Source organism: Rosa chinensis, chromosome 5 (genome assembly GCF_002994745.2).
Source record: "Rosa chinensis cultivar Old Blush chromosome 5, RchiOBHm-V2, whole genome shotgun sequence".
NCBI classification, from domain to species: Eukaryota; Viridiplantae; Streptophyta; class Magnoliopsida; order Rosales; family Rosaceae; genus Rosa; species Rosa chinensis.
In genome coordinates, this window is record NC_037092.1 from 59,439,076 (window position 1) to 59,511,164 (window position 72,089).

The 72,089-nt window shown below is 39.0% G+C and overlaps 3 protein-coding genes and 2 pseudogenes across 4 annotated transcripts; all 5 read right to left on the bottom strand.

Annotated features, from left to right (window-relative positions):
• Positions 1-20,041: 20,041 nt before the first annotated feature.
• On the bottom strand, positions 20,042-22,174 carry LOC112165865 (alpha carbonic anhydrase 7). Its single transcript, XM_024302565.2, has 6 exons — positions 22,048-22,174; positions 21,383-21,600; positions 21,083-21,292; positions 20,800-20,967; positions 20,662-20,715; positions 20,042-20,445 (listed from the first exon to the last, which is right to left on the bottom strand). The coding sequence occupies exons 1-6, from the start codon at positions 22,142-22,144 to the stop codon at positions 20,359-20,361; spliced, it is 834 nt and encodes a 277-aa protein (XP_024158333.1). The 5' UTR covers positions 22,145-22,174; the 3' UTR covers positions 20,042-20,358.
• Positions 22,175-23,354: 1,180 nt separating this feature from the next.
• On the bottom strand, positions 23,355-39,514 carry LOC112163755 (annotated as a pseudogene).
• Positions 32,346-39,014, bottom strand: LOC112163756 (annotated as a pseudogene).
• A 10,291-nt stretch (positions 39,515-49,805) lies between the features above and the next one.
• On the bottom strand, positions 49,806-55,207 carry LOC112165862 (protein argonaute 5). 2 transcript variants are annotated; one of them, XM_024302562.2, is made up of 22 exons: positions 54,746-55,206; positions 54,281-54,510; positions 54,039-54,188; positions 53,798-53,931; positions 53,592-53,701; positions 53,145-53,266; positions 52,920-53,052; positions 52,687-52,803; positions 52,480-52,599; positions 52,327-52,398; positions 52,121-52,240; positions 51,880-52,033; positions 51,676-51,797; positions 51,444-51,584; positions 51,227-51,366; positions 51,078-51,140; positions 50,933-50,996; positions 50,696-50,831; positions 50,531-50,604; positions 50,314-50,408; positions 50,195-50,226; positions 49,806-50,109 (listed from the first exon to the last, which is right to left on the bottom strand). In XM_024302562.2, the coding sequence occupies exons 1-22, from the start codon at positions 55,121-55,123 to the stop codon at positions 49,949-49,951; spliced, it is 2,868 nt and encodes a 955-aa protein (XP_024158330.1). In that variant the 5' UTR covers positions 55,124-55,206; the 3' UTR covers positions 49,806-49,948. The 2 variants fall into 2 exon arrangements, with proteins under 2 accessions (XP_024158330.1, XP_024158329.1); XM_024302561.2 differs by having other exon boundaries at positions 52,480-52,803; positions 54,746-55,207.
• Positions 55,208-62,773: 7,566 nt separating this feature from the next.
• On the bottom strand, positions 62,774-68,799 carry LOC112165863 (protein argonaute 5). The gene is made up of 21 exons (XM_024302563.2): positions 68,169-68,799; positions 67,449-67,663; positions 67,196-67,345; positions 66,953-67,086; positions 66,751-66,860; positions 66,426-66,526; positions 66,192-66,330; positions 65,961-66,077; positions 65,749-65,859; positions 65,593-65,664; positions 65,282-65,401; positions 65,023-65,194; positions 64,684-64,943; positions 64,458-64,600; positions 64,303-64,365; positions 64,150-64,213; positions 63,820-63,943; positions 63,655-63,728; positions 63,445-63,539; positions 63,325-63,356; positions 62,774-63,227 (listed from the first exon to the last, which is right to left on the bottom strand). Exons 1-21 carry the CDS (start codon positions 68,646-68,648, stop codon positions 63,055-63,057), a joined length of 2,949 nt encoding a protein of 982 aa, XP_024158331.1. The 5' UTR covers positions 68,649-68,799; the 3' UTR covers positions 62,774-63,054.
• Positions 68,800-72,089: the final 3,290 nt, after the last annotated feature.

The following is a 72,089-nucleotide window of genomic DNA, read 5'->3' on the forward strand; positions in this document are numbered from 1 at the left end:
TCAAGAGGCCTTCGATAGAATCAAGGCCTATCTTGCAAGCCCACCGGTCCTTGTTCCTCCAAGACTAGTGTAGAGGCTTCGATTGGCATTCTGTTAGCCCAAGATGACGAGGAAGGGGTAGAGCATGTTATCTTCTACCTTAGCAGAACATTAACAAATTGTGAGACCAGGTATACCCCAATGGAAAAGTTATGCTCAAAGCTATACTTTTCTGTATGCAAACTGCGCCATTACATGTTGTCTTTCACCACATGCATTATAGCTCAGACATACCTGGTCAACTATATTCTTTCGCGGCCTATACTCATAGCTAGGCAAATCGGTGCCGGCCCTTTCAGAGTTTTCCTTACAATACATTCCCCATAAGGCTGTTAAGGTCAGGCCATCACGGATTTTCTCGCGCACCATCCTATGTTGGAAGTGCCAGAAGTCTGAGACTTGGAGGTTGAGGCAGGTTCGTTGGACAGACCTAATCTGGTGTGTCTTCCTAAGTATGCTCACTTATACCAGGCAATAATCTCGCTGCAACCTTGGGTTATGTACTTTGATGGCTCCAGGACAGAGACAATGGCAAAACAGGAATTGTATTGGAAAATCCAGCTAGGGATCGCTTCTTGTATTCCTTCCAATTGGAGTTCCGGTGTATGAATAATTGGGCAGAATATGAGGCCCTTATTATAGCCTTAGAGGTGCTATTGGAACTGGGAGTCAAAGACGTGCAAGTCCTTGAAGATTCCCTTCTCGTCATCAACCAACTAAGGGAGAAGTTCAAATGCACAAGCTTTCTGCTCGCACCTTATCTAGACACAACATTAGAACTACTTGCCCAGTTTGATGATGCAGACCTTGAGCATATTCCTCAGGAATGCAACTTTGCTGCTAATAAGCTCACTCAAGTTGCCACAGGGATCACCCTGAAGGATGGGGTTCGCGAGCGATTGCTGAAGGTAGAGCGAAGAACCTTACCTTCTTAGATGGCTCTAGCAGACCCTCCAGATGACATCACAGTGGCGGTCTTGGATCCTATTGATGTGGATTGGCGTGCTCCTTTGATCAAATACCTTAAACACCCAGACTAATTCATAGATAAGAAAATTTTTACCTGGCACTCAACTATTTTCTGTGAAACAATGAGTTGCGCAGGCGAGGCAAAGATGGCATAGACTTTACATGTGTCTATGGTAGAGAGGCAAAACGCTTGATGAGAGAAGCTCATGTAGACATTTGCGACGCTCATCAGGCCAGACCTAAAATACGATGGTTAATCAGAAGACATTGCTATTACTGGCCAAGCATTCTGAAAGAATGTATCGCATTTGTGAAGGGTTGCCTAGACTGTCAAGCCCATGGCCTTTCCAGCACGTTCCAAACATTCTTATGCAGCCTATAATAAAGCCCTAGCCTCTGAGAGGCTGGGCACTAGACTTGATTGGGATGACCCACCCTCATTCATCCCTTTAGCATAAGTTCATCATTGTGGCCACCAACTTCTTCACGAAGTGGGTTGAGCCTAAGCCCTTGAAGGAAGCTTCTGCAACCACAATAAGGCAGTTCATTTTTCAAAATCTTATTCGCCGGTTTGATATCCTTAAAGTTTTGGTCTCGGACAGGGGGGCAGCTTTTATGAGTAGCGAGCTCATTCATTCCACCCCGTATTATGCCCAGTCTAATGGTCAAGCTGAGGCCAGCAACAAGATCATCACTACTCTCCTGAAGAAGATGCTTGCCGAGAACTCTCGTAAGTGGCATGAGATGCTTTATGAGACCTTTTGGGCATACTGCACGTCCAAGCGCAATCCTGAAGAAGATGCTTGCCGAGAACCCTCATAAGTGGTATGAGATGCTTTGTGAGACTCTTTAGGCGTACCGCACGTCCAAGTGCAATCCTACTGTCACAACACCCTATGCTCTGATGTTTGGCCATGATGCTATCTTGCCTCTGGAACTCAACGTCCATTCTTTACGAATACAAGAACAGCACCAACTCATTGGTGAGGACTACGTCCAGTCCATGTGGCTGGAACATGAAGATCTTAGCCAGAAGCGCTTAGAAGCCTTGGACAATTTAGTCATGGAAAAAAGAAGAGCGGCTCGCATCTATAACAAGCGTACACGTGGCAGCAACTACAAGGAGGGAGAATTGGTATGGAAGACTATCCTCTCATTAGGCTAGAAGATTGAGGGCCATGGCAAATGGACCCTCAGATGGGAGGGCCCTTACGTTATTCACAAGATCTTGAATAAAAGGGTTTTTCATCTCAAGGACTTAGATGGAGAAATTCATCGCAACCCCATCAATGGCAGGTAGTTGAAAATGTATTATCCTAGTGTTTGGGAGTTTGAGGACCCACCAGCTGTTCCTTCGCCGAGATTAGAGGGGCAAACTTAGTCTTCCCATGCTCGCTTACCTCCATTCGCTATCCCTGAGGCCCCACTCTATTATATTCGCCTCGCTTAGCAAGACTAGGGAGGCAACACTATACTACACTGGGCCTTTAATGTTTGTAATTTTTGAGTTATTTCAAACTCTAAGTGGCTTGCTGCATTGGGCCAAATTTTTGTAAAACAAATCAGATTAGTGGCCAGATTTATAAAGGCTAGAATTAAAAGAACTTATTTTTTACAATTCATTCAAGTTCATTTATTTGACAGAAGTGTTAAATAATAAAGTAAGGCCTATATCTGAGGCTTTATTGGATGCGAACAACATTACATTCAGAATACATAACATATTAAAGCAAAAGACAATTGTAATCATAAAGTGGCTTTGCTGCCAAGGGCAATACATTTGCGAAATTACAAGGTCAAGAGTGGCTAAAATATAAACATTTGGGTTTTCTGAATCTTCTTCAAGAGGAGGCAGCGAAGGAACTAAACTTCGGCTTTAGCCTCTGCACCCTCTTGAACCTTGACAACTATTATCATCTGTACGTGAAGTGTGGGAAAGACCATGCTTGAACCCATTTCCATTCCTTCTGCCAGTCCGTCATTGAGAGCACTCCTTTGCTGAGATTCTGCTAAGGAATGACTTCAAAATATCGCAGCCGCCAAGTTATCTTTCCATCAAGGGGACAAAACGAAAGTTCGATCCCCAGAGGTAGGGCCTCGAAGAAGAGCGGGTGACCCTTGGGGGTTTCCCACATTTCTATGGGTTGCTCAACATGAGGGATCCCAAAGAAGGCCTGTGCCCAGGAAATGATACTCCATGTATGAGCACCTCGTGTTCTTTAACATCTGGCAAAATCAGATATATTCTATCCAGACTTTTGTAAGCCAAAGACTTCGCAAAGGTAGCCCAGGGAGCGAAAGATTTGGCGAAGATTTTATCATCAAGAAGGTTCGAGCAGTTGACGGATACCTTCTTCCACCACCCTGTGTACGCCTTATCAACCCCATCAATGGGGTGCAGGTCGTCAACCCAAGAGGGCAGGCTCATCAAGGTAAGCACACTTTAGGGCAGACCGGTGCCTGCTTGGAGACCAGCCCTTCGCCACGAAGTGTAATAGTTGATGGAGTTTGTACATACCTCCACTATTATGGAGGATTTGCTATGTCACCAACCAAGAAGCTCCTCTTACTTGGGGACTTGTACATACCTCCACTATTATGGAGGATTTGCTATGTCACCAAGCATATGTGACACCCTCTTTAGGGGACCCACTATGTCACCAACCAAGAAGCTCCTCTTACTTGGGGACTTGTACATACCTCCACTATTATGGAGGATTTGCTATGTCACCAAGCATATGTGACACCCTCTTTGGGGGACCCACAAGTCATGGTGGGACCCAACCGTGACATGCATCCCGTAGCCTATTGTTCAAGCTACGCCACAGTAGTCGGAAGAGGCCAATACCTCGTCAGGAAGCCACCTTCCCAGCCTTGCCAAGTTGCCTCCATAATGAGCCTTTATGCCCTACAATAGGACTTTAGCATCCCACATTAGAAAACTTGTAAAGGAAAGTGGCTCCCTTCCTTATAAAAATGGACTACTCCTCCCACTTACAAGATCATCCCATTACACACTTTGCTAATCCCTTTGTGCCGCAAGGCCCAAACTCATATAGTGCAACACTTCAAGTGGACGTAGTTTCCCTCTAAGGCGGGAGACGAACCACTATACATCTTGTCTTCTCTCTCTCTCTCTCTCTTATTCTCTCTTTCTTTAATGTTAATTAGAGCCTTTGGTTTCTAACATTAACAGAGTTGTAGAGGAGGAAGGATATCATCTGTGCCAATCCAAGTTGGCGAGAGAAATGGTTAGGAGCGTAAAGCTTGTAACTCGATTCATCCACTGCTAGCCTTATTTTGGAACAAGAAATGGCACGGCAGAAGGCCAAGAAGGCTCTCTCACTATGATTTTAACCATGGGGTAGTCCATTTTTGAGCTTAGAGCCTAGGAGGCTCTCTTTACTGTATGGTGATATTTTCTTCCCCATATCCTACTGTTATTTGACTAGCGAGACTAGTCCAATTTTGTTTAACCAGTGGGGCTGGTCTTATTTTCTTGAGTATCAGAGTTTGAGCTAGTCTTCTTATTTGATTATTTTTGACTAGTAGGGCTAGTCGGTTTTCATGAGCTGAGCATCATCTGGATTATATTTCCTAAATGTTGATGCATTGGGTTTTTAAAGGAAAACTATGTGGGAAAGTATAAATTCTCAATTTTTATTTCAGTTATTACAAGCATTTATATTTGTCCACTCACGCTAACGTTTTTATGTGTTTTCCTCCTGGGCCATTCGGTTTCAAATGCCTAGTTTGCAGAGTAGCTAGTTCGGCAAAGTAGGTTTCGAGGCATAACATCAGCTACTGTTGTTTTCCATATTGTAGGTTATTTATTTAACCTACTTGTATCTTGAATTCTTTTCCTCTTTTAGATTGCTCTGGTAACCTGTAAGACAATTATTATAGATTACTTGTGGATTTGGAACATGTGTATTTCAAATTTCATTTGTTTATTATGGAGTTGTTGTGATCTGGGGAGCAAGGTGACTCCAGGAGAATAAGGTTGATTTATTAGAAGTGTGGATGTATTTGCTACAGGTTTTGGGTAGTCCATTTTTAAGGTGACTGTCAAATTTTCAGTAGAGTTATTCCTAAAGTGGGCCCCACAGGGCCACCTCGGATTTCAGGGTGAAATTCGGGGCAGGTCCTGTCAACCAGACTATTGAATTGTGTTGTAAAGTTAAGTTTTTGGAACTTAGATTATGTTGTTGTGATCTTTGAGTTAAAAATCTTGTTTACAGATTTGATGTTTGGGTAGTTCACTTTTAGGGAAAGTTTCGCCAAATTTTTGATAAAATTCCTCCTAACGTGAGCCTCACAAGACCACTTTGGAATTCAGGGTGAAATTCGTGGCAGGTTCTGTCATTTTGCCTAACCCTCTTTATATACAGGTTAGTCATTTGAGAAAATATTCATTTACCCAAATTTGAGCTACACTAACCCCATTTACCCAAACATCTTATAGAATTCCCACTTACCTAATAAATTACATATGTATTGCCCTAATACATAATTAAGTTATTTTTTATTGTTTTTTGTTTATTTTTGGGTATAATTTTACCATCTCTCCCTTTGTCACTTAGAGAGAGACTTCGCCAGCCATCGAACTCCGGTCGCTGGAATCAGGGGACTGACCGAGGGACTCCTATCACCGGAATCCGGTGACTGGAGTCCGGCGTCCAGTTTTATTGCTCCTAATAATACCTAATAAACTTTTTATTACCCCTCAATAATACCCAATAAACTTTGTATTGCCCCCCAAAATTTATTAGGTTTTATTGGGGGTAATTAAAGTCTCCGGCGACGTCTTTGGGAACCTCTGGCCGGTGACTGGTGATAGGATTCCGGCGGCCAATAAATTTTTTATTGTTCCCCAATAATACCCAATAAAATTTTTACTATACCCCAATAAACTTTTTATGGCCCCCAATAAAAATTTATTGGGTTTTATTGGAGGTAATAAAAGTCTCTAGCGACCTCTTTGGGAACCTCCAGCAGGTGAATGGTGACCGGATTACAGTGGCCAATAAACTTTTTATTGTCCCCCAATAAAATTTTTACTGACCCCCAATAAACTTTGTATTGCGCCCCCCCCCCCCCCCCCCCCCCCAATAATACTCAATAAACTTTTTATTGCCTCCCAATAATCTTTATTGGACCCCAATAAAAATTTATTGGGTTTTATTGGGGGTAATAAAAATCTCCGGCAACCTCAAGCCAGTCACCGGATTCCAGCGAAGTCTCTAATGACTTTTTAATTATTTGGAGCACAAACTTGTCTTTTTACATTTAAATGGGGTATGTGCGCAAACAAATCTTTTAGTGGGGTAAATGCGCATTTGTTGGGCCGAAATTGGGTAAATGGTCAAGAACCCTAGTCATTTCACCTAAAGCTGGATTCTACCTCATAATAATGTTATCTTATGTGAATCTTTGTCATTAAAGATTCCAAATCAGTCTTGAATTCCTTAATTAATTAGGAATCCGAGAGACATTGCATCTCATTAATTGATTAGTTGGGCCACATTTTTTTTTGGACTAATTTTAGTTTACTCCCTTAAGATTTGGGTCCAACATCATGTTAGTCCATGTGGTTTCAATTTAATCAGTAACACCCCAAACTCTAATTTCATCAGCCGTGTCCAATTGCACTCAGTCCATCTAAAATGGACGTCAATTCTAACAATGGGGCCCTTTTTAAGGGCTAAAATAGTCATTTCCATAAAATATATATATATATATATATTTTTTTTTTTTTTTAAAAAGCACCATGACATAAGAACTTATCTTCTTCTTCTTCTTCTTCTTCCATCTCCTTCTACAACTCTTCGTTCTTCTCCACTCCAGTCGCCATCCTATTTGAAAGGTGTTAAGTTTCTTATTTCAACAATACAATTTCCTTTAACAAAAGCCATGAATCTAAACAATTCAATCCCACAACGCTATTCTGAGCCAAAAACATACAATCTAAGATATGGTTCCTGAAACCAACTCTATCAAATCCAATTCTTGATGTGAAAAAAAAAAAGAAAAAAAAAACACAGAATATATGAACTCGTAAAAAGGGTGCTCCAAGTTATTGAAATCTTGTTTATACCACTGATGGTCGATCTGACCAGCAACAGACCCAACAGTGAAATCAACGCAACCATCTTCTTGATCAACTGGGTCTTGTTCTTGCCTCACAATTTGCTGTTGTGATGTCAGCAAGCGATTGAGGCCATCAACAACCAAAAAGAAGCTCTGGTATAGGTCTTGATCGGCCATTGGAAGATCATTGAGCATAGGGATGTCACCTATCTTGATCGAATTGATAATAACCCTTCTTCAAAAGCCTGCAGTAGCTGGACCATGTGCTCCCTGACAATCACTGAGTAATCGAGATACTCCTTGAGTAGTATTTGACTGCAACGAAAACCATCAGCGTCGTATTCTGGTTGAATCCGATCATTTGGGCATCAAGAAACGCACCCACCTTTAGACCTAAGAAGATCTGCAACCCGAAGGCTGGTGTGGCTGACCCAAAACTCCAGCAATCGGAGCCGGCGCCGAAGTTTCATCAGCCTCCAAGAAAGACAAGTTAAAAAACCGATCGATGGTGTGTATGATCATCGACCCATTGTCCAAAAAGAAATTCGGGTCAACCAAAACATCATTGATTGACGAATAGCCTTTTGAAGCCGGAGATGAAGTCAAAATCAGTGTGTAATTCGGGAGAATAATTTGGATTTGTGAAGAAGACATGTCTAAACTGAGAGAGAGAAGAGTGGAGAAGAGGAGGATGTACGACGAGTGGTAGAGGGAGACTAAAGAACAAAAAGATGTTTTTTTTTTGTCGTGGGTTTTTATATATATTGAAATTACCATTTTAGCCCTTAAAAAGGGCCCCACTGTTAGAATTGACGTCCAATTTAGATTGACTGAGTGAAATTGGACACGGCTGATGAAATTAGAGAGTTTAGGGGTGTTACTAATTAAATTGAAACCATAAGGACTAACATAATGTTGGACCCAAACCTCAAAGGCGTAAACTGAAATTAGTCCTTTTTTTTTTTTGAGAATGAAAAAAATTCTAAAAAAAAAAACCTTTTATTCCAAGATAACCAAGATTACATAAAACAGGAATGACCAGTGGTGGACATAAGTTCCCCACTCTCCTCATTAAGAAAAACCTTTGTTACGAGTCCGTCATCCAGAATAATACCACTTTTGAGAGTACGATAAATTCCTGCAGCCAACATTACGAAAAGCCACTTCCCCTTCATCAACACTGTGTCCCAAACCAACCAAGCCACGTGCAAGAGCAAGTCACTACCATATTGACAATAAGAAAACACCGAGTAAAACATGTAGTCCCCAGAAATAACTCTATATCAACGGCACTTCATCCACACTGACCCAGGAGTCAAAGTACATCCTCACAGCCAACCTTAAGAAGAAAATTACTCCCTTCGACACCGGCCATGACCCAAAACTACTAGACCACGTGCAAAAGTTTCTCCCCATTACTTTGACCACAAAAAAGTAAATTGAATTCCTGGGAATGACACGACACAACCACCATACTAAGACTCCAAAATCCTAGCTCGAAAGAGTAGGGACTTATTAGAATAAGCCAAGAAACTAAACCAAAAAATAAAACCCTGAAAGAAGACCAATAATACCTACCACGACCAACTATCCTCTCCAAGACCGCCGCCTCCATCTGCTCGATGGCCACCATCATCCCGTTGCAAGAGCATTGGGTGTTATTAAAACAGGACCACCGCCCTCTTCAACATAGCAACTTGATGCCAACCCAGCCACCAATGATCACCCATCCAAAACCCCTAAACACCAATTCAGCCACATAACTCAGCTTCAGATCTCGAACCCACAAGGTCTCCAGCCATCGCCATCTTCCAGAACCACCACTGTATAGCCTCCTTAAGCTCGAAACCATCGACCACCACCTACCCAAATGTATTGCTCCATCTCCTTGCGGTTCCACCACGTAATACCACTACATCGAATCGGGTCAAACCTAACCAGATCGCAACACCATCTCTAAATTGCAAACATGGCATCCCAATCAATGGCATGTGACCATGTTAGAATAGCCAGTCCCCAGTTCAGAGTAGCCCCGCTCTATCTAGCCATCAGAAAAACCCACATTGCCTTTAGAGGAGAAAAACGAAACATGCCTGTAAAGGGTAACCGACCATAGCAAATATGACCCCAAGAAAGCCACACAATAGACGATCCAGATATCCGTCCGACTGCACCTGCCACACACCGACAAGGCATTGCGTCGTCGATGATGCGGGGAGGCCACATATATTGGCACACTATTATTCAAACATTATCATCCATGGACTTGTTAATTTGGGCTCAAACAACTATCATATGGAAGATGGATTAGATCAGCAAATGTTTATATGTCATACTTAAGCTTTTGGCTTATTGATCAATTTTTTTTTTTTTTTTTTTTTGTAAGAATTAGATATCTAATAATTACAACCTTCACTTTTCATTGGACTTGCACTGACTTTCTTCACCCAATTTGGTGACTAGAGTTTCTCTTAGGATTACTAGACCCAAGTGAATTACAACAGAGGGAACTGGCTTCAATATTTCTACTCATTTAGAAATTACAGGAAAAAATAAAAAAATTTAACAGCGAGGCACCTTTACCAACCAAATATGCATATGCAAAAATTATATTTTAAAGAGATAGATATCTAGTCACCTTCGCTTCTCGTTCAACATACACATACTTTCTTCAAGCAACTTAGTGACTAGAGCTTGTTTTAGAATTTCGAGAGTGAACTACAATATAGAGGGAAGTGGCTTCAGTTTCTCTATTCACTTAAAAATAAAAAATTTACAAAAATAAATAGGGAGGCAATTTTACCGAGGCAGTTGTCATCTGCAAGATGCTTCCATCAAATTTTTATGGTATTTTATTTTTTGAACAATTAAATATCTAATTACTTTCACTTCTCAACATAACCGTAACAGAGTCGATATTCGAAATCGGATAAAGAGAGAGAGAATGATGAATTAGGAATAAGGTTTAATAGCACAACGGCTGTAGAGGATGAAAGTTTCTCTCTCCTAAATTTTTGTTCTTCAATTCAATTGCTGGGGCCATGAAATCAGTAACAAATTAGCGCGTGACACCATAAGACAATGCACTGCATTTTTTGAGTCAACATATCTAAAACAAACTAATTATTTATTTGGTGAGAATCTTGAGTTTTATGTTCTTGTTGTTTGAAAGTCGTTTCTAGTTTTGTAGATTTGATTTGTATGAAATTCAACAAAGATGAGGAAAACGGATATCAGGATACTATGATGACATGAGCCTTAATTTGATCCCATAATTAAGATGCCCTTTCTATGCTTAACGTAAAGTACCCAATAATCACCATCACCGGCGTCAACTTGTCAAGCACTATTACTGAGGTATTGCATGCCTTGGTATTATCAACCTCAATCCTCAATATTGTGCTCACTATCATAGTCTAATAGTATAAGTATTTCTTTTATAAGTGAGAAGTTTTGAGTTCGATTAAAGAAAATATGTAAACTTAGGAAATGATTCAGAGCACCGACATACATTTGAACTAACATGAATGAATAGTTGAATAACATCAAGTGCAAGTTTTTGTTATTAAAACAAAAGTTAACTATAAATATTAAAAACTGAGATCACCAGCCTAACAGGTGCTGAATCATTTGCACTGTCGGTGCATAACCTACCACGAGGATTGATCTTCACAACTGCATCTTAACTCTCTTGTTTAGTCGACTGATGATTGTGGCGACTTGTGAGTGGATCTCAATCGAGATTACGGACATGGGCAAATATTACTGATCACTAGAGTTACAACCGTGATAACACTGCGTCTATAAACCTAAATTACGGACGAAAAATGCAAATGATGACTACATATCCATCAGTGAGAGGATCTTGATTGCAAAAAACATGCAGAAACTAGTCAAAATATACCTATATCATAATATAGTCCCATCTGGCTATTAGTATTATCGCGGGCTATTACTAGCTCTTTTTGTTAATTTGCTTATTCCTTTCTATATATGTTGATTACAGTTTTGACCAAGTGATATTGGCCGGACATGGATATTAAAATGATAGTGGTACGTAGTCTTTTATTGCTAGCTTCCCATCTGGCCAAACAACTCTATACATCAGCTACCAACTTGACTATTGCATCTCATCCCATTTATTTTCCTCTCTTCTTATATAATAAACCGATTTATATACCAAATTTTGATATCAGGAACCATGATTTTTCTCTGGTTCTTCATCTTAGTTTGCCTAAATTCAAGCCATGCTCAACAGTACTATGACCAATCCGAGTGTCCTTCCAATATCAGCTACCCCGGTTCTAGATACACTTGCAATATATTCCAGAATTCATGCAGCACCTATGTGGTATACAGAGCCAACCAACATTTCCAGACTATTGCAAATATCTCAGACTAGTTTCACATGGAGTATGATGTGCTCAAACCAGGTAGAGAAGTTCTCATCCCATCAACTGTTCTTGCTCAGGTCAATATTTTCAGGCAAGTTTCAGCTACATGGTGTCCGAAAAGACATCATACTCCGAGATAGCTTGCGGAGTTTTTGAAGGCCTACTAAGTCCTCTACACTTACCGAGGAAAACTCAGTTCAAGTCATCAACGTTGGTGCTAAGCTTCATGTGCCTCTAAGATGTGCTTGTCCTGATAACTTGGCTAGAAAGAAAGGAGTGAAGTATCTTGTGACATACACTTTTTTTTTTTTTTTTGAAAAGGGGTTTGGAACCTAGCCTAGCTAGGAGGCTCAGCCCCATGCCCGTTATTTATATTAAGATTTAAAGGATGCATCGGGGGGGGACAGAAAACCTGAATCCCGTGCTACATTAGAAACAAGACAATAATCCTCATAGAGCACATTCTGAATAATAGCAAGTGTCTCTTCTAACCAAATATCATCCACGGACAAGCTAGCAAGGTGTGCTAATCTATGAGCAACACCATTTACTTCACGAAAAATATGGGAGGAAATCTTCTGTCCCCAATTGCCCTATCCCCACCTTGTCCCTTCATTTTGATTGGTTGACAAAGATTAAAAAATGAAACAAAATGAAACAAAGTGGAACAAAGTTTAAGATAAGCATTTTTTAATCTTTGTCAACCAATCAAAATGAAGGGACAGGGTGGGGATAGGGCAATTGGGACAAAGGATTTGAAGCAGAAAAATATGTCTAATCTGTAGGGAATGGCTTGTGGTTTGGCGGCCTGGTTTTGACGGCAAACTTGGGAGCACTTTCTGAGCGTCTGTGGTAGTTCTTCTGTGCAAGGATGGTACGATCCGGCGGCGGCGTTAATGGACGTCTAGGCGACGGTGCAGCTTGCGGCGATCGGGGCTGGGCGTTGGATCTGCAGTGGCTTGGTGCTCGAGGCGGTGCTGGCTTGTAACGAAGATTGACAGTGCGGCTCATGGCGGGGCTGGTTCACGACGGGGATCGTGGCGAGGTTGGTTCATGGCGGGGTTGCAGAGGCGGTTGCAGACGTGGTGGAAGGGTGACTGGGCTTGGGTCAACCCTGGATTGCTGGACCTTGAGTGGGGCCCTTCTCTGTTGGGCTGCCCATTGGGCTTTTATTTAGGCTAGGGTTGTTTTAGCCCTAAGAATTTTCTATGTTTTTAGCTTTGTCTATTTACAATAAGGTTCCGTTTTCAGGGATAGTCCAGCCACCTTTGTGCATTTAGTTTTCTGCATTTAGTCTGGTCCAGTCAACTTAATTCTTAGTGGATCTAGGTGTACACCAATTGTGGTCTCTAGGCAGCTAGGTTTATTGGTTAAAGAGTTAGGTTGGAAGGGCCGGATCTTTCTAGCGCCTCCGGTGTAGTACCAAAGTGGGATTCCCGCTATGTCTACGTACTCCTTGTACAATGAGTGGGTCTATTTTCTATGTACCATTGTGGGTACTACCACTATCTTCTTGTCTGTCTATAGATGACAGCGGAAGGGTATGTAATGGCCTATTCTGACTTGTGATGAATATATATTCGCCCTACTGGCTTGATTATTCAAAAAAAAAAAAATGCCACACATATAATGCTTACAGTCATCTAAAATCCTCCCCACAGGAGACAAATCAGAGCTATTATTAGCTAAAGCACTTACCAACAAAGAGCAGTCACTCTCCAAGTCAACTTCAGTCCATCCCTGGTGAATGGCTGGCAGTAACGCAGCTCTACAAGCTTCAGCTTCCATGTGAATTGCAGAGCACGCATGGGAGAAGGGCCTTGCCAGCGCTGCCACAAATCCCCAAACTCGTCTCTAACAATCACACCAACACCTCCCTGCCGCAACTCCTCTTTGAAGGCACCATCAATGTTTACGTTGAGTCGCCCACTAGGGGGGCATCTTCAATGCTCCTTAGGTCGTTGCCTTTGCTCCCCTTCACTACTATGCACCTTTTGATACTCATGTAACCACCGACTAGCCCAAGAGGCCATATGCATTGGATTATAGTCCCAGCCTTTCCAAACCATGTTATTTCTTTCAACCTAAATGACCCATAAATTGATAAAGAACAAATCAGTTTGGCTTTTCCCAAAATGGGAGATGACGTCCAGCACCCATTCTAGAATATTATCACCACAAAAGCTCTTGGATTTTAGCTTGAGCTCAGTAGCTTGCCAAAAACACTCAAGGGCTTTGCAATTCCTGAATATGTGTATGACTTCGCTCTCCATATCACAATTACAAACCAAACAATTAAGGTCATCAAGGGGTACCTTTTTAGCCAATACAATACGTGTGGGGATAATCCCATGTAGCAATCTCCAAACAAAAGTTTTCACTTTGGGTGGAACGTTAGCACCCCACACCTCCTTCCAACACCATGTAGGCTGATTTGACGTCGATGCATGCACATCTCGTCGTTCATAAGCCACAACAATTCTGTACCTACTCTTCACACTATACTCCCCCTTCTTGTCAAATAGCCAAAGCACTCTGTCATCAACTTGCCTTAAAATGAGAGGTATGCTTAGAATCAAATCTGACTCCATTTCGGTAAACAGCTCGTCAACCACCACATTAAGCCAGTCCTCGTTCTCGGCATCAATAATATCATCCACACGCCACTCCTCAGTACCCTCTACAGGTTGAGAAAAAGGTTTGAAAGAGAATGGCAGTGGTAACCACGGGTCTCTCCATAAACTCACTTTTGTACCATCCCCAATTTGAAACCTGAGTCCCCATCCAAGAATCGATCTCCTTTCCAACAAGAATACTGCGCCAGGTAAAAGACATATTTTTCATAGGAGCAGCCTTCATAAATCACAATTGGGAAGTACTTTGCCTTGAAAATTCTAGCTGCCAATGAATCCGGATTGGTGATGAACCTCCAACCCTTCGCAAGAAGTGCTAGGTTGAAAAGTATCAGATTTCGAAACCCTAACCCACCTTCCTCCTTCAGAATGCATAGCTTCTCCCAAGCCAACCAATGAATTTTATGAGTCTCACCCTTATCCCCCAACCAAAATTTGGCCACGAGTTGATGAATATCACGACATAATTGCTTCAGAATTTCAAATCAGCTCATCACATAAGTAGGGATGGATTGTATCACCAATTTCAGAAAGACTTCTTTACCTGCTGGGCTTAATGTTTTCTCCCTCCAACCTTGCAGACGCTTCTGGACTTTCTCCTTCAAATACCCAAATGCTTCAATCTTGGAATAACTGACGTCCATTGGCAAACCCAAATATTTCTCATGTTTATCCACTTGCACAACCCCTAAAAGATCTTACATAAGTTCTTGTTTATCCATTTGCACATTTTTACTAAAAGCAATATATAGAACTCTTGTCATAGTTAACCTTTTGCCCTGAAACACGTTCATATTGTTGGAGAATATTCCTCAACTCCAAACATTCCTGCTCTTCTGCTTTGAAAAAAAATAAAAGAATCATCTGCAAAAATTAGGTGATTAATGCTAGGAGCACCTAAACAAATCCTTGCACCATGTAACCTCCCTTCCTCCTCCGACTTGGACAATAAATGTGAGAGAACTTCTACGCAAAAGAGGAACAAATATGGGGAGATTGCGTCACCTTGTCTCAAGCCTCTTGAAAGAACAACCTGCCCTCTAGGTTCCCATTAAGAATGAAAGAATAGGAGACAGTACAAACACATCGCAGAATCCAAGAAACCCAAACAGAGCTGAAGCCCATACGAACCATGACAGCCTCAAGGAACCACCAATCCACCGGATTGTATGTTTTGCTCATATCAAGTTTAAGAGCTCCAAAGCCTACCTTTCTACTCCTTCGTTTTTTTCAGAAAATGTGCAATCTCATAAGCTACCAATGAGTTATCCGAAATTAATCTTCCGGGAACAAAGGCTTTGGAAGGGAGAAATAAAATTCGGCAAGAAAGGCTTCAATCTATTGGCTAGGACTTTTGAGCCAATTTTATATAGCACATTACACAAACTTATGGGCCGTAATTGTCCCATAGATTGAGGATTTTTTTACCTTAGGCACTAATGTGACATGCATACTATTCAATAGCCGCATCTCATCATTTGAACCCATAAAACTCCTCACTGCCCTTACGACATCTCCACCCACCAAGTCCCAGAACTTCTGATAAAACCCTGTTGAAAAGCCATCCGGACCGGGTGCCTTTAAAGGGTGCATTTGCTTGAGTGCCCTATACACTTCCTATTCTGAAAACTCTTGCGTCAACTTTTCATTCATACCATCAGTAATCACACGTTGTACAACACTCACTGCAACACTTACCTCCGAACTGAGACTAGAACAAGAAAAAAGCTCTCTAAAGTACCGCAACACAATGCCCTCTAGTTCCTCATCAGCAGTACACCATCGACCCCCTTTGTCAATCAAACCCTTTATGAGATTTTTCTTTCGTCTATTACTTGCTCTTTGATGGAAAAAACTTTGTGTTTAAATCACCATCTTGGAGCCAAAAAACTTTTGATCGTTGCCTCCAAAAGCTCTCCTCCTTCATCAATAAGTCGTTTAGTCTAGCTTCAAGGAAACTCCGTTCCTCACTAGGATCAGGAGCTGAGAAAGAACAAACAAAAAAGCAAGCTAGTTGATCTCTGACTTTTTCTATTTCTTCTTTAAGCCTATTAGAGTGAGAGTGACTCCAACCCATCAACACATCCCTTGTATTTGTAATTTTGTTGCAAACGGTGGAAAAAGGGTCATTCCCAGTCCCACTATTCCAACCCAATTCCACCATTTGACTACCCTCCTCCTCATGGAGCCAAGAGTCCTCAAACCGGAACCTCTTCCTCCTCCTTCTACACTTAGCTCGAGTACATCTCACCTCAATCATGATGGGTAAGTGATCGGATTTGTTAGGCTTGAGATTAAGTGCCCTAGAGCATGGGAACAAATCAAACCATCCAGATGAAGCCAAGAACCTATCAAGCCTAACCTTCACCAACCCGTCACCTCGAACACCTGACCAGGTGAACATCGGACCGACTGCCTTGATGTCAGACATAACAAAAATCAACCGCGTCTTTAAAGCCGTCCATTTGTCTATTGGACCTCAGCAAGCCTCCCTCCTTCACCCAACTAAAGAGTATTTCATTAAAATCCCCCCGTCCAACAGGCAAGGTAAACCGCAACTCGAAACAAGGGATTTCAAAAGGGACCAAGTAAGATGTCTGTCTTCCACCTTTGGGTGCCCATACACACCCATAAATCTCCACCTCTTCGAATCTCCATCCTCACCCACAACAACATCAATATGATTTTGCGAGTAAGTGTTGTGTTTCACAGACATACCCTCAGTCCAAAGAAGTGCAATTCCCCCAGACCTACTAAATCCTTTGTCACCTTTCTTCTTAACAAACTTATAAGAAACAGAAAAACAACCACGCCACCCTAACTGTCTTTTAATACTTGTCATCTCATTTATTGTCAATCTAATTTCGCTTAAAAATAAAATACTGGGATGATTTAGGGTTACCAACCCTTTAAGCCCCTCAACTGTCCAAGGATTCCCAAGTCCTTGGCAGTTCTAGCATAATATATTCATGACTTGTGATGGGTCGAGTCCGGACCCATCACGGAGAGACGTTTTTGAGCACGTCCTTTGCTTGAAGTCTTCGACACCGAAACAACACCCTTACACTTCTTAATAGAATCCTTCTCTTTCACTGGAGGGACATCCAACAAATTTTTTGTAGGCTTCGATGTCTTGGGAGACAAAACAGCCTCCTCTTGCCTCCCACTTCCACCACTAGAAACCCTTGTCAAGGATTGAGCAGACGTGGTCTTTCTGGAAAGTTCTAGAATCCATCTCAGAAACCCCACCTGCATGCAAAGTTGTAGCCTTCTTTTTTTGGAAGGTTCTAGAACTATATGTAATCAACTCCTTTTGGGACTTAGCTGCAAGATTTTTTTGAGAATTAAAGTCATCCCCCACAAAATACTCCTCCATTTGCACACAACTTTAAGGAAGGCATTGAAAACTGATCAGTCAACTGACCCCAAATTTGTCGCTGTCATCAATTGTGATTGCCGTGAATCCGCGATCCCCATCAAAGCTATTGATAAATTGTTACTTACCAAAATTGGGACCTCCCGCAGCTCCTCCACCGGCATCACCTCCCCCGGCGACGCCATGCATTGCCGCTTCGACTGCGGACCCGTTTGAAATTCATCCTCCATAACTGTCTGGTCCACCTCCATTACAGATTCTCCTTTTTCAACTACTGGCATCTCTCCAGCATCCTTCTCCGCCCTCGAACAAACTAGCCCAGATAACGGGAGATCCGGGGCCCTTATTGACCAACCCCGCCGCCGCTCAGGATGGAGACCAAACCTACGACCACCAGTAGGCTCCGGCGACTGAACTTCTTCCCTATCAGACCGCTGCCGGAGCAGTAGCTCTTCCATTCTCTCCGCATTTAGATAGACATCGTATGTACCAATCCTGTTGAGTAAGAGGTTCGGCATCTCTCCAGAAGATTTATGGTTAGTCAATAATTTAGAGCCACCAAATCCAACTATATTTCCAAACACAACTATTTTAGTTCCCTTGAGAGAACCTCCGGTTCTGAACTTCAATATTCCAGATTCTCCACCCCCAGCTCCTGGTTTTCTTCCCACAATTTCTGTCGTAAAGCCAAATAACAGCACAAGGAGCTTGTATATAGCAGGGTCTGTTGTTGGGTTTTCACTACTGCTTTTACCATTGATTGCATGTGTAGTTTTGTATAGGAGGGCCTTAAAGAAGTGGAAGACTGAGAAGTTGCACTCCTTTAATGCTAGAAGCTCTCCACTTTCAATTTCAACAGTCAGAAGTCCTCTCAAATCCAGTCTAACAGGTAGATCAAGCTCTCCAATGTCGACATGTTTATCTCCGGATATTCTTGCTGGATTAAAGTACTCTTTGTTCAACTACAGCATAGAAGAGATCAGGAAAGCAGCAAGGGATTTGAATGAAGAGAACAAGACTGGTGCTCTAGTCTGTAGAGGGGTGATAAACAATGCTGAAGTGATGACGAAGCAGATGACATTTGTCGAAACTAGCCATGTTATAGATATCCATTCCAAAATCAACCACATCAATATCTTGAACTTGGAGGGTGTTTCTAATGGAGAAAGTGACTTGTCCTGGTCATATCTAGTGTTTGAGCTTCCCAGCAATGGCTGCTTGAGGGACTGCTTGTCTCATACATCTAATCCTCTTGAGTGGTCTGGATGAACACAAATAGCTTTTGATATTGCCACAGGACTTCACTATTTGCACTGCTGTACTTTCCCTTCCTATGCTCACCTAAACATAAACAGTAGAAATATTTTTGTAACAGAAAATTGGAGGGCCAAACTTGCAAATATCGGAACTCTTTCTGCATTGGGATCTTCCTAAAACAAAGGATGGGTTGCACCGGAGTACCTTCTATACGGCTCAGCTTCTGAAAAAGTGGATATTTTTGCTTCTGGGGTCGTTTTGCTGGAGCTCATCTCAGCCAGAAAGGACATCAACGGGAAGTTATTTAAGGAATCCATCAAATTTTTAAGAGGGGGAGATCGTGAAGGAGGTTTCCTCGAGCAGCTAAGGAGCTTCATGGATCAGAAGTTAGAAGATTACCCTCTTGCGGAGGCTCTTTGTTTGGCTGTTTTAGCCAAGGCATGTGTGGAAGATGATCCTCTCCACAGGCCATCGATCGATGATATCATTGAAGTACGTCCTTGCCAGAATGGTAGGAACAGAAGTCGATCGTCACGTTTGGTAGAATATTTGTCCATCATTTAGTACTTTAATGTCATAAAATGAGTAGTAGTTAAGCACGGTATATAGTTATTAAAGTTTGTTTATAATTGATTTTGCTCAAAATTTCTCTGATATCTTGTGGCTCACTGCATGGCTAAGGTTCTTTAGAAAAAGGCTACTGATCATGTAGTTAGTTTTCTTCGTTAATTATCACCATCACTTTATTAATTGTGTATATGTTTAGTAAATTCATCAGTTGGTTAAAAGAGACAATTCATATAAGAATCCATAGTTGGAGGATATAAATGGTTAGATTCCATTTGGTCACTGCTCACAATGTTTAGGAATCCATCTGTTGTCTGAATAAGACTTATTTAACAATGTTTAGGTGCTCTATTATTTGCTGGTTAGAATCCTATTGGTCAGGGCTCACATCACATATTAGTTGTTAGATTGTTGGTTTCACTTGTTTGATACTTGCCTTCAAAATGTCAAGGTTTATAATTTTAAAAGATTTTTTTGGACCACCTTGATTACCAGAAGCTATTCAGAAAGGCACCATTGATTCTAGAATGAAGAATCTTGTTTGTGAACTCATCCGTCTTAGTACTAGGCATAATTAATCTTTTGCTGATGAGTGGTAACTGGTAACAGAAGATGTTTATACTGAAGTCAAACTAGCTTATTGCGTCAGATTGATACAATATATCACACTCATTCAATATATTCTGAGCCAAACACTTAAACCTGATCACAGTACTCATTCAATATATTCTGGGCCAAACACTTAAACCTGATTAATTAATTCATCATAATACATGGCCCTCCACTCTTATATTTTCTAGTAATTCTCATTATTTCTGCTTTATTCTCTACAGTATTTCAATATGAATTTTGCATGTAACATAAAAGATGTAAAAAGAAGCTAAAAAGGGTGTAAAAAGAAAGATCTGCTAGAGAAATCCTAATGAACATTATTTGTTTAGATAGCCTAGTCTATGCATCCTTCGTCTTTTAGTGTCAAACCTTGCGATAAATGATAGATTGTGATGCTTGAGGCACAAAGTTCTAGGTATATTCAATTCTGATCCTGTGTACTGGGTTTATAAAGTTTCACCGAGCGCCTGTTTATCGGTTGTACTGGTCTTGCATTAGTTTCTGACTCCTGCAAAATCTTCCACATTAGTATTGCATATATATCAATGTTTTTATATGCATATGCAAATTAAATATTTTGCCAAATTGTTTGACTAGTTACGTTGCCAGATTCCGAATCAAGACCGTTAATTACGTGATCCTGATTCATCAGTGACAGTATAACATGCAGCATATATGTCAAGAGATTATCATACTCTAGAGATCGAGTAGCTATTGAACTTACATCGTGAACAGCTTTGCGGAGGAATTTGACCTGTTCTTTAGAGACAGTCCTCACCTGATGAGTTAAAACGAGATTCAGATCCAGTTTTCTCGATCACTAAAAACTATAGAAACAAGTGGAAAGTGTAGGAAACTAAACCTCTCCAACAAGGGTCCATAGGACATCTTGTGTGCAAGGAGGAGTTGTAAGAGAGCCTATATATCTGTAGTACTTCGTACTGACAATTTTTATTTGCTTTGGATCAACCATACCAATCACTTTCTCTTCGTTAATGCTATCAGATAAGTCTTCCAAGTGGTCCATCATCTGAGCAGAAACAGAATCGATCAAGCACAACAAGCATAAGAGAGAGTGATAAAACTAAATGCAATAATGGAGTCACATGCAGGTCGGATCATGAATGTAAGAATTTTATGATTACCTGTGTCAAAAATGGGTCTGGTTTTCCAATCTTATACAGGATTCCGATAACAGCGATGCTTGCATTTGGACTGTCATGAACCAGATGCAACTCTAAATCAAACTGCTTGCCATTGATGGTGTGTTCAGAAGGTGAGTGCCAGTGGCATTGTCTGGCTGTATACTGAGTTCCATTGATTGGAATGTATCCTGCATCAGCTTGCCATTTCAACTGCATCCACAAATTATAGAGATAGAATTAGAATTAGATTGCACCAAATCCAACTTCAAGTGCTCCCTCTCTCTCTCGTTTTTCTCTTACCATCATATCATGGCCTCTATTCTTAAGAGTGGCATTGCAAGCCCTGTAGCTATCCTGAAGTGTCCCTAAATCTGAGACTACATCAACTCTGGCATCTAACAGATCGATCGGAGACTGCAACGATCCATTGTTACACATGCTCCATTCGTGGCGTATCTTTCCCCATCTAGCTGGCCCCTTCTCACTGTCGTCGTCATAACTAAACTCCATCTGATCCTCTGCACCATCAACAATAAGAAACATGTAAATGTATGGTTAGATCTAATTAAGGGCATGAGGTATTTGGAAGTACTAATTAAGGAATATCTAAAGTACGTGACAAATCCAGTTTCAAATCCCACCATAAATTAATAAATCTCATTTTTAGTATATGAGATTATAACATCTTAACCTCAAAGCTAACCTCCAAGTAACTCATAAAAAGATACTCTAAAATTGATAATAACCATATAAGTAGGTTTTCATGGACATGGAGTACGTACTACTCTATAAAGTAAACTCATTAGAAGGAATTCATAAATCCAAGGACACTCTAATCAAAACATGCTATTACATAGCAAATATTTCCTTCTGTGCGAACTCTTAAAATATACAGATCATGAATAATAATAATAAAATGTTTCATATCCACCACATAGTAGATCATATAGGCTTGCCCTTATTACCAACTTCATCATGTTCATCATGTGAGGTTGCTTGGTATGAATGCAAAACAAGAACAATGCTGCAAACCAAAACTAATAGGCTGGGTAGCTTCAACATTTTTGAGCTGCGATCAAGCTGCACTGGGAGCATATCATATGGACGTTAGCTTATATAGAGGATAGCATATCACTAATTCACTGTATCAGCCTCTGTTGTAGTATGAACGCAGAAAACGATGACATACTCTTTTTCTAAATTTCATCTTACGGGACCGGCCATGACTAGACAATGTCTCATGTGAAATAGTGATATATACTTCCACAAGTTTGAAAGGAGGCAATGAGAAGTTGCCTCACAGTCAACTGACAAATTGAAATCAAATACATTAAAGTAACAAGGTAGAAGACCCATGCCAGAACTGTTCTTTTTCTTTCTTTATTTATTAAGTTTTCTATTGCGTAGACGCCATTTGATCTTGAAATAAAGTACTCTATTTTGAATTTATTGATCGAGTCAGTTTCAATATTTGGGTCATTGGTGGTTGGTGGTTGTTGGTTATTTGAACTTTGAGGGCGATATGGGAGGTAAAACACGAAACATGTGATACGGTTTTTCAGATACCTAATCGTAATGAAATTCGGCTTCAAATCTTCTGTCCCCAATTTTCTGCATCCTCCCCTGTCTACTAATCAGTTTTTGACACGTGTCTTGCCACCTAAGACAACTAACAGCAATCTAACTTCGTTTAGCCTTTTTCCTTTCTATCTCTTTCTAACGGCAAACTAACAGCTATGAAAAATAGAGTTTTGACAAAAAAAAAAAAAGTATGAAAAACAGACTGCAGTTCTCATCTTCTCTCTCTATCTCTCTCAGATTCATATGGAATCTCGACCTGTATATAACGCCAACAGCTTGAAGAACACATCCATATGAATCCCTGACCTCTAAAGCAATTATGCTTAACATCTGCTATACATCTGGTCAGCGATGAAAATCATGGCAAATCCAGACCAGCTGACTATTTCAATTTCTAGATTTTTCTTCCTCTCATGCCCATGTTAATCATGGTTGGATTCTTTGAACTTTACGAAGATTACATAAGCTTCTTTTGACTTCGTGTCTTCGTCAATTCAATATGAACCCAGATTCCAACATGAACTTAGATGTCAACATGAACCCAGATTCCAACATGAACCCAGATTTCAACAAGAACCCAGATTTTATACAAATCCATTAGCAAAATCAAATCAAAGCAACCAAATGATATAAAATATATAGTGCGATCCATTTCTAGAACAATCGCAAGGAAGACAACCCGGATGAAGACTCAATCCCCTTCGATGCCGAAATTGAATTTGAGCATAACCAAAATCTCTAACATAAGAAGCAAAACCAGATTGACCCATCTAAAAAGAGATGAGAAATGTGAAGGTAACCGAACTGAACAGAACGCAAAAAAAGGATTCATTAATTTTCTTTTCTGGTGAGTATAGCTCTGTGAATTCCACTTGGAGAGAGAACTCGAAGAAGTTTCAAGTTGGAATTGCATCTGTGTTTTTTGCTTCTTCTGTAATTAGATTTTTTTTAATTTCCAGTTAACAAAGTTAGATGACTGTTAAGTGAGTTGACATGAAATGACATATGTCAACATGTTAATGGAGGGACAGGAAAGGACACAAGAAATTGGGGACAAAGGATTTGGAACCATGAAATTCGTTACTTGGCGCGAAAGAAATTGTCTAGACAAGAAATTGGGGACAAAGGATTTGGAGCCATGAAATTCGTTACTTGGCGGCTTGGTGCGAAAGAAATTGTCTATACTTCAATACGATGATATATATATATATATCCAGAGCGGAGCTCCGCTTTGAAATTAACTTGTAAAGTTTGAGTTTTGGGTCACTTTTCAGTTGCTTATCCACATCTCGACCGTTCAATTTTTAGAAACTAGTGCATAGATCATCTCTGCAAATTTTCAGCCAAATTAATGATCGTTAAGATATTTAACTCGCTTAAACTAATGGATAGACTGAATCTATCAACCTGAACCGTACTAGCTTAAAGGCAGTTATCAATGTCTTAACGATCAACATTTTTGGCTGAAAATTTGCAAAGATGATCTATACACTAGTACCTGAAAACTGAACGGTCGAGATGTAGATATGCAACCAAAAAGTGACCCAAAACTCAAACTCCACACGTTAATTTCAAAGCGGAGCTCCGCTCTGGATATGATATGTGTGTATATATATATATATATATATATATATCTCCAGTGCGAGACCTCGCTCAGAAATTAAAGTGCGAGCTTAGAGTTTAGAGTCATTTTTCGGTCTCATATCCACATCTCGACCATTCAGTTTTTAAGTACTAATATATATAACTCGCTTAAACCAATGGACGAACTGAATCTGTCCAACCTGAACCATACTAGCTTTAAGGCAGTTATTAATGCCTTAACGACCATCAATTTGGCTGAAATTTTGTAGAGATGATCTATACATTAGTACCTAAAAACTGAACGGTTGAGATGTGGATATGCGACCGAAAAGTGACTCTAAACCCTAACCTCGCTCTGAAATTTCAAAGTGATGCCTCGCTCTGGATAGGATCTGTATATATATATATATATATAGACACACACACACATTCACATCTTCTTTGATCTCCGAAAGGGCTCGGAGAACCTGTGCACCCCTGCCAGTTGTATAGAACCTTTACCAGATGAGCATAGTAAGCAGGTGGCACTGCACGCGAAAGACAAAACGTTTAAATCCAAGAAAAATAGATGATGCAAGCAAAAAAGAAAAAGAGAGAGTACCTATAGAAACCGATCGGGTGCACCTTGCGTACCTGAAATGTTATTTGGGATCCAACATTCAAAGTCATTGAAAAGAAAATTTGTTTCCAAATGAATGAATGAATAAATCTGTGTACTTACTTATAACATAAATTGTTTGTTAAAACTTGCAAACCATCGGCAGTGAATCTGTTTTCGTCAACAAAACATGGTAGTGTGCTGGACGGCTCGTTCCCTACACAAGCAGGAGATCCACAGCAGAATTCAAATTAAACCGCTATACAAAATGTGCATCCTTAGCAGTATATTAAGACCACTGACAAAACCACGATTTTGTAAGTAAACCACACACCAGTATCTGGATTCCAGCATGACTATTGAGATAAAATTCAAATTCTGTAGGGAGGCAAATCTCGGTGTCAACAACAGTACCTAAACACAATCAGGTTGAAACTGTTACACTCAAAACCAGAAAACAAAAGTTACATTTATTTGGTGAAAATGGAGATAAAAACTTGGAACCTGGTTGAATATTGCCACTCCTGTCCATCTGACCACGATTGCTATGATCAGCGGGGAAAAGGCGAGTATGATGCCTTTTCTGTACCACCACAAATGTTGGCATATATCCTTCCTCCAAAGAGGCACAAGCCTGTTTTATTAAAAAAAAAAAAAAAAAAAAAGAAGAAGAAGAAGATATAAATTCAAACATGCTCTATAAATTCAATCACGAGAATTGTTGTTGCTTATTTTCTGTTATATACCATTCTTATAGCATCCACCCCATGTAACAAAACTTGAACAGAACTGGCCTTTACGGACCCCATCTCTGTCAGGTAACAACAGATCATATATCAATTATGTCGTGTGATTTTGCTTGACTGAAGAGAAAAAACAAAACTAAAAAATTACCTGTAGAATATAATTCTCGGCGGCTTTAATCTTTTTTGTCTGTAGAAGGCAACGAAAAGTTCCCTAGAGAAGAGAAACAAAGAAAAAATAAGAAAGATGGTTGTTAAAGGGAAAAGAAGAATCACAGATACATACTAAAACTCCTAACCTTATCATTCCTCCATGAACCAAACCCTTCTCAGATTTGTGTGATTTATAGAGATCTTCGATTATTTCATCGCGGTGATGCTGCGCCGACACAATTGCTCTGTAGTTTGTGACCTCTGGCCAATCCGTTGAGGCAACGACCTGTTAGACAGAACTAAAGAGTTAAAACAACACCACCAACAGCTTTCAAGTAAATAACAATAGAAGATCAAACTCACTGCTGCTATTGATGGGCTACTGTCATCCCCGGCTGCTGGATGAGTAACATCTGCTCCAAATATAATTGTGGGCAAGCGATGGGTCACAACAGGCATCTTATTATAAATTGCATCATTTAAAACAGTGTTCCGTCCACCAACCTACAAAATATTTTATTGTTCTATCACAAAGTTTTAATGTTGCAACCAACTGGAAATGCTCAAGAGAATGTACAGACTCTACAGAACAAACCTTCACATTGATCTTAAGGGCAAGATTTTCCAAATATTGTGTATTCCACCTTTTTATTTTCTGGGGCTCTAAGCACTGAGACACAATTCCTAATTCTGTTTCACAGGTTCGTTTGATCTTCCCTGCAATTAAATCAGCATAATCAAATTTTAAGCTACACTTTGCTGCATGACAACACTGTTTAGGGTCCTGGCTCACCATAAGATGAATCACTTTGATCAGGCAAAATGACAATCAATAACTGAAGTTGCCTCCTTTCTGATCAGACAACTTGTGAATATCCCTGAGTACCCTCTCAATTTGTCCAGGATGAGAAAACTGTACTGGAAGCAAGGGTTGGGCAGAAAACTCCTAGAAAGAGTCATCAAGAAACCAGTCAATTCAAACAGTTCTAGGAAAAAATGATAATTAGTAATCCGAATAGAATCAGATCCATACCATCCCCTTACTGTTGCACACATCAACCAAAGACCCAAGAAACTCAAAAGTAATATCTTGGGATACTCTGGAGAAATTGACAAATGCCCAGACTTGCAATCTACCTCCATTGACCATTTTCTACAATTAAAAAAAAAAATCAGTAATATAATTTTGATTTAAACCACACTTTCTCTCATAAATCAAAATTAGTAAATGAGATCAACCTTGTTTGTCATGTTCCACTGCCCCATCTGGGGATAAATACTCTTTTCACGACCACTGTCATGGTATTTAAGCTGTAGCCAACAATACAATCACTCAATGAAAAAAAGTATATAATGACATAAGAAACAAAAAATTTGAAGATCCATAATTACCAATGGAGATGGTAAAACTCGAGCTTTAACCAATGCCATTTCCTCTCTCACTTGTAATCCAAATTCCCTCCTTATAAGAGATTCTTTATCGTCTCTATTGTTGGTTTTCTCCCTAATCATCTGTCCATTGATGTAACAGTATGAGCACATAGAAGATAGAAATATTTCATTGTCAAAATAAAAACCAGCCAGTGATGGTATACCTGTGTTATATTATTTTCCCTGTCCCGAGGACGTTGACAAGTTGCTTTTAGTAAGTTAGTGACTTGTTTTTTATTCAGTTTCTTTGTGTATCTCTGCCCAGCAACAATTGAGCAAAGCTGCAGAAGTTTATGATGAAAAAGACAAATCATCTATCTAAAGACAACTACCATTCTTAGTTAGAGGGAAGCACACAAGATAATGAACAGTTTATGAAGTCGAGAACAAGAGAACCTCCATAGGCAAGTAAACGGGTTTTGAATCATTGCCAGCTTGAATGGCTGGCCAAGCTACATATTTGAATCAATCTTGTACTTCTTACGATAATATTGCACAACTGATGTGTTCTCATTTTCACAAGTAAACCTAAGAGACAAAATTAAATAACATTATCAAACAAAACAAATACCTATATGTAAAACACAATTAGCTTGCTACATATAACCAGGTCAAAAGATTATAAAATACTCACCTTACTGTTCCAATGGTTCTGCAGATAGTCCATTGATTGTGTAAGTTCTCTTAACTTCTTCGTTTTTGGTCCAGTCCCTTAAACGAACTTCTACCTTGACCCGCTTCAAGGTTTTCTTCACCTGTGCATGATTATGAACACATGTCATACTGCTTCACTGAAAGAAAAACACTAAGTATATACTCATGCATAAGCAAAGAATGTCTGAACAAATACAAGTAAATAGACAAAATTAGACCCAAAATGTTAAACCTTAAGTGGATATTAAGAATATCATATAATGGTGCTAATTGATAAACTTGTTGTAAGAAAATAAAAATAAATAAATAAACCTTAGGGGAAGAACCTTTAAGACAGAGTAAAGATAGCTTCATGCAAATGATATGTTGATAACTGGCTAATATGTACCTTTATACAATCACGATCAGGCAAATGCTTGGAACGATCAGTGTGGTAAAAATGTTTAGCAAGAAACTCAGTCACCAAAATGGCTTCAAAAAAAGATCTCGCTGACACATCTGCAATATTAACTTGGATCAGAGTTGGAGCAAAGGCATTTTGTCTTCTGAGTTGGTATAATGCTCAAAACATAGAAAATAAGGTCAATAAAATACCAATATTAAGGGAAAGTCCTAGCTGGGTTGGGCGTAGACTCTGGTAAAAACCTCTCCAGTACTCCAAACCTTCACCTAGACTGCCTTTTGGCCCAAGCTCAGTAGAGAAAAATGACCTCCCAACAACAGTGTACCTGTGATAGAAAATACAAAATGAAACAACATAAAACTATGACAGAAAATTAAAGGAATCAAAAAAGTTTATTAAGGAGTAGATCAGATTGTTACTTTTCCGCTGGTGTAGCTCTAAGAACAATATCAAGAACTTGTATTGCCTCTTGAGGTGTTTCAACACGCTGGCTGCACGTACAAGAACTGTTGTAGTTGATAAAGGTCTGGCTTATTAGCCAAAGTGAGAGCCACCTTAAACTCTCGATCCTTTCCGTAATTGAAAAGATATTAAATTCAAGGACAAAATACTGTTTACTCCCTATACTTATAGGGTCTCGACGTTTCAGTCCCTGACGTTTCAATTTCATCTAAAAAGTCCTTGAACTTTCCAATTTCACAAAAAAAGTCCCTGTCGTCAATTTTCCGTTAAAAAGTCTGTTATCTTGCTGACATGGCACTATTTTAACAGTAAAATGACTATTTTACCCTTACTAACCCAAAAAAAAAAAAATTTACTATCTTTTCTCTTTTTTCTTTTTTAACTCTTTTTTCTCTATTTTTTTAATTTGTTCTTTTTTATTCCTACTTTTTTTTAACTCTTTTTTCTCTATTTTTTTAATTTATTCTCTGTTTTTTTTTCCTACTCTTTTTTTTTAAACTTTTTTTTCTCTCTTTTTTTAACTCTCTTTTCTCTTTTTTTAAAAAAAAAAACTCTCTTTTCTCTTTTTTTTTATTTGTTCTCTCTTTTTTTAACCCTCTTTTCTTTTTTTTTTTTAATTTGTTTTCTTTTTTTTAATTTGTTTTCTTTTTTTTTAATTTGTTTTCTTTTTTTTTAATTTGTTTTCTTTTTTTTCCTACTCTTTTTCTCTCCTTTTTTTTTTTAACTTTTTTCCTTTTTTATATTTGTTCTCTCTCTTTTTTATTTTTTTATTATTATTATTTTTTAATTAGGTATCTTAAAGACCATTAATTTGGCTGAAATTTTGCAGAGATAATATATAAATTAGTACCTAAAAACTGAACAGTCTACAGGTGGATATGAGATCAAATAGTGACCCTAAACTCCAACCTCACATGCTAATTTCAAAGTCAGGCATGTAGGATCTATATATATATATATATGACAAAATACTGTTTACTCCCTATACTTATAGGGTTTCGACGTTTCAGTCCCTGACGTTTCAATTTCACCTAAAAACTCCCTAAACTCTCCAATTTCACCCAATTAGTCCTTACCGTCAATTCTCCGTCAAAAACTCGGTTACTTTGCTGACGTGGCATGCTTTTCACATTAAAATGACTGTTATACCCTCACTTTCTCTTTTTCTTTTCTTTTTTATTTATTTATTTTTATTTTTATTTTTTCCTCTCTCTCTCTCTCTCTTCTTTTTACCTCTTCTTCTTCCCCTCTCTCGTCTCCATCCTCATCATCACCGCCGCAGCTCTCGTCTTCTCTTGTAAGTCCCTCCCCGATCTCAGATCCCTTGATTTTACTCGTTTCTTCCTAGAACTTTGATTTAATTTCTGATCTTGCCACAGGCATGGGCGCGGCGTACTGGACCACCAAGAGTGGCGTGGGCGTGGCCTCGATGGGAGTGATGCGGCAGGAGCTGGTCGTGAAATCGATTGTTCCGGTGGTCATGGCTGGAGTGCTTGGGATCTACGGCCTCATCATAGCTGTGATTATCAGCATCGGGATCAATCCAAAGGCTAAATCTTATTACCTATTGGATGGATATGCTCACTTGTCCTCTGTCCTTACTTGTGGCCTCGCTGGACTTTCCACCGTCGTCATCCCCCCTTCCCTCCTCCGATTCTCAACCTTCGCCGGCGCTCTTGAGAGTTCGAAACAATCTTGCGGAATTGGGTAGGAGCTTCAAGACAGGCCTCTCGTTTCTCTCCATCAATCTCCAAATTGGCTGCGAACTTGATGCCAGTTCGGAACGGAGCTTTCGGAAGAAGACGGCGGCGGTTCCGTGCCAAGAATTACCAATGAAATTCTCAGCTTCGTCGCTCAGATTTTGAAGCTTTCGAACAATTGGACCCGCTTTCCTATACCACTGGACCACCATGGTAAAATTTCTCATCAACATTTTGTATTTGTGTAGTCGAAGACTGTATAGTTCATCTTTCAAGTTGATTGCAGTTTGGGTTTACTTATTTTGTTTGATTTTGTTTTTGAAGTTGTGGATTGTGAGTTTAGAAGTTAGAGTTGATTTCATTTGAATCATGTTGTGGTCGCGTGCAATATGAACAATTTGAGATGATGAATTTGCAGAAGTCGGAATGGAAGCTGAGCAGAGGGAACCTATAGCAGAAGAACTGGAAGGAGGTGGCCGACATCGTGGGTAGCAGAGAGAACTATGGAAAAACCCCCTAAAACTGATTCAGTGCAAGATACTTTAAATTTCAATTCTTTGTGGTTTTCAGGTATATATGTTGGTGGTTGAAGTTTGAATCAGGGATTTAATTGAATATGAATAAGTTCTTGTGAGATTGATGCTACGTCAGTATGACTCTATTTGTTTTCTCTGATCTGCTAGTTTGCTTGTTTTGTTCAAATTTCGTCTCGGGAAAGAGACTGGGTTCATGTTGGTTGTGGATATTTGTTAAATGGTAATTGGGATGTGTGGGATTTGAATTGATGGTAGTATAAGCTTTGCTTTTTCCTCCCGTTGGTTTCGCCTACTGGGTAAATGAGTTTTGCATGAACAACCAAGAGCAGGGACATGGAGGAAGAAAAGGCCGAAGAGGAGGGACACGGAGGAAGAAGAACAGGTAAAAAGAAAAGAGAAGGAGAGTTTTTTTTTTTTTTTGTCAGTGAGGGTATAACAGTCATTTTAATGTGAAAAACATGCCACGTCAGTAAAGTAACTGAGTTTTTGACGGAGAATTGACGGTAAGGACTAATTGGGTGAAATTGGAGAGTTTAGGGAGTTTTTAGGTGAAATTGAAACGTCAGGGACTGAAACGTCGAAACCCTATAAGTATAGGGAGTAAACAGTATTTTGTCCTATATATATATATATATATATATATATATCTATACTATTATTAAGAGAAGACGTTTTGTTAGCCAAAACAAAAAAAAGTACCAAAATGACCTTATATTAAAAAACTTTACAACTCATAAATTAAATAGGGGTAATATAGTCAAATTAAAAAATAAACAGAAAATAGGAAAAAGAAAAAAAAATGGTGAAAGTGAAACAAATAAGAACTTGAAAAAAACTACCAACTTCTATGAAAAACTACCCACTCATGTAACAAAAAAATCCCAATTCCTATTAAAAAAAAATCAATATTCACACACAGTGTGTGAGGCCCATCTAGTATCTATCTATATATATATAGATACACACACACACACACACACACACACATATACTTCTTTGATCTCTGGAAGGGCTCGGAGAACCTGTGCACCCCCGCTAGTTGTAGAACCTTTACTAGATGAGCATAGTAAGCAAGTGACAATGCACGCAAAAGACAAAACGTTAGGAAACAGCAAAATCCAAGAAAAATAGATGATGCAAGCAAAAAAGAAAAAGGAAAGAGTACCTAAAGAAATCGATCGAGTGCACCTTACGTACTAACGCAGTCGGAAAAGTAACCCTAGGTTTACAAGCAATAAACCTAAAAGAAGAATTCTGGAGTCCACCAGAGATAAATACCATAGATAAATAAGAAAACTCTCAATTTAATTGATAATATGATAAAAGATAGGTTCTGCAGCCGTTTAAGGTTGCTTATATATGAGAAAAGAAACCCTAGGGTGACTAACAATGAAACCCTAAACCCCACGGGTAAAAACGAAACCAATCCAAAACAAACTAGAAAACCAAAAATTCTGAAAAATAGTAAATTGAAGTTTTGAGGCCCTAAACGACCCTGAAAGCCTGAAAAAGCCCACACCTGGAGCGATTCCGTTTCCAGAAAGTTATAGCAATCGCGATTCGGACACCGAATGCCAAAGTTGCAACAAACTGGGTTTTCCACCTTTTGCACTATCTAACTGTTCTTCAATCCTTATCGCCATTCGCTCTACATCACGTACCTGAAATGTTATTTGGATCCAACTTTCAAAGTCATTGAAAAGAAAATTTGTTTCCAAATGAATGAATGAATGAATCAATAAATCTGTGTACTTACGTATAACATAAATTGTTTGTTAAAACTTGCAAACCATCAGCAGTGAATCTGTTTTCGTCAAACAAAACATGGTAATATGCTGGATGGCTCATTCCCTACACGCGCAGGAGATCCACAGTAGAATTCAAATTAAACCACTAAACAAAATATGCATCCTTAGCAGTGTATTGAGACCACCGACAAAACCACGATTTTGTAAGCAAACAACACAACAGCAAACAAATGGAGCCGTTAGAGATTTTTGACGGAAGTATCACGCTGATGTCAAAATACGTGTTTTGGTATAACATTGATACTTTTGAGAGTTCGGCTATCAAATTGGCCTTGGCAGCATAGTTTAGGGACGGTGACTGAATTTTCCTCTAAATTATTTGTTAAAACTTGCAAACCGTCGGCAGTAAATCTGTTTTCGTCAACAAAACATGGAGTGTGCTGTACGGCTCGTTCCATCAATGTTTTCAAAGGCGATTTTGAGGCGAGCCCGGGGCGCGCTCTGGTGTGAGGCGACCGGAAAACGCCTCGCCGGTCTAAACTGAGGCTTGCTGCTGGAAAAGCGTCCGCCCAGGCGTCGGGGCAGCCATTTTTGCCGAAGGCGAGGTCTGATGCGGCGGGAGGCGGAAGGAAGAAGATGGAATAACGTGTATTTTTGTTTCTCCTTTCCTTCAGCCAAACGACGTCGTTTTATACAGGTCCCTTTTCTGAAAATTTCTTTGGGCCAATCCAATATAGGTAGGTAACATGCAAAAGATAATGGCCCATTTACATATTCAAAGCCAAAAGCCCAAAGAATTCAATAATCTGATAATATATTTATTTGTTTATATTTTTATGTATTTGAATATAATTTATAAATGTAATATATTAGAATAATATTTACGGGAAAAGCGGTCGCCTCATCGCCTTGAGGCACTCACCTCGCGAGGCACTAATAAGACGCCTTCGCCTTCGCTTTCGCATTTGAAAACATTGCGTTCCATACACAATCATGAGATCCACAGCAGAATTCAAATTAAACCACTAAACAAAATGTGCAGCCTGGACCACTGACAAAACCACGATTTTGTAAGTAAACGACACACCAGTACCTGAATTCCAGCATGACTATTGAGATCAAAGTCAAATTCTGTAGGGAGAAAAATCTCGGTGTCAACTGTTACACTCAAAACCAGAAAACAAAAGTTACACTCAAAACCAGAAAACAAAAGTTAGGTTGAAACTGTACCTAAACACAATTATAGGTTGAAACTGTACCTAATTCTGTACTAAACACAATAAGGTTGAAACTGTTACACTCAAAACCAGAAAACAAAAGTTACATTTATTTGGTGAAAATGGAGATAAAAACTTGAAACCTGGTTGAATATTACAACTCCTGTCCATCTGACCACGATTGCTATGATCAGCAGGCAAAAGGCGAGTATGATGCCTTTTCTGTACCACCACAAACGTTACTGTTGGCATATATCCTTCCTCCAAAGAGAGACATGCCTGTTTTATAAAAAGAAGAAGGAAGAAGATATAAATTCAAACATGCTCTATTCATAAAATAAATCACGAGAATTGTTGCCTATTATCTGTTATATACCCTTCTTATAGCATCCAACTCATGTAACAAAACTTGACTGAATTGGCCTTCACTGACCCCATCTCTGTCAGGTAACAACAGATCATATATCAGTTATGTCGTGCGATTTTGCTCGACTGAAGAGAAAAAAAAAACTAGAAATTACCTGTAGAATATAATTCTCGACGGCTTTAATCTTTTTTGTCTGTAGAATGCAACGAGAAGTTCCCTAGAGAAGAGAAACAAAGAAAAAATAAGAAAGATGGTTGTTAAAGGAGAAAGAAGAATCACAGATACATACTAAAACTCCTAACCTTATCAATCCTCCATGAACCAAACCCTTCTCAGATTTGTGTGATTTATAGAGATCTTCGATTATTTCATCGCGGTGATGCTGCGCCGAAACAATTGCTCTGTAGTTTGTGACCTCTGGCCAATCCGTTGAGGCCACGACCTGTTAGACAGAACTAATGAGTTAAAACAATACCACCAACAACTTTCAAGAAAATAATAATAGAAGATCAAACTCACTGCTGCTATTGATGGGCTACTGTCATCCCCGGCTGCTGGATGAGTAACATATGCTCCAAATATAATTGTGGGGAAGCGATCGGTCACAACAGGCATCTTCTTATAAATTGCATCATTTAAAACAGTGTTTCGTCCACCAACCTACAAAATATTTTATTGTTCTATCACAAAATTTTAATGTTGCAACCAACAGGAAATGCCCAAGATAATGTACAGACTCTATAGAACAAACCTTCACATTGATCTTAAGGGCAAGATTTTCCAAATATTGTGTATTCCACCTTTTTATTTTCTGGGGCTCTAAGCACTGAGACACAATTCCTAATTCTGTTTCACAGGTTCGTTTGATCTTCCCTGCAATTAAATCAGCATAAACAAATTTTAAGTTACACTTTACTGCATGACAACAGAGTTTAGGGTCCTGGTTTGATACTCACCATAAGATGAATCACTTTTATCAGGCAAAATGATAATCTAGAACTGAAGTTGTCTTCCTTTCTGAGCAGACAAATTGTGAATATCGCTGAGTACCCTCTCAATTTGTCCGGAATGAGAAGACTGTACCGGAAGCAAGGATTGGGGAGAAAACTCCTAGAAAAATTCATCAAAAAGAGAAACCAGTCAATTCAAACAATTCGAGGCAAAAATGACACTAAATAATCAGTATAGGATCAGAGCCATACCATCCCCCTACTGTTGCACACATCGACCAAAGCCCCAAGAAACTCGAAAGTAATATCTTGGGATACTCTGGAGAAATTGACCAATGCCCAGACTTGCAATTTACCACCATTAACCATTTTCTACATTTGAATAAAAAAATCAGTAATATAATTTTAATTTAAACCTCACTTTCTCTCATAAATCAAAATTAGTAGATGAGATCAACCTTGTTTGTCATGTTCCACTGCCCCATCTGGGGATGAACACTCTTTTCACGACCACTGTCATGGTATTTAAGCTGTAGCCAACAATGTTACACTCAATGAAAAAAAATATAATAACATAAGAAACAAAAAATTTGAAGATCCTGAATTACCAATGGAGATGGTAAAACTCGAGCTTTAACCAATGCCATTTCCTCTCTCACTTGTAATCCAAATTCCCTCCTTATAAGAGATTCTTTATCGTCTCTATTGTTGGTTTTCTGCCTAATCATCTGTCCATATATAGATGTTACATGTAACAGTATGAGCACATAGAAGATAGAAATATTCATTTCCAAAATAAAAACCAGCCAGTGATGGTATACCTGTGTTATATTATTTTCCCTGTCCCGAGAACGTTGACAAGTTGCTTCTAGTAATTTAGTGACTTGTTTTTTATTCAGTTTCTTTGTGTATCTCTGCCAAGCAACAATTGAGCAAAGCTGCAGAAGTATATGACGAAAAAGAAAGATCATCTATCTAAAGACAACTACCATCCTTAATTAGAAGAGAGGCACACAAGATAATGAACAGTTTATAAGGTCGAGAATAAGAGAACCTCCATAGGCAAGTAAACGGGTTTTGAGTCATTGCCAGCTTGAATCGCTGGCCAAGCTACATATTTGAGACCAAGCTTGTACTTCTTACGATAATATTGCACAACTGATGTGTTCTCATCTTCACAAGTACGTAGGCCTAAGAGACAAAATTAAATAATACTATCAAACAAAACAAATATCTATCTGTAAGCTCAATCAAAATAAATTAAAACACAATCTTGCTACATATAATTAACCAGGTAAAAAGATTACAAAAGACTGACCTTAACTGTCCCAATGGTTCTGCAGATAGTCCATTGATTGTGTAAGTACTCTTAAATTCTTCGTTTTTGGTCCAGTCCCTTAAACGAACTTCTACCTTGACCCGCTTCAAGGTTTTCTTCACCTGTGCATAATTATTAACATATGTCATAAACTGTTTCGCTGAAATAAAAACACAAGTAAATATTCATGCATAAGCAAAGAATGTCTCAACACGTTTCAAAAAAAAAAAAAAAATGTCTCAACAAAAACAAGTATATAGACATAATTAACCCCAGAATGTTAAACCTTAAGTGGATATTAAAAATCTATACTAGTATTAACAAAAGAAGGTTTGTTAGCCAAAATAAAAAAAATTGACAGAAATAACCCTAGAAGATTAAAAAACTTTGAAAATTAATTAAATCACAAGGACAATTGTGACATTCACAATGGTCCTTGACCCAAAGCACCAAAATGAACAAAAACTATCCTACTTACCCCAGTAATAGATTTTTATTCCCACTTATCATGTCTAAAATAAAATGACAATTTTGCTCCTCTATCCTCAATTAATTAATTACAAGAGAGCCTCTCTCCTCTCTCCTCGATGTGCAGCACGCTCTCTATCTCCTCTCTCCTCGATGTGCAGCATGCTCTCTCTCTCCTCTCTCCTCGATGTGCAGCACGCTCTCTCTCTCTCTCTCTCTCTCTCTCTCTCTCTCTCTCTCTCTCTCTCTCTCTCTCTCTCTCTCTCTCTCTCTCTCTCTCTCTCTCTCCAGTGAAGGACTGGGACAGCGGCGGCCGAGGCGAGCATAATTTGCACGGCAGAGGTGGCAAAGAAGGTTTCAGCGGCGGAGGAAGTTCCGACATCGTGGCTCCGACGCCGACTTAAGGCTTTTGAGTCGTCGACCTCTGATCAATTCGAGTGGTCTAGTTTTCAGTTCGACGACACACCACCTAGACAAAGGGGCTCTTGGCGGACATTTACAGGTAGGCCCTTAAAATGTCTGACCTGGTCGAGGAGCCCCCCCAACTTGACTCGCTAGAGAGAAAGGTCCAGGTCTTCACGTCTCACAGTTGGAGAAGATGTGTGGGTGCCCAGAGCATTTCTGGGTGCCCAAATCATTTTTTTTTTTTTAAGTATGGGGCAGAAGGAAAGAAAAAAAAAATTTGAATGTCTACTGGGGGGGGCAATAGACGTTTTGAATTTATATAATCTCTTCATTTTTTTTCTTTAATCAAAGTTTTATTTGTCTAATTTTAGGAAGATTAGTTCTCATTCCGACAACCGAAAGTTCTATGGGGGAGCAATAGACGTTTATTGGGGGACAATAGAGGTTTATTGCCCCTCTATTGAGGGGCAATAGACGTCAATTAGGGGGCAATAGACATTTATTGGAGGGAAATAGAGGTTTTTAGAAAATTCCGGTGGGCGGCGGTCGGTGATCGGATTTAGGCGAAAGTTAGCCTGAATCAGGCAACCGGTTACAGGATTCCAGTGGCCGGTGACCGGGCTCTGGCGAAGTCTCCTATGGTTTCTCTCTCTCTCTCTCTCTCTCTCTCTCTCTCTCTCTCTCTCTCTCTCTCTCTCTCTCTCTCTCTCTCTCTCTCTCTCAGTAATAAAGGAATAAGGGTAAAATGGTATTTTTTAAAAAAAATAGAAAACAAAAAAAAAAATCTTAATAGGGTATTAGGGAACACCTCCTTAGAGTGTTTTGGGTAAGAATGAATTAAAAAAATTAATGGAGTAAGTGGGGAAAAAAATCTCTTAAAATGGGGTAAATGGACAAAAACCCTTCACAAAATATATTTTTATTAAAAAACTAAACAAACAAGAATCCATAATCCCCACTTTTCTCTCACATTAACTTTTGTCTGCAATAACCGTATTCTTTTTTATTTTCTGGAAAAAAAAATTACACATGCAGAGCATGTGTGGAGAAATGTTAATATCATATAATGGAGGTAATTGATAAACTAGTTGTAAAAAATAATAATAATAAATAAACCTTAGGGGAAGAACCTTTAAGACAGATTAAAGATGCATCAAATAAATTATGATCAGAAATTCAATGTAGCTTCATGCACATGATATGTTGATAACTAGGTAATATGTACCTTTATACAATCACGATCAGCCAAATGCTTGGTGCGATCAGTGTGGTTAAAATGTTTAGCAAGAAACTCAGTCACCAAAATTGGTTCAAAAAAAGATCTCACACACACATCTGCAATATTAATTTGAATCAGAGTTGGAGCGAAGGCATTTTGTCTGAGTTGGTATAATGCTCAAAACATGGAAAATAAAGTCAATACAATACCACTATTAAGGGAAAGTCCTATCTGGATTGGGCGTAAACTTTCTCCAGTATTCCAAACCTTCACCTAGACTGCCTTTTGGCCCAAGCTCAGTAGAGACAAATGACCTCCCAACAACAATGTACCTGTGATAGAAAAAACAAAATGAAACAACATAAAGCTATGACAGAAAAAGGAATCAAAAAAAGTTTTATAAGGAGTAGATCAGATTGTTACTTTTCCGATGGTGTAGCTCTAAGAACAACATCAAGAACTTGTATTTGATAGAGTTGGAAGTCCTTAAACTTAGGAGTTTTGTTTTTCTGTTAATAAGTTGCCTATTCTCTAGGATAGTCCTATTCTCTAGAGTAGTGCTGTTAGTGTTTGAATTCTTCTCAGTTAGATTATCACGTTGGTATCTATCTACGTGGGCTGCAAGTTTTTCTCATTTTTCTGTTTTGTAATGGCTGTTAAATAGCCGAAGTTGATTGTCAATGATAAGTCATTCAAGTCCAGTTGTGTTGTGTTCTTGCTCACATTCTTCTTGTGTTCAAAGTTCTTAACATTCTGGTATCAGAGCCCCCTTCCACTGGGGCCTGAGAAAGGAGAGTTGTAGTCTTCTTGAGTGACTTGAAAAATAAGAGAGATGAGTGAAGAGAAAGATTTCACGCAGCCTACCATACCACGCTTCAGTGGGCACTATGACCATTGGGCAATGCTCATGGAAAATCTACTGAGGTCTAAGGGATTTTGGAAGCTGGTTCAGACGGGTTATGTTGAGCCACAAGCAAGAGCAGAGCTGACAGAGGCACAGCAAAGACAATTGGAAGAGGTGGAGCAGAAAGACCAGAAAATAAAGAATTACCTGTTTCAAGCCATTGACATGACAATTCTGGAGCAGATTCTGGAGAAACGCACCTCGAAGGATATATGGGACTCAATGAAAAAGAAGTATGCAGGCAACGCTAGAGTGAAGCGCGCAGCCCTTCAGTCATTGAGAAGAGATTGGGAGATCATGGAGATGAAGGTGGGTGAGACCATCACTGAGTATTTTGCTCGAGTTATGAATCTGTCAAACAAGATGAGAAGCAATGGAGAGGATATGAAGGATGTCACTGTTGTGGAAAAGATTCTCAGGACTCTCACTGAGAAATACAATTACGTGGTAGTTTCAATTGAAGAGTCCAAGGATATCGACTCACTCACAATCGATGAATTACAAAGTTCATTGGTTGTGCATGAGCAAAAGTTCAACAGAAATGGCAGTGGAAGTAGTGGAGAGGAGCATGCTCTAAAGGTGACTATCGATGAGAGAAACAAAGGAGGTCGAGGGAGAGGCAGTTTCAGAGGTAGAGGAAGAGGTGGAGGAAGAGGGCAGCGAGGATTTAGCAAGGCTACTGTGGAGTGTTACCGCTGTCACAAACTCGGTCACTTTCAGTATGAATGTCCCACCTGGGATAAACAAGCAAACTATGCCGAACTAGACGAGCAAGAAGAGATGTTGTTGATGGCCTATGTTGAAAATATTGGAGCAAGCAGAGAAGAAATTTGGTTCTTGGACTCGGGGTGCAGCAACCACATGTGTGGTAACAAGGTACTATTCGCTGAGCTAAATAAATCCTTTCAACATACTGTGAGATTAGGCAACAACACAAGAATGAAGGTTTCAGGGAAAGGGAATGTCAAGTTGGAGGTAAATGGAGTTAATTGTGTTATTGGTGATGTATTTTATGTACCGGAATTGAAGAACAATCTCTTAAGCATAGGACAACTACAGGAGAGAGGTCTTGCAATTCTCATTCACTACGGGAAGTGCAAGATATATCACCCACAGAAAGGCCTTATCATTCAATCCGAGATGACAGCCAATCGGATGTTTGTTTTGGTAGCAAGGATTGAGCCAACTTTGTCCGACTCAAACCAAGAAATCTGCTTCAACACTACAACACAGGACCTCACTCACCTCTGGCATTGCAGACTCGGTCACATCAGTAACACAGGATTACAAACTTTGCAACGAAAGAAAATGGTTCATGGGTTACCTCAGCTTCCAGCCTTAGATGTTGTGTGTGTTGACTGCTTGAAAGGCAAGCAACATCGTGAACCTATTCCAAAAAGGAGCACCTGGAGAGCAACTCAAAGGTTAGAACTCATTCATGCTGACTTATGTGGTCCAATTTCTCCAATTTCGAATAGTGGAAAGAAGTATGTGTTGTGCCTGATTGATGATTATAGTCGAAAAGCTTGGTCTTATTTTCTAAATGAGAAGTCAGAGACATTTGCTGTTTTCAAGTTTTTTAAGATACTTGTTGAGAAAGAAACTAGTCTTGCCATCAAATGTCTACGAACAGACCGAGGAGGAGAGTTTACATCAGCCGAGTTCAACAGTTTTTGCAAAGAAAATGGAATTAGAAGGCAACTAACAACTGCATACACTCCTCAGCAGAACGGAGTTGCAGAAAGAAAGAACCGTACGGTGATGAATTCGGTGAGATGCATGCTATTTGAGAAGGGGATTCCAAAGCCTTTCTGGCCTGAAGCAGTAAAGTGGACTGTCTATGTGCTAAATCGGTGTCCCACTGTGGCTTTGAAAGATACAACACCAGAAGAGGTTTGGAGTGGTGTGAAGCCGTCAGTTGAACATCTGAGAGTTTTCGGATGCGTGTGTCATGTGCATGTACCTGATGTGAAGAGAACAAAATTGGAGAATAAGAGTACCAGCGGTGTTTTTTTGGGGATAAGTGATGAGTCGAAAGGTTACAGGATATATGATCCCTTGACAAAGAAGATAATGACTAGCAGAGACGTTGTTTTTGAAGAAAAGAGAAAGTGGGATTGGGACAAGAGTTATGAACAGCAGGTACTAGTTGACTTAGAATGGGGAGAAAGTGAGGATGAGGTGATTGAGAACTTGAGTGACAATGAAGATGAAGATGCAGTAGTTGGTGAAGATGTGGTAGTTGATGATGAAGATGCAGTGGTATCTCCCTCAAGCTCGAGTTCAGAAGAAGCACGAAATAGGAGGCTACCGATTTGGATGGATGACTACGTGAGTGGAGAAGGACTTCAGAAGGTGAAGCTGATGTGAATCTGTTAAACTTTGCTTTATTTACAAATGCAGATCCTGTGAGTTTTGAAGAGGCCATGGGAAGTGAAGATTGGAGGAGAGCAATGGAGACCGAGATCAAATCCATTGAGAAGAATGAAACATGGGTTCTCACTGATTTACCTGAAGGAGCGAAGAAGATTGGAGTCAAATGGGTCTACAAAACAAAGCTGAATGAACATGGTGAGGTAGAGAAGCTTAAAGCTCGGTTGGTTGCCAAAGGTTATGTGCAAGAGTATGGGATCGATTATTCTGAAGTCTTTGCACCAGTGGCTCGGATGGACACAGTGAGAATCATTCTTGCTCTCGCTGCTCACAAGAATTGGAAGGTGTATCAACTTGATGTCAAATCAGCATTCTTGCATGGTGAATTGATGGAGGATGTGTATGTCGAGCAGCCGAAAGGTTTTGAGAAGAAGGAGGAGCTCAACAAAGTTTATAAGCTAAGAAAAGCCTTATATGGACTAAAACAAGCCCCTCGAGCTTGGTTTAGTCGCATTGAGGCCTATTTCTTAAGGGAGGGATTTGAGAAATGTCCTAGTGAGCAGACACCTTTTGTCAAGACAAACAATCGAGGTAAACTGTTGATCGTAAGTTTGTATGTTGATGATTTAATTTACACTGGGAATGATGATGCAATGATGAGGGAGTTCAAGGATTCAATGATGAAAGAGTTTGACATGTCAGACTTAGGGAAAATGAGATACTTTCTCGGATTAGAAGTGCAACAATTGCAGGATGGGATCTTTATCAGCCAAAAGAAGTATGCAATGGATGTGCTTAGGAGGTTTGGGATGGAAAAGAGCAATGCAGTACTGAATCCTATAGTTCCAGGGTTCAAGATTTCGAAAGATGAGAGCGGGATTGAGGTAGATGGGATGTTCTATAAGCAGCTTGTTGGGAGTCTAATGTACTTAACTTCTACTCGTCCAGACTTGATGTATGCAGTAAGTTTGATTGCTAGATACATGTCTCAACCTACTGAACTTCATCTTATGGCTACAAAAAGGGTATTAAGATATGTGAAAGGGACCGTTGGCTTTGGTATTCTGTATAAGAAGGAGGCAAGTGGTGTTTTGACAGCGTACACCGATAGTGATTATGCGGGGTGTTTGGAGGACAGGAAGAGCACTTCGGGGTATGCATTCATGATGAGCTCGGGGGCGGTGGCTTGGTCATCTAGGAAGCAACCGATTGTAACTTTATCTACAACAGAGGCTAAGTTTGTGGCTGCTGCAGCGTGTGCTTGTCAAGCAATATGGATGAAAAGGGTACTTAAAATGCTTGGCTGTGAAGGTGATAAGTGTACAACTGTTTTCTGTGACAATAGCTCAACAATCAAATTGTCCAAAAATCTAGTGATGCATGGAAGAAGCAAGCATATTGGAGTACGTTTTCATTTCTTAAGAGATTTGTCCAAGGAAGGAGTGGTGCAGCTAGTTCATTGTGGTTCACAGGAGCAAATTGCTGATGTTCTGACGAAGCCATTAAAGCTGGAGCAGTTTCAAAAGCTTCGAGGTCTCTTGGGAGTGTGTGAGTCACCAAAAGTAAACTAAGTTATGCAGCTTAGTTTAAGGGAGGGTATGATAGAGTTGGAAGTCCTTAAACTTAGGAGTTTTGTTTTTCTGTTAATAAGTTGCCTATTCTCTAGGATAGTCCTATTCTCTAGAGTAGTGCTGTTAGTGTTTGAATTCTTCTCAGTTAGATTATCACGTTGGTATCTATCTACGTGGGCTGCAAGTTTTTCTCATTTTCTGTTTTGTAATGGCTGTTAAATAGCCGAAGTTGATTGTCAATGATAAGTCATTCAAGTCCAGTTGTGTTGTGTTCTTGCTCACATTCTTCTTGTGTTCAAAGTTCTTAACAGTATTGCCTCTTGAGGTGTTTCAACATGCTGGCTGCGCAAGAACTGTTGTAGTTGATAAAGGTCTGGCTTATTAGCCAAAGTGAGAGCCACCTTAAATTCTCGATCCTTTCTGTAATCGAAAAGATATTAAATTCAAACAAGCTTCAAAACACAGAAACTAGAAGAAGAAAACAAAAACTCGAGCAATGAGCAATAACCTTTTCGAAGAAGTTGAAGACCCTGCAGCACGACCATCATTTGGAAGTAGTTTGACAACAAACTCCTGGGAGGAAAATGGCAATGGCCCTGCTGTATAGAGGCTCTTCACGCCATCATAAGCAGGAATTATCTTCCCTAAATGCGTCTCGGAATACAAACGAACCTGTTGGTTCATCACCTCCCTGTGGATCTTTTTTTATGCTACTTCAGGGGTAATGGAAACCTATTTCAGATACATATAAATGTCAAAAACTCTACGTACATTGGCAATCAAGGATTATTCAACTGTGAGGAAACTTCATTTTCTTCAGAATATGAGGGAAAAAAAACCATCACCTTCTCTCATCATTTTAACTCAGAAATAGACTAAAGCATAAACAAAATTTTCCGCAGGTGCAGTAAAAACATAAATTTACACATGAATAAAAAATAAATTAATTAAAAAAAAATAAAAATGGAATAAAAAAAAAGCCTTACTTCGTAATGATGGAGGTCTCTGTCTGCAACCTGCACCAGGAAGTATGGTAGAATCATAACTATAGAATACGACCCTAATCAAAATGCATACATTTGTCTCATACATTATGGGGATGCGTCTTGGGTACCTTGATGTATGTCATACCCTTATTTTTTTATTTTTTTTACTTTTAGTAAATTAATATAGTGGAAACCTACTGAATTGGTCAACATGTTACTCAATTAAATATCGACATGTGTCATTTTAAAAAATAAAATTTACCATATTAACAACACACTCTTTCTTGATATGAAACATTGTTAAAAATTATATAACAAGTATTGTCAAAATAATAAATTACACATAGTTGAACTACAATTACGACTTATGAAATAGTTGTTGTGGTTATTGTAATTGAGTGGTCAAAGATTTAAATATCATATTTGGACAACTTTTATCAAATTTAGAACCTTGATTATCAAGTGGAGAAGCTCCTTACAATACTAAGTTATTGCATATCTTTTGGTCTAATTTTAATTTTACCATGTTCACAACACAAATGTTGTCAGAATTGTAAAATGGTTGGTAATCTTGTAAATGGTATAGTTTTTGAAGTAATTACTACAATCAGAACAAAAGTTACCGCTTTTACACCAATAGTTGCGAGTTATGGTAAAATATGTAGTCATTGAGTAATTATTCCATTAATGATAAAAATATAAAGATTTACCATTTTGACAACAAATTTGTTGTTGCACTTGTTAAATTTTCCATAAATTAGTACATTAGTTTAGGTTGAGTAATTACTATAAATAGGACAAAAGTTACCGCTTTTACATCAATTGTTGTGATTGTGGTAAAATGTGTAGTCATTGTAGTAATCATTTCATTAATGATAAAAACATAAAGATGTCAGAGTCTAATCCGTGCTCGGGGGATCTTGTCAGAACGCTTCCTCCCCCCTGGCCACCAAGAATATATTGGGATTTAACTCCAATAAGCGTCGGCGGGATTCGAACCCGGGTGTGGGGGTTCCACACCTGGAGGCTCTTACCAACTCGACCACCTGTGGTGGTTGTAATATAGACTATTTAACTAAAAGTAATTCGGTGAACCTAGGATAGAAGGTTCTTTTAAAGGTTCTGTATCAATTAATAGTCATATTAGGTTTGATAGTTAATTGATAGAATTGCCAAAATCATCTATGGTCAACTTGCTATCTAAACCCTAAACCCTAAATCCTATACCCTATACCCTAAATCCTAAACCCTAAACTCTAAATAATAGGTAGTAGAGAATGATGTTATATTTATATTTTGTATTCTCATAAAATGTAGTTGTGTCTAGCGAATCATAGTGTTTGTTATAAGACATACATAGCGCACTACGTGTGTATCAAGTTCATATTGTAGATAGAACACAAAATCATAGTGTTTTTTGTATGACATACATGCCGCACTGCGTACATATCAAGTTTCTATTCTAGATAGATGCAAAATCATGGTCTTTTTTTATGAGACATACATGCCGCACTGCGTGTATGTCAAGTTTCTATTCTACATAGACGCGAAATTATAGTTTTTGTTATAAGACATACATGACGCACTGCGTGTATATCAAATTTCTATTATAGATTATGTAAGTAGTGAGAGGTTGATATTAATGCACAACACATATGTATATGTATATATATGTATAGTTTTCATGCATATAGAGAGTTCTTCATTCCAACCGAAAAAGCAAGCGAACTTCCATTTTGTGTGTCTAAGACGATTGTAAGCCATTTCAAATACTTGGTACCTTAACTCCTCTTTGTGGAAGTTACAACTCATCTTGTGTTTGTGTTAGGCATTGCATCACTAAAATGTCTTAACAAATATATATTGGTACTTATACAAATTATGCAACCAAAGATACTTGAGTTGTGTTCATTGTATACTTAAGATACCTGAGTGCAATCCCTTAGTGGTAACATTAAGTAATCAGTCACATTAAGTAGCTACAAACTTAGTTTCTACAGAGTTTCCTCAAACTAGAAATTGAAGTCTTTAGGGAATTAATTTTAAGTCCTTATAAATAATAAATTTAAGTTTGTAGATTCACAAGTCTAGATTTCCTCAACCGATTCTGCACATTAGGCAGTAAATTGCAAAAAAGTACCAAATTGATTACCACCAAATTGACCCATAAACAAAACTCAATAAGGAAATCTATCGTTCAAGGGGGAAATCCCACTAAGGAGCAAGTATCTCATCGAGGAGCGGAAATCTCGCTAAGGAGCAAATTTCTCTTCGAGGAGGAGAAATCTTCTTGTTCCAACTTAACCCTAAAGGAAAAAAAAAAAAATTAGAAAGGCTAAGGGCTAAACAAGTTACCAATTTGTTAAATATTTTGAACTATTGGATATATTACTAATCCAATGGTCCAAAATATTTAACAAAATGAGGGTATGGCAAACACCAATGTATCGAAGAATTCTCCCGTAATGATGGAGGTCTCTGTCTGCAACCTGCACCAGGAAGTGATTGGCTCTGACTTGAATTTTCTTACCGACCGTCCCGAACCCCGGCCTCTTCGGAATTGACGACTCCGGCGGCACAACAGCCACGGTCGTCGTCGTCTCGAGTGTCAACTTCTGCTCCATCTCCCTACTCAGCGAAGCCACCGGAGGAGCCGAACTTGACAAGGCCGCTGGTGGAGAATAAGCAGGAGTCTGAGTCAAGCGAGCGCCGGACATTGTCGTGATCGAAAGAGAGAGAGACACACACAGAGAGACAGAGAGAGAATCTGCGAGAACTGAGAGTTTTATAGTGAGAGAGCGTTATCAAAATTTTAAACCTTTTTTCCCACTCTCCTTTTGTATAACCCAGAATCCTTCCCAGCGAATCAGCTACCAAGTGTCAGCACCAGCACCACGCATGAGCGTAGAACCCACGCGTTGAGTTTCCTTCCTCGAAGAGGCTGTCGATCACTTCCTCAGCAAGGTGAAGACTAAAAGAGACTCAATTAAACCAAAAAAAGCAAAACTGATCAGACAAGACGTTTTCTTGTACGAATTGTGTTGTTTTTAAGTATTGAATTCACTTTTTCTCTTTAAGAATCCGCTACCTTAGTAACACAAATACTAAAGGGAAAATCACAAAAGGTTAAGCTACATGGCAGGGAGATTGCTAGGATGAGCAAATGCTTGTCAAGGTTAGTGTTATCAAGAAATTATCAGATACCCAAAGTAAGAGAATGAAAAGGACAGAAGGGAATGAAATCTCATATTGACAGTCTTTTGTACCAATTTTGTTGTAGTTTGATCTCCCCTTTTCATTCCCTTGTAGAAGGGAACAAATAGCCATTCTTTAAGCACAATAATTAACATATGGAACAAAATGAAGCAGTGAAAGTATCAAAATATCAGCCATGCATCTGTAATTTCTTTTGGTAACCAATTCAAAAATGTCAAAATAATAAAAATTATACATGTACCAGCAAAACATCTGAAATTCAAATTACAAACTGAGATAGCTAATAACCTCTCACATTCATGCGCATAGATGGAGGAGTTCGTGTTTGTCAGTTCTTCCAATTTTCTACAAAACAGTTGAGATCAATTCATCAGGTGGTCAAAAATTGAAATCAATTGCGCAATATCAATACTTTTTCCCCACTATTTGCTTTTAATTTATATAAATTACGATGGAGAGGAGTTGAAACTAAATTGAACTGCTTCTGTGAGAACGTGGATAGAATCCACATCGTGGACTTCTCTGTTTGTTGCATGTTATCATTTTAATTTTTTTATTCCTTATTTCATTTTGTATTTGACAATAATGACCCTTTTACATTTTTTTTATATCTGCTCATTTTTGTTTATATTATGGACATTATAGGGAGTTTCAAAATTTGGTGAAGCCTTTGACAGCAAACCTGATGCCTTCTTTTATAGTAGTAGAGATAAGATTATATTATTATTGTGTAATTAATGTGGGAAAATAATAAGAGATTTTAAGGAAGGTCATTAGTATGAAGAAGTTTTTATTCAAAGGTATTTTAAACATGAGAAAAACATATCTCATTTTGAACTTTCTAATATGCAAAACAAATAAGAGTTAAATGTTTGCGAATGAGAATATATTTCATTTTTCTCCTACTCATGTCATAAATATTACGAAGCATTTTTATTCAACGGTATACTTATCAAGACTTTTGATCTCGATTCGGCGCATCGGGGTTTCGATCTCAAATTGAGGTGGGGTTGATCAGCGATACTTTTAAGTTGATTGTTGTGGAATTAGACCAATGCTCTGATTGGTCGACCTCGGATTGGCCGACCTGTGATTCATATCCGGTGGTGTCGGCGTTTTCTCAAGCTGCAAAAGTTGATATGATTTTAGCTCATGTTGGTTGTGTTTGGTGGTGGACAAGCTTGGGTTCACCATGGTCAGATGAAAGGGTCGACTGCCAGAGGTTTTGATGGCAACGGATGCTAGTTGGCATATGGGGCGCACGTGTGCTCTTGCCAGCCTCTTTGCCTGAGTTTGGGCCTGGGCCATGTGGGATCAGCTTCCTCTTGGCCCATTTGAGTAGGTCTGACTATCTTCAGAATTGGGCCAAGCTGGAGGATGCCTTAACACACTCATCCAATACTTAGTGCTTTGGGCTGGCCTGGTTCGAGAGTTTGACCTAATTTGGCAGTTTTGGACATTTTTGTGGTCTCTAAAGTGCCATTTTTATTCAAATCATGATTTTGGTAGAATTGGTACTTATCTAGAGTTAGACTGGATATCTCAAGTCTAGTGTGTGCAGAGATAGCTTCTAGGAGTTTTCAGAGATGTTTATATTCTTCATTTGTACAACAATTGAGTATAGGCAGGTGAGGTGTATATGATCGATTTTTCCTTACGAGGCAAGGCTATTTTGATTTGTATTAGGCTTGCATTCATGCCAGCATCCCTGATTTGTAACGTGTTGCAATGCTTGGATAGAGAATTGGTTGTTTCCCTGCCAATTGCTCTATTTCAAGTTCTGTTAGTCTCTGGTTGATTTGGCTATTGATCTAATATTATCAACTTTTACACTTACCAAACGTGAGAAAACATATCTCATTTTGAAGTTTATAGTACATGAAACAATATGTTGTGAATATCAGTATTTCATATACAAATTACGAAAGGTCTGAAGATTTGATTATTTTTCACATCGAGGAAAAAAGTTAATAGTAATGTATTTTGGCATTCTTTGTTAAGATTTTGGGTCATGTTTGTTTCACACGATTGTGTTACCCTGTATTAATTGCTTTAACAGTCCTGCACTCCTCAAGTCTGGCTTTTGTTATATAATGCCTTGACCCATATTTGGTGCTATATGATGATGCCCATATATAACATTGTTAATCATAGGAAATGGGTTGCAAAAAGAGAGGTCATCCATTAGGTTACATGTGAAATCACTCCCCATACGATATTTGTGAAAATACACTACATAATCGTCATTTTCACCATCACACAATAGAATTTATTATTGATCAGCAATAAAACATCACTTCTTTCACATTTTCTTTGATCTCCGGAAGGGCTCGGAAAACCTGTGCACCCCCACCAGTTGTAGAACCTCCATCGGATGAGTCACCCTCAATGTAATGCCGTGCTCGAAAAGCTACCAGATGAGCATAGTAAGCAGGTGGCACTGCATGCGAAAGACAAAACGTTAGGAAACAGCAAAAATCCAAGGAAAATAGATGATGCAAGCAAAAAAGAAAAAGAGAGAGTACCTATAGAAACCGATCGGGTGCACCTTGCGTACCTGAAATGTTATTTGGATCCAACTTTCGAAGTTATTGAAAAGAAAATTTGTTTCCAAATGAATGAATGAATAAATCTGTGTACTTACGTATAGCATAAATTGTTTGTTAAAACTTGCAAACCATCGGCAGTGAATCTGTTTTCGTCAAACAAAACATGGTAGTGTGCTGGACGGCTCGTTCCCTACACAAGAAGGAGATCCACAGCAGAATTCAAATTAAACCGCTAAACAAAATGTGCATCCTTAGCAGTATATGAAGACCACTGACAAACCACGATTTTGTAAGCAAACGACACAACAGTACCTGGATTCCAGCATGACTGTTGAGATAAAAGTCAAATTCTGTAGGGTGGCAAATCTCGGTGTCAACAACAGTACCTAAACACAATTAGGCTGAAACAGTTAAACACTCAAAACCAGAAAAAATAAGTTAAATTTATTGGTGAAAATGGAGATAAAAACTTGAAACCTGGTTGAATATTGCCACTCCTGTCCATCTGACCACGATTGCTATGATCAGCAGGGAAAAGGCGAGTATGATGCCTTTTCTGTACCACCACAAACGTCACTGTTGGCATATATCCATCCTCCAAAGAGGCACAAGCCTGTTTTATTAAAAAAAGAAAAGGAGAAAAAAAAAAATTCAAACATTCTCTTTCATATAGTAAATCACGAGAATTGTTGTTGCCTATTTTCTGTTATATACCCTTCTTATAGCATCCACCTCATGTAACAAAACTTGACTGAACTGGCCTTCACTGACCCCATCTCTGTCAGGTAACAACAGATCATATATCAGTTATGTCATGCAATTTTGCTCGACTGAAGAGAAAAAAAAACTAAAAAATTACCTGTAGAATATAATTCTCGACGGCTTTAATCTTTTTTGTTTATAGAAGGCAACGAGAAGTTCCCTAGAGAAGAGAAACAAAGAAAAAAATAAGAAAGATGGTTGTTAAAGGAGAAAGAAGAATCACAGATACATATTAAAACTCCTAACCTTATCATTCCTCCATGAACCAAACCCTTCTCAGATATTTGTGATTTATAGAGATCTTTGATTATTTCATCACGGTGATGCTGCGCCGAAACAATTGCTCTATAGTTTGTGACCTCTGGCCAATCCGTTGAGGCGACAACCTGTTAGACAGAACTAAAGGGTTAAAACAACACCACCAACAGCTTTCATGTAAATAACAATAGAAGATCAAACTCACTGCTGCTATTGATGGGCTACTGTCATCCCCGGCTGCTGGATGAGTAACATCTGCTCCAAATATAATTGTGGGCAAGCGATCGGTCACAACAGGCATCTTCTTATAAATTGCATCATTTAAAACAGTGTTTCTTCCACCAACCTACAAAATATTTTATTGTTCTATCACAAAGTTTTAATGTTGCAACCAGCTGGAAATGCTCAAGAGAATGTACAGACTCTACAGAACAAACCTTCACATTGATCTTAAGGGCAAGATTTTCCAAATATTGTGTATTCCACCTTTTTATTTTCTGGGGCTCTAAGCACTGAGACACAATTCCTAATTCTGTTTCACAGGTTCGTTTGATCTTCCCTGCAATTAATCAGCATAATCAAATTTTAAGCTACACTTCGCTGCATGACAACACTGTTTACGGTCCTGGTTTGATACTCACCATAAGATGAATCACTTTGATCAGGCAAAATGACAATCAATAACTGAAGTTGTCGTCCTTGCTGAGCAGACAACTTGTGAATATCCCTGAGTACCCTCTCAATTTGTCCAGGATGAGAAAACTGTACTGGAAGCAAGGGTTGGGGAAAAAACTCCTAGAAAGATTCATCAAGAGACCAGTCAATTCAAACAGTTCTAGGAAAAACTGACAATTAGTAATCCGAATAGAATCAGAGCCGTACCATCCCCTTACTGTTGCACACATCAACCAAAGCCCCAAGAAACTCAAAAGTAATATCTTGGGACACTCTGGAGAAATTGACAAATGCCCAGACTTGCAACCTACCTCCATTGACCATTTTCTACAATTAAATAAAAAAATTAGTAATATAATTTTGATTTAAACCTCACTTTCTCTCATAAATCAAAATTAGTAAATGAGATCAACCTTGTTTGTCATGTTCCACTGCCCCATCTGGGGATAAACACTCTTTTCACGACCACTGTCATGGTATTTAAGCTGTAGCCAACAACGTAATCACTCAATGAAAAAAAGTATATAACAACATAAGAAACAAAAAATTTGAAGATCCTTAATTACCAATGGGGATGGTAAAACCCGAGCTTTAACCAATGACATTTCCTCTCTCACTTGTAATCCAAATTCCCTCCTTATAAGAGATTCTTTATCGTCTCTATTGTTGGTTTTCTCCCTGATCATCTGTCCATATATAGATGTAACAGCATGAGCACATAGAAGATAGAAATATTTCATTGTCAAAATAAAAACCAGCCAGTGATGGTATACCTGTGTTATATTATTTTCCCTGTCCCGAGGACGTTGACAAGTTGCTTTTAGTAAGTTAGTGACTTGTTTTTTATTCAGTTTCTTTGTGTATCTCTGTCCAGCAACAATTGAGCAAAGCTGCAGAAGTTTATGATGAAAAAGACAAATCATCTATCTAAAGACAACTGCCATTCTTAGTTAGAAGAGAAGCACACAAGATAATGAACAGTTTATGAAGTCGAGAACAAGAGAACCTCCATAGGCAAGTAAACGGGTTTTGAATCATTGCCAGCTTGAATGGCTGGCCAAGCTACATATTTGAGATCAATCTTGTACTTCTTACGATAATATTGCACAACTGATGTGTTCTCATCTTCACAAGTAAACCTAAGAGACAAAATTAAATAACATTATCAAACAAAACAAATACCTATATGTAAAACACAAGCTTGCTACATATAACCAGGTAAAATACTCACCTTAACTGTCCCAATGGTTCTGCAGATAGTCCATTGATTGTGTAAGTTCTCTTAACTTCTTCGTTTTTGGTCCAGTCCCTTAAACGAACTTCTACCTTGACCCGCTTCAAGGTTTTCTTCACCTGTGCATGATTATGAACATATGTCAAACTGTTTCACTGAAATAAAAACATAAGTAAATACTCATGCATAAGCAAAGAATGTCTGCACAAATACAAGTAAATAGACAAAATTAAACCCAAAATGTTAAACCTTAAGTGGATATTAAGAATATCATATAATGGTGCTAATTGATAAACTTGTTGTAAGAAAATAAAAATAAAAATAAATAAATAAACCTTAGGGGAAGAACCTTTAAGACAGAGTAAAGATGCATCAAAGAAATTATGTTCAGAAATTCAATGTAGCTTCATGCAAATGATTTGTTGATAACTGGCTAATATGTACCTTTATACAATCACGATCAGGCAAATGCTTGGAACGATCAGTGTGGTAAAAATGTTTAGCAAGAAACTCAGTCACCAAAATGGGTTCAAAAAAAGATCTTGCTGACACATCTGCAATATTAACTTGAATCAGAGTTGGAGCAAAGGCATTTTGTCTTCTGAGTTGGTATAATGCTCAAAACATAGAAAATGAGGTCAATAAAATACCAATATTAAGGGAAAGTCCTAGCTGGGTTGGGCGTAGACTTTGGTAAAACCCCCTCCAGTATTCCAAACCTTCACCTAGACTGCCTTTTGGCCCAAGCTCAGTAGAGAAAAATGACCTCCCAACAACAGTGTACCTGTGATGGAAATTACAAAATGAAACAACATAAAACTATGACAGAAAATTAAAGGGGAAAGGGGAATCAAAAAACAATATTTTTGAAGGAGTGGATCAGATTGTTACTTTTCCGATGGTGTAGCTCTAAGAACAATATCAAGGACTTGTATTGCCTCTTGTGGCGTTTCAACACGCTGGCTGTGCAAGAACTGTTGTAGTTGATAAAGGTCTGGCTTATTAGCCAAAGTGAGAGCCACTTTAAACTCTCGATCCTTTCTGTAATTGAAAAAAATATTAAATTCAAACAAGCTTTAGAACACAGCAAGAACTAGAAAAAGAAAACAAAAACTCTAGCAATGAGCAATAACCTTTTCGAAGAAGTTGAAGACCCTGCAGCTGCAGCACGACCATCATTTGGAAGTAATTTGACAACAAACTCCTTGGAGGAAAATGGCAATGGCCCTGCTGTATAGAGGCTCTTCATGCCATCATAAGCAGGAATTCTCTTGCCTAAATGCGTCTCGGAATACAAGCGAACCAGTTGGTTCATCACCTCCCTGTGGATCTTTTTTGATGCTACTTCTGGGGTAATCGTAACCTAATTCAGATACAAAAAAATGTAAAAAAAAAAAAAAACTCTTACGTACATTGGCAATTCAAGTGTGATTAACTTCAGAATATGGGGAAAAAACTATCACCTTTTCTCATCATTTTAACTAAGAAATAGAATACAGGATAAACAAAATTACCGCAGCTGTGCAGTAAAAGCGTAAATTTACACATGAATAAAATAATTTTTTTTAATTAAAAATAGAAGGAAAAAAAAGCCTTACATCGTAATGATGGAGGTCTCTGTCTGCAACCTGCACCAGGAAGTGATTGGCTCTGACTTGAATTTTCTTACCGACCGTCCCGAACCCCGGCCTCTGCGGAAACCTCACCGCCTTCGACGACGCCGGCGGCACAGCAGCCACGGCGGCCGTCGTCGTCGTCTCCAGTGTCAACTTCTGCTCCATCTCGCTACTCAGCGAAGCCACCGGAGCCGAGCTTGACGAGGCCGCCGGAGGAAAATAAGCTCGAGTTTGAGTCGGCGCCGGAGCTGCGGCGCCTGAACTTCCTCCGCCGCTGAAACTTCCTCTGCCGCCTCCGCCGTGCGAGGGATTAGAGCGACCGCCGGAATAATGCCTGCCTCGGCTGCCGCGTCCGGACATTGTCGAGAGAGAGAGAGAGAGAATGAGAGAGTGAGAGTGAGAGAGAGAGAGAGAGAGAGAGAGAGAGAGAGAGAGAGAATCTGAGAGAACTGAGTTTTATAGTGAGAGAGAGAGAGAGAGGGAGATAGAGCGTTAATTTTTTTTTTTTTTTTTTTTTTTTTGAGAGAATAGAGCGTTATTTAGGAAAACGAGAAGACGAAGGAAGTTACGGCGGAATGCCTAGTCGCACAATGACGAATTTGCCCTTGTCTCCCACGCACACATCGTGGTCAAAGTCAAACAACTGGGGGGGTTAGTAGTGGTTAAGTACAGAACGACAGAACAGACAACGACAAAAGAGATTTTGAATCTTAATGCAAATGCTGAGCTCGGCCTGCCTACGTAGGCGTAGCCATGACCCTGTGGGGCTAATCCATACGAGATGAGGGCTTTTATGGTAATTTCATTCCCAAAGCTTATTTTAAACCTTTTTCCCCACTCTCCCTCTTGTATATAACCCAGGATCCTTCCCCACGAATCAGATTCCACGTGTCTGCACCACGCAAGCTCATAGGACCCACGCGTTGAGCTTCCTTCCTCGAAGTGGCTGTCGAGCCCTTTCTCAGCAAGGGGAAGACTGAAAGAGACTTCATTAAAAAAATATTTAAAAAAAGTGAACAAACCATTTTCTTAGGATTCTTCCGCACGTAGGAACTGTGTTGTTTTTTTAAGTATCGAATTTACTTTTTCACTTCAAGAATCCGCAACCTTTACTAACACAAATACTAGAGAGAAAATCACAAAAGGTTGAGCTACGTGGCAGGGATCCGGCTAGGATGAGCAAATGCTTGTCGAGGTTGATGTTATGTATCAAGAAATTATCCGATACCCAAAGTAAGAGAATAAGAACACAAGGGAATGAAATGTCATATTGACGGTCCTTTGTACCAATTTTGTTGTAGTTTGATCTCCCCTTTTCATTCCCCTGCAGAAGGGAACAAATAGTCAAGTATTATTCCATTCTTTAGGCACAATAATTAACAACATATGGAACAAAATGTAGTGAAAGTATCAAAATACCAGTCGTCTGTAATTTCTTTTGGTAACCAATTCAAAAATATCAAAACAATATATGTACCAGCAAAACATCCCAAATTCAAATTACAAACTGCGATAGCCAATAACCTCCCACCATTCATACACATAGATGGAGGAGTTCGTGTTTGTCAGTTTTTCCAATTTTCTACAAAATGATGGAGATCAATTCAACATATAGGTGGTCAGAAATTGAAATCAATGCAATGTCATTACTTTTTTCTCCACTATTTACTTTTAATTTTTACGAATTACAATGGAGAGGAGTTGAAACTGAATTTAACTATTTCTGTGAGAACGTGCATAGAACCCACATCGTGGACTTCTTGTTGCTTGTTATCATTTTGATTCTTTTTTATTCCTTATTTCATTTTTGACAATAATGACCTTTTTGTATTTATTTTATATCTGCCCATTTTTATTTATATCATTGACATTATAGGAAGTTTCAAAATTTGGTGAAGCCTTTGACACCAAACCTAATGTGTCCCTTTATAGTAGGAGATAAGATTAGATTATTATTGTGTAATTAATGTGGGAAAATAATAAGGGATCTTTTTTTGAGTAAAATGAGGTCCAACTTTATTGATAATGAAAAGAATTACAAAGCATTACATTCAGCTGCAACTGCAACCATAAGAAAAGTAGGAGTAGAAAAGAAAAAACTCTCATGCTGTAAGGATTTAGCATGATCAGCTATGAGATGAGCCACTAGGTTGGCCTCCCTCCTAGTATGTAATATGCTCACATTTGGGTAGAAACATAACGCCTCCACAATATCATCATAAATTCTTCCCAGTAAGGAAGTATTCCTTGTAGCTCGACTTGCAACTTGACATTGCACCAAGCTAGAATTTGTTTCTAAGATTACAGGCATCATGTTATGACTTCTCACAAATTCCAATGCAGCTTGACAAGCCAACACTTCAGCATGCTCAGTTGAGAGCAAATTATTAAGGGGTCTAGCCCCTCCAGCTATCAATGTTCCAAATGAGTCACGGATGACAAAACCTAGGCCTCCCCTTTTTGTTTCAGAATTGAATGAACCATCACAGTTGGCCTTCAAAACCCCAAGAGGAGAATATTTCCAAGAAGTCACAGTAGTTCACTGTCCCACACTCGCCACCCTCACATTGTGCACCCTAAACTCAGCCAGCCTAGTACAAGCTCGTAAAGCAACATCAACAGCATGAGATTTCTTCTGTTCCCACACCCTATTGTTTCTTTCTTTCCACACACTCCATAAAAGGTATAGTAGCTCCTCAAAAGCTTGCTTAGGAAGATGCTTAGCGTAGAAACTAAGCCAATCTATTAGCTCAAACCCATCAGTTTGCACATCAAAACAGACTTGGCTGACCCTGCCATTAGTTTGGAGCACTAGCTTCGTATGTGAGCAGTTCCGACATAAATGGAGCGTACTTTCCTGCTCAGCTTCAAACAAAACACATAATTGAGATACTAGCACCACATGTTTAGCAGCTAGTCTTTCCAAAGAGGAAGAATATTATTACAAACACGCCAAGCATGTACCCTTGCAAAGCTTGGAATAGCTCCCCTCCAAATCATTTTTCAAAATTCACCATTAACAGTAAGAGTATTCGGCCGTCTAGAAGGTGAAAGTGAAAAAGAATGTCAATAGGCAATTTTAACAGAATACCCCATCTCTTTCCAATTTCTAAACACATCTATCCTCCACTATTCTAGTGCTCAAAGGAATACTCAAAATTGCTTCTGCATCCTCCACATAAAAAGTATTTCTAACCAAAACATCATTCCAAGAAAGAGAATCAGTCATAAGATCATTGACCTTAATGGAAGTATTCATAGTTGAAGGCAACATTGCCGGTATATGATTTGGAATGCCAGGAACCCAAGGGTCGACCCAAGTTCGCACATGCTTTCCATCTCCAATCTGCCATAAGGATCCTTGAACAATAAATTCCATTGTAGAGAAAATACTTCTCTAAGAATAAGATGGAGATGCATGAGCCTCTGCAGTCCAAAAAGTACCTCCAGGAAAGTATTTGGCCTCATAGATACGAGAAATAAGGGATGAAGGATTGTTAATAATTCTCTAGGCTTGTTTTGGCAACATCGCCGAATTGAACTTTGATAAGCTTCGAAACCCAAGTCCTCCTTCTTCTTTAGGAGTCCACAAAGTATCCCAGGACTGCCAATGAATTTTTCTTTTATCAAGAGAGCTTCCCCACCAAAAGTGTGCACACATCTGCTCCAAGTCTTCACAAAAACATTTTGTAAGTTGAAAAACACTCATAGCATACGTAGGTAAGGCTTGAGCAACTACTCTGATTAGAACAACCTTCCCAGCTCCACTTAAAAATTTGCCCTGCCAATTCGTCACCTTCTTGGCCAAGTTATCTTTTATATACTGAAAAGTTGCCGTTTTTTCACGACCAACACAAGTTGGGAGACCTAAATACTTTTCATGTGAGTCAAAAATCTCCACCCCTAAAAGACTAGAGACCTCCTCCTGCATATATTCTGAAACATTCTTACTGAAGACAACTGAACTCTTATTAAAATTCACAAGCTGACCCGAGGCCCTGCCATATGTTTCTATCACGTCTTGTATCTGATAACAATCCTCCAAACAAGCATTGGCATATAACATACTGTCATCAGCAAATAACAGATGATTGACTAATGGTGCATCCCTGCATAGTTCAATCCCAGCAAGTAAACCATCCCTCTGTTTCTTCTGCAATAAAGCCGAGAACCCTTCTGCTCCAATAAGGAATAAGTAAGGGGACAGAGAATCCCCTTGGCGTAATCATCTAGAGGGGATCACAAAACCACGGGGTTTACCTCGAACCAAAAATGAGTATCTAACAGTGGTAACACATAACATAACCATATCAATCCAAACCTGAGCAAAACCAAAACGGTTTATCACCTTTCTGAGAAATAACCAATCCATCCAGTCATATGCCTTGCTGAGGTCCAATTTCAATGCCATGAAACCCTCTTATCCTTCCCTCTTATTATGCATAAAATGGGCCATTTCATTAGCCACCAGAATGTTATCCGTAATAAGTCTTCCTGGAACAAATGCGCTTTGAAAAACTGATATAATTCCCGGCATAATAAATTTCAATCTGTTAGCTATTGCTTTTGAACACAGTTTATAGATCACATTGCAAAGAGCAATAGGTCTAAGATCAGACATATTCACTGGATTGCTCACCTTAGGGATAAGGCAAATATGTGTAAAATTAATTTGCTTAAACAACTGGCCAATATGAAGGAAATTTTGAACTACTTCAGTCACCTCCTCACCAATAGTTTCCCAATAATGCTGAAAGAATAGTGGCGGCATCCCATCCAGTCGAGGTGACTTTGTGGGATACATTTGGAAAAGAGCACACTTGATCTCCTCCCTAGTATACTGCCTACACAACTCCTCATTCATCTCATGAGAAACACATGGTTGTATCGCATAAATAGTAGTGTCTGTAGCCTCAAAGTCAAGCTCAAATGCTATAAACATTTTGGTGAAATAGGATGACACAATTCTCTCCATTCCAGCATCATCTTCACACTAGGTACCATCCTCATCATATAAGCCCGGAATCAAATTCTTTCTTTTTTTATTTGCAGCCTTCCTATGGAAGAAGCATGTGTTACGATCACCTTCCTTCAAACACTGCACTTTAGATCATTGCTTCCAAAAAGTTTCTTCTTGGGAAAGTAAGGTCTGCAAGCGACTCATTAAGTCTTTCTTCTCTGCCTATACTGCATCGTTAAGATTAACGTCCATAAGTTCTTCAAGTTTGCCTCTCACTCCCAGCATGGATTGTTGCCTAACACAGAAGGTGTTTTTTTGCCATTTATCAAGTGTCATTCTGGTATGTTTAATCTTCTATGTAACTCGGTACATAGGGTCACATGTGACATCAGTTTGCCAAGCATCTTTCACCAAAGGGTCACACTCAGGATGTTGAAGCCAAAAAGCTTCAAACTTGAATATGTGCAGCTTCTAATGATGAGCAATAGGGATAGTACTAGCCCTTAATAGTATAGGAATGTGATCAGAATCGGATAGTACTAGCCCTTAATAGTATAGGAATGTGATCATAATCACTAGGTGGTAGATGAACCACTTTTGCATATCCAAATATATCATACCATGAAGGAGTACACACAGCACGATCTAGGCGTAGTTTGGTTTCAAAATTCCACCATGTCATTCGAGTTCCTTGAAACCCTAAATCCAATAGTTCCCTATATCCCAACGCTTCACGAAATCCTCGCATTTGGTTTTCATCCCTTCTCGGGCCATCAATCTTCTCATCATTGTTAAGGATTTCATTGAAATCCCCAACCACAATCTAGGGCAAAGAATCCAAGTCAGACAACTCCCTTAAGAGCCGCCAAGATCTATCACATCCTGTCGTTCTTGAAAATCCATAAAAACTTATTAGTCTCCAGGTCGGATCCCCCGGATTCCCCTCCACCACCATGTCCATATGATGCGTGGACGTCGTCCCCATTCTAATGCGAACGTCATCGTTCCAAAAAACTGCAAGGCCACCAGATTGCCCCTTACTCAAGACAGTTTCCGAATTGTCAAACCCTAACGCCCTATGCAGCTTTTGAAAGTCTTCCTTTCGACTAATCTTTGTTTCACACAAGAAGATGATTTGGGGCCGATTCTGAGAGATCAAATCCTTCAAAGCCCTAGTTGTTGTGTCGTTGCAGATGCCTCTGCAATTCCAACTTAGAATATCCATATCCATGGAAAACGTACCTTGCTTTCTAGAAATCTAGAGAGTAACCCTAGCAGAAGACGGCTAGGTCAGGAAAATAGAGATATGAAATGTAAGTTATATTGGGGTTTACTCTGCGTTATTTTATTCAGCGAGATTGATACACCAAATATAATAATAAGAGATCTTAGGCAAGGTCATTATTATGAAGAACTTTTATTCAAAGGTATATACTTAGCAAAATTGAGAAAAGATATCTCATTTTGAACTTTTTAATATGCAAAACAAATAAGAGTTAAATGTTTGCGAATGAGAATATATTTCAATTTTCTCGTTACCAAGTATCTACTTATGTCATAAATATTACGAAATTTTTTTATTCAACGGTATAATTATCAAGCTCTTGATCTCGATTCGGCTCAGGGTTCGATCTCATATTGAGGTGGGGTTGATCGGGGATATTTTTTGGTTGATTATTGTGACTCGGACCAAGGCTCTGATTGGTCGACCTCGGATTGGCCGACCTGTGATTTAGATCCTACAACTTTATCAAGGTGGTGTTAGCGTTTTCTCGGGCTGCAGAAGTTGATCTAATTTTAACTCGTGTTCGTTGTGTTTAGTGGTGGACAAGCTTGGGTTCACCATGGTCAAATGGAAGGGTCGACCGCCAGAGGTTTTGGCAGCAGTAGTAGCAAGTTGGCATCGGGGGCGCTCGTGTGCTCTTGCCAACCTCTTTGCCTGAGTTTGGGCCTCTAGATTTAGGCCTGGGTCATGTGGGCTCAGCTTCCTTTAGGCCCATTTGAGTATGTCTGATTCTCTTTAGAATTGGGCCAAGCTGGAGGTGCCTTAACACATTCATCCATTACTTAGTGCTTTGGGCTGACTTGGTTCGAGAGTTTGACCTAATTCGGCAGTTTTGGACCTTTTTATGTTTTCTAAAGTGCCATTTTAATTCAAATCATGATTCCGGTAGAATTGGTACTTTTCTCGAGTTGGACTGGATATCTCACGTCTAGTATGTAGAGATAGCTTCTAGGAGTTTGCAAAGATGTTTCTATTCTTGTTTTGTTCAACAATTGAGTGTAGGCAGGTGAGATGTATATGATCTATTTTTCCTTAGGAGGCGAGGATATTTTGTTTTGTATTAGGCTTGCATTCATGCCAACGTCCCTGATTGATAATGAGCTGCAGTGCTGGGATAGAGAGTTGGTTGTTTCTCTGCCAATTGCTATATTTCAAGTTTAGTCAATCTCTAGCTGATTTGGTTGTTGATCTAATATTATCACTTTTACAAGTCAGAAAAAATATCTCATTTTGAAGTTTATAATATGTGAAACAAATAGTGTGAAATATTAGTATTTCATATATAAATTACAAATGGTCTGAAGATTTGATTATTTTTCACATTGGGAAAAAAAATTAACAGTAATGTAGTTTGACATTCCTTGTTAAGCTATTAGCCAGGGTCTATTAATCTCAAGCTCGGACCCTAGACCTGGCTTTTCGTTCTCTTGCACAACTCGCACGGTTGCACAAGACCAACTCCTGACTTATGTCCTTGCTACTGTTACGGGAATGAAGCTTATTGATGCATACAGTTTATATATATATAGACACACACACACATTTCACAAACAGAATTGAAGTGCCATGTAGTGACTACTTTCAGCACAGCCTCTAAAGCAAGCAAATGTCATCAAGACAGTGCAAAGCCTTTGCCACCAAGTGCTTCAGATCAACCCTCATCACTTACCCTCCACTGTCATTATCATCGATGATAATAGCCAACATTTCGAGGAATAATCCTCCACTGCCATTAGATAAAACTCAAGCAAAACACTACAGCAAGTAACCAACTAAAGCAGAAATTTGGATTGCATTTTGAAGGTATTCAAATCCAAAGGACATATTAATAGTTGATGAGTAGGTCAGGCCATCAGCCAACAAAAAACACTTCTCTAGCTGGCCCAACTATGATGAATTTACATTTAGCCACATCCGCTAATTAGATTAGACCGTCTGGTGTAAACTAAAATTGACTTTGTATAGAGGCTACTAGCAACAAAAGAGTGCCAATCCCAAAATGCAACACCACAAAAGAGGGTAACTGTTCTTTCTTTCAACTCTGATTCAGCAGAAAAACATCACATCCTTGACATACTCGTGCACATTTGGAAGGACCTGGGTTTGTGCAGCACTGCCACCGCTGCCTCTGCCAACTGAAGAAGCACCATCTGATGAATCGCCCTCAATGTAATAGCGTGCTCTAAAAGCAGCTAGATGCGCATAATAGGCAGGAGGCACTGCAGTACAAGTGTCAAGCATTAGTGGAACAATCAGCATGACTTGCATGAAACAAAGCACAAGCATATAGGAAATTAACAGGTTTAGTTTACACACCTATGGAAACTGAGCGGGTGCACCTTGCATATCTGAAGATTTAAGCAACAACATAAAATTAAAAAACCACAAAATATAAAGTGGGTAATAAGCAAAACTGAGATCATGCTGTACTCTTACGTGTAGCACAGATTGTTGGTGAGAATCTGCAAGCCATCAGCAGTGAAGTTGTTCTCATCAAACAGGACATGATAATGAGCTGGGCGACTTGTTCCCTACACAAACAGAACATTTCACATAAGCAAAGAAGATCAACCAATAGTAATACTCCACCAAGAGGGAGAAGAGAAACTACATGTAAAGCACAATTGTTATGAAGTTGACATCTACCTGAATTCCTGCATGGCTATTAAGATAGAAATCAAATTCTGTTGGATGGCATATCTTGGTATCCACCACAGTACCTAAACACAAAGATTGAAACAGTTAAATCAATGCACACACAGAGAGAGAGAGAGAGAGAGAGAGTGAATCAATGCAGCTAATTCTTGAAACCTGGTTGAATATTCCCACTCCTATCTGTCTGGTTGTCAGCAGGGAAAAGGCGTGTGTGATGCCTTTTCTGCACCACAACAAAAGTAACTGGTGGCATATACCCCTCCTCCAAAGAAGCACAGGCCTGTTACATCAATCAGATAGTTGAGAAAAAGTTGCTTGCAACCACTTTGCATCATCAAGAGGATAGATTTATTCAAACAACAAATCAGTAACTCAAGGAACTCTTTTGTTACACAACATTGTTCCATAATGTCATAGCAGCTCTACTATGTGATTCTAATTTTCAATCCATCCACAGAAATTTTTTAACAGTCACTAAGAAGATACCTTCCGTATCGCATCCATCTCATAGAGCAGAACTTGGCTAAACTGCCCTTCACTCACCCCATCCCTGTCAAATAGCAAGAATCAGATATCAGCAGTGTTGCTTCATATCGTTTGATCACAGGGAAAAAAAAAAAACAAACAAACAATTCTTACCTATAGAAGATGATTCTGTGCGGTTTTTGGCCAGTCGATCTTCGGAATGCAATGAAAAGTTCTCTGAGGAAACAACAATAAGAGGCATAAGTAACCAAAAAAAAAAACACACAAACCCTCCAGAGGAGGGGGGAAGGTGTCTTTACTTTCCATACCTGATCATTCCTGAATGAACCAGCCCTCTTTTCTCATCATGAGTTAATTTGTAAAGATCTTGGATGATTTCTTGACGATGATTCTGTGCTGACAGGATTCCTCTATACTTGGAGACCTCTGGCCAGTCCATTGAGGCAACCACCTGTCAAGAATAATATAACCAGTTAACACAGAAAAGCACAAAAGATTTGATGAAAGGAAACAGCAGCAATAAAATGAACTTACTGCTGCTATAGATGGGCTACTGTCTTCCCCAGCTTGTGGATGAGTGACATCAGCTCCAAGGATGATTGTAGGACGATCACTGACGAGAGGAATCCTCCTCTGAATGGCATCATTTAAGACTGTGTTTCTACCACCAACCTTGACATTAATCTTAAGAGACAGATTTTCAAGGTATTGCTTACTAAGCTTTTGTGCTTGCTTAGGATTACAGCACTGGGAGACAATTCCAAGCTCTGTTTCACAAATTCTTTTAATGGGACCTGCAATAGAAAGATGACAGAATCTGAGCATAACTTTACAGAAAGAGAGCACAATTTTGGGTCATTTTTAGCTCCTCACCATAAGATCCTTTGACATCAGGCAGGATGATAATCAACAACTGAAGATGTTTGCTGGCTTGTCCCATCTCATTAAGTCTCTGGACTGACTGCTTGTGAATATCTCTCAGAACCCTCTCAATTTGATTAGGATGAGCTGACTGTACAGGAAGTAAAGGCTCGGAATGGAACTCCTAGAAAGTAAAAGGTCAAGAAGTCAATTAAAGCACATCAAGGCAGAAATAGCACACTAACGAATCAATTAGAAGTTAGAGACATACCACCCCTTTACTGTTGCACATATAGACGAGATCCTCACAAAAGCGATAGTTAAAATCTTCACGTGATCGAGAGAAATTGACAAAAGCCCAGAAATCCACTTTGGCACCATTAACCATTTTCTACAAAACAAGGAGTGCAAAAACAAAATTCACTAATTTACAAGATAACCTTGGTTTTAATTAAAAACAGAAGCATTTATATTCAATATCAAAAAACCAACAGCAAACATACAAATACTCATTTGCAAGGGAGTCTAAATAAATCTGAGAATGGGGAAAAAAAACACAAAAACAAAAAAAAAAACCCTCACCTTATTGATCATGTTCCATGCACCCATCCTCGGAGTATCCTTTGTTTCACGACCACTCTCATGATACTTAAGCTGCCACAATGAATGTAATCACTCATTACTATATGAAAGATCAATATTGCTTGAACAGCTGAAACATAAATGAGCAGTAATTACCATTGGAGGTGGTAATACTCTAGCATCCACCAGTGCCATTTGTTCTTTCACTTGCATTCCAAATTCTTTGTTTACAAGATCCTCTCCCTTGTAATTATTGTGCATCACCATCTATCAATTGTACATATGTACCAACGTAAGCACACAACACAAGATTATCAAGATTCTATAAAGAAATCCTTTTTTTTTGTCAACATAAAACACAAATCTACCTTCAGTATATTGGATTCCCTCTCCCGGGGCCGTTGGCAAGTTGCTCTCAGCACGTTTGTCACTTGCTTTTCATTGAGTCTTTTCGTGTATCTCTGCCCAGGAACAATTGTAGCGAGCTGCAGGAAAAAAAAAGTACATTCATAAATCATCCCCCAAAAGGTTGGTGTGAGAATAAAAATAAAACTACCAACTAAATAAAATGTATATGGAGGCAAGAACAAGAGAACCACCTCCATGGGCAAATAAGCAGGCCTGGAATCATTGCCAGATTGAAGGGCAGGCAAAGCCACCTGTTTTAGGCTAATGTTGTACTTCTCACGATAATACTGAACCACTGATATTCTGGTTTGATTATCCTCAACAGTGAACCTAAATCCCAAAGTTCAACAATATGTTGTCAGTAAAAATACTGAAAACAAAATAACTCAAATAAAAGCTCACCTCATAAATATTAGAATACTCACGTTAACTGGCTTAGAGGCTGCACAGATACTCCAGTAATTCGATAACTTCTGCTGCCTCCACAGCTCATAGTTACCTTGACTCCTTTCAGATTTTTCTTCAGCTGTACATAACAATCACAAGTTCCACATGATTTATTTTAAAATAGCCATGCTAATACAAAAATTTACTCAAAGGAGGTGATATCCCACGAGGACCATTCAACATTTGAAAGATCGGAGAAATACATACAAAAAACTGATTATATGCTGAAATTTAATGTAGCTCATTGGCAGAAGAGAACAATATATTGGCGATAGACCCGTTGATAGAAACAATCATCAATACCTTCAGACAATCACGATCCGACAGACCCCTGGATAAATCTCTGTACCCAAAATGTTTCTTAATAAACTCTGTCACCAGAATCGGATCATAAAAAGCCCTTGCTGAGATATCTGCAAAAATTACATTAAACTGAGTTGAGGTATCTTCCTACATGGCCTAGTTTAAAGAGAAGTTAGGAAACATAAAGTGAAAAAAAAAATACCAATATTTAGGGATAGACCACACTGGGTTGGCCTTAGGCTTTGGTAAAAGCCTCTCCAGTATTCCAAGCCAAATTCAAGGTCACCTCGAGGACCCAGATCAGGGCTAAAAAATGACCTACCAACCACACAGTATCTGTACAAAGGATATAAAGTTAGAACCAACCAATGTGTAAATGTTTTGAAAGCAACCAAATCATACATACAGTGCCTACAATTATGCATATTAATAAACAAAAACATACTTCTGTGATGGTGCAGCTCTAAGAACAACATCAAGCACTTGGATGGTCTCTTGTGGAGTTTCATGTAGTCTTCCGCGTAAGAACTGCTGCAGTTGATACAGGTCAGGCTTGTTTGCCAACTTGATACAGACCTTGAAGTCTCTATCTCTCCTGTATGAGAAGAATGCAAACAGATATTGGAATCAGAAAACAGAGCAAGCCTTAAGAAAATAATGAAACCAAATACAAGAAATAAGGCCTTATATGGATATACCTTCTTGATGCAGATCCAGCTCGACCTTCTCTCTCAGGTAGCTTGACCACAAACTCCTTTGAAGAGAAGGGCAATGACCCAGCAGTGTAGATACTCTTCATGCCATCATATGCTGGCATTCTCTTTCCCAAGTGAGACTCAGAGTACATCTGAACCAGCTGGTTGATTACATCTCTGTTTATCTTCTTTGATGCAACTTCAGGGCTAATTGATACCTAAGGCCATCAACGAAAACATTTAAGTCTCCACATTATACATTAAGAAGAAGAAAAAAGAGCACACACTACAGAGAGATTATGAGGCCAGAAAATTTCATTACTGGGAACTCAAAACAAATTTCAGACACATAATACATAACCACAAACAAAAATAAGAGAGAGAAAAACTGAAAGAAAAAAAAAAAAGTTGAGAGAAAATTTTGCACACATCTCAAACAGTACAAAGCCACTGTAAGAGAGTAGAAAAATGACGGGATATAAACCGAAATTCGAAAAAAACTATGTGAGGAAAACAAATTTAACATCAAAATGGCGGACGTGGAAAACAAATTTAAGATAAACAACAGAAAATTCGTCAAAAATCATGGAAACCCACATCGAACCATACAGAAACCCAAGAACGGACAAAATCACAATCAAAACCAAAAAGTAAATAGAGATAAAAACAGAGAGCTCATAGCCAAAACCAAAAAGCAAATAGAGATGAAAACAGAGAACTCACATCATAGTGATGCAGATCTCTTTCCCCAATCTCGACCAGAAAATGATTGGCTCGGACTTGGACTCTTTGACCAGCTCTACCAAACCCCGGCCTCACTGGGAACCTCACGGCCTTGGATGACGACGGAGCCAATGCAAGCTTCTCTTCCATCTCACTCGCCAGCGAAGCCGCCGCCGCCGATGAAACAGGTGCCGGCGCCGGAGCCGGAGCCGGAGCCGGAGCCCTGCTTGACGAGGCCACAGCAGGCTGATGAGTACGAGCCGGCGCCGGTACCGTGCTCGACGAGGCAACAGCAGGCGGCTGAGCACGAGCCGGCGCCGGAGCATACGCCGGAGCAGGAGCAGGAGCTGGAGCAGGGGCCGGAGCGGGCGCGGGCGCCGGAGTGTAGCCTGAGCCTCTGGCCTGACCGCCGGGATTTCCTCTTCCGCGGCCGCGGCCTCCGCCGCCGCGACTACCGGATGAACCGCCGCGATTGGACATTGCGGTGTTGGCTCTCAGTGAAGAAGAGGAGGGACTGGAATGGGGTTTTAGAGAGAGAAATGGAGTGGTTTGCGTTTTTTTGTGTTTTAGAGAGAGAAGTTCTGGAAGGGAAAGAAGCGTGGGGGAGGGTGGGAGTGAGAGAGAGAGAGAGAGAGCGTGCAGGTATTTATACCAACATCCGGAGACGTGCTGAGGAAGGTTTTGGCGTTTGAAAGACCAAGAAGAGAGAAATCGTTTTAAACTGTGACGGGTTTATATGACGATTTTGCCCTCGCCCACGATCGGACCGTACGGAAAATTCTGAGCTTTACAGACACGCACCGTGTGATTAGGCAAGCGCTTTGGGATTATGCCCACCGTAGTGGGTTTAGTGTGGGAGAGAGAGTGGGGGCTGGCGATGGGCAAATTGGTAATTACGGCAAACTGCCACGATAACTTGATTTGGAAGGGGTTGGTAGAGGAAACGTTGGGTGCTTCTGGCTGTTAAACGTTAATGATTTAAAATTTTGCTTTGTCATTTAGTAATTTGACTACTTTTAATTGGTTGGAGAATTATTGGTTTAAACTTGCTTGGGGAAATGAAGCATTATATTTGTAATTTCTTAACTCTCTTATTGTGCTAATTATTTGGGTTGCAGCTATGAATCAAGCTCTTGATATGCTGATTTCGACATTTTCAAGCAACTTCAAAGGTTTATTCCTAGGAGAATGTAAATGAGAGTCACTTGAAGATTTCTGGCAATTTTAAAAGGAAAAGTTTCATTTATCGTAAAATAATAATGAGAGGTTTGAATTAGAAATTTCATCATTTCGTATTTTTTAATTATTCTTTCTAATATTACGTATTTACCGAAACAACACCAAAATTCTATTTTAGGGTATACGATAGACTAATTAAGAATAATATCATCATTCTGGTTTACGGATGGTCAACCGATTAAGGTTTAAGATATTATCTAAAATTTAAAAGTTTAATATGGGAGTATTTGGCATGTAAGAATTGAATTCTCTTATTGAATAACCACCGAAGATATTTACTGTTACATTTGCATTCGCATTTTAATTACAATCCAAATGTGAATTTTGCTTCTTTTTTTTACCCATAATGTCTTTTAAAATGAAATCTTGGTACAAGATATTCTTAATAATTTTTTTTAACCATAATCACAATCCCACTGCATGACCTAAATGTGTCAAACCGCAATATATACTAACATGTGCAGTCTAACACAACATTTAAAAAATATTATTATTGTTTGACTGTTATTAACTAAGTTATTATTTTTTCTTCAATAATTTTATCAGTTTCTCTTTTGATCTCCATACAATAAAACAAACAAGTAAAACTAATGAAAAGTACAGAAATCTAGATAACCTTACTAAATTTGTAATCACGCGTTTATATAAACTAGTACTTACATTTTATTACTGCCACTATGCCATAGTTGCGATCACACTTCAATTTCAATTCAAACATAGATTTTGCTTTTTGTAACAAAATTTGAATAGCAAATTACGTGAACAAGTCACTCCATGATTTAAACGTAACAAACCGCCAGATACACTGATATGTGCAGTTTAACACAACATTTAAAAAACATTATTATTGTTTGACGGTCATTAATAAAAGTATTATTTTCTCTATTACTATTTTTCTCTCCACCCAATAAAGCAAATAAGAAAAATTAATAAAAAAATTACGATCAAGATTGATCCTTACTAAATTTGCAATGATGCATTTCTATAAACTTTTGCTTAAATTTTACTATAGCCACTGTGTTACAGTTGTGCTCACACTTTAATTTCAATTCAAATATAAGTTTTGCTTTTTCAAACAAAATTTGAGTACAAGATATCCTTAATAAATATTCTAAATGACGTGAACAATCAACTGCATAACTTGAACGTGTCAAACTGCAAGATACATTGACGTGAGCAGTCTAACACAATATTTAAAATACATTATTGTGGTTTGAGGTCATTAACAAGGTTATTATTTTCTGTCAACAATTTTCTCTTTTCATCTCCATTCAATAAAGCAAATGAGAAAAGTTAATAAAAAGTACCAAAATCTAACCTGGTCAAAATATTGACTGAGTGGGTGTGTTACTAACTCACTAATATAATCGAGATGGCTTGCTACTTCACTCCCAATCAAAAAGAAAAAGTACCAAAATCTAAATGATTAGATATCTTTTTTGCAATCTAAATGTCATTACCATAGTGTAGCTCTAGTAATCAAAGTAACCAAAACAATATTAGGGCTATAGACTGAAGTCCGCCCTAATTTATTCATAAAGAACCCAGGACCATCCCCACAAAGAGGGATCCCAAATACGAATTCAAAAATGAATGGGCCGCAGAACCACAGCAACACAGGCCCGTACCCTGGCCTAAGGGAAATTGTTCTAGGCAACCACCAAGCAAGCCCATATTCTGGACATGCACCCATCGCCGCATCTAGCCACCTCTAATACAATTGCACAATCATGCACCCAAGTCGGCAAACCGCATGGGAAAGCTTTGCTGTGCCACAGACCAAGACGCACCACCACCGTACCTTTAATGAGCAAAGCCACCCCGCAGCCGGTGAAGGATGACGGAACCTAGATCCCAGAGGCGAATAAAATCCCACCATTGCACCGAAGGTCGAAATCTATGGTCAGTTTCAACACTTACATCACTGCAAATCTTCTGAATGACATGTCGAAGCATGCCATATGCCATAATTTCATAAATTGCATTAAATATTAAAAATCCTAGTTGAATAAGGAAAGTAAATCCTCCTAAGCAACAATACGGAAGAGTTGCGAGAATTATACACTAGACTTGATAAATGCAATGACAAAACAAACCGAAAAATAATTGTGAGCACTCCATAATAATAAACATAGTGTTTAAAACAGTAAGGTGATTAAAAGTTTTCAATTCTATTTATTTTTTTATCGTAAAAAAGGTGTTTAAAACAATAATAACAAACATTTAACGCACTCCATTGTCAAATTACATTTAATCTGAACACGAAAAATTTACAAAAACTATTGTTCAAAAATGATTTATTTTTTTATGTTATAGCTAATTCCTCAATCTCAATTGATTAAATAAATATTGGTCATTAGAGGGAAGACCACGTTGGGTGAATTGGGACCATGTCACATGTTCAGGTCCTGACGCCATATGAGGTCTTACTACGTGTCTAGGCCTGTTGCAGAGAGCATTGCCGATGAGGCCGAAGTTTGAAAACCGAAGTGGGCTCTGTTGTCCGGTGACCGCGACCGAAACGACAACAGCTTTCAGTCCTCAGCCTTCAGTCTGCAGCTGCCTTAGGCTCCGTGGTTTTGTGCCTTCCCAATAAAAAAATCCAAACGACCGATCCCACAGAATTAATCATGCTGTCTCTCTCTGGACCCCACCCGGAGGGGACTATTTTATTCCTCTTCA

Bases quoted from the DNA above. Each gene is read 5' to 3' on its own strand.
- LOC112165863 (XM_024302563.2), bottom strand. From the start codon at position 68,648: ATGTCCAATCGCGGCGGTTCATCCGGTAGTCGCGGCGGCGGAGGCCGC. The intron at 67,346-67,448 runs GTATATCCATAT...CTTCTCATACAG, and splicing joins GCTGGATCTGCATCAAGAAG to GAGAGATAGAGACTTCAAGG. The intron at 63,357-63,444 runs GTAAGAGTACAG...TTAAATCTTCAG, and splicing joins ACCAACAATCTGTGCTACAC to ATATGCAAGGTGCACCCGCT.
- LOC112165865 (XM_024302565.2), bottom strand. From the start codon at position 22,144: ATGTTGAAGCTACCCAGCCTATTAGTTTTGGTTTGCAGCATTGTTCTT. The intron at 21,293-21,382 runs GTAAGAGAAAAA...TTGTGGATGCAG, and splicing joins ATAGAGGCCATGATATGATG to TTGAAATGGCAAGCTGATGC. The intron at 20,716-20,799 runs GTTTAGTTTCCT...TTAACTCATCAG, and splicing joins TATGGACCCTTGTTGGAGAG to GTGAGGACTGTCTCTAAAGA.
- LOC112165862 (XM_024302561.2), bottom strand. From the start codon at position 55,123: ATGTCCGGACGCGGCAGCCGAGGCAGGCATTATTCCGGCGGTCGCTCT. The intron at 50,227-50,313 runs GTAAGTACACAG...ATAACATTTCAG, and splicing joins ACAAACAATTTATGCTATAC to GTACGCAAGGTGCACCCGAT. The intron at 50,110-50,194 runs GTACTCTCTCTT...TTTCGCATGCAG, and splicing joins CACCCGATCGGTTTCTATAG to TGCCACCTGCTTACTATGCT.